General features: G+C 39.0%; 1 pseudogene; it reads left to right on the forward strand.

The window, feature by feature from the left end:
- The first annotated feature begins 8,525 nt into the window (after positions 1 to 8,525).
- LOC149172742 (uncharacterized) lies at positions 8,526 to 55,620 on the forward strand (annotated as a pseudogene).
- Positions 55,621 to 72,089: the final 16,469 nt, after the last annotated feature.

A 72,089-nucleotide genomic window follows, 5' to 3' on the forward strand; every position in this document is an offset into this window, starting at 1 on the left:
TTATTAAGAGCATGAATGGTGAAATTGATGAACACCTATATTTTTGGAGTTATTATTTCCATTGCGGATTACTGGAATGGTGCAATTGATGGACACCTGTTTTTGGAATTATTATTAACAGCACGAATGAGTGAAATTTATGTATAATTTAATGAAACGACAGACAAGTATTATTTGGAATTGGACACGTAAGCAACAACTTTTAATTTGGGTTACTTTTCTAGTTAGACTTGCGGCAGTTTTGTTAATCTAAATCTATATCATCAATAATACAATAATAAATGGCAAGTCTCTCTCTCTCTCTCTCTATATATATATATATATTCATTGTCAAGTTTAAGATATAAAATCTTCACCATTAAGTGAAGCAAATCCAAATCTTCACCATTAAAGCGGAATATCTAAGGAAAATAAATTAATTAGAAAAGTAACTATTAATTCCATAATCAAATAGAGAAGGAAAGGAAGATATTTATCATTATTTATTAATATATTAGTTCATCCATAAACTCAAAAATTAATTTGTATTTCCTTTAAATTAAATTTTCTAACAACTTAAAAACTTCATAATCATTAAATTATTATATATTGACATCTCATTATATATCAATATATCTAATGAAAATCAATTAATTAGCAAACTAATTATTAATTCCAGAATCAAATAGAGAAGGAAAGAAATATATTTATCATTATTTATTAATAAATTAGTTCATCCATAAACTCAAAAATTAATTTGTACTTCCTTTAAATTAAATTTTCTAACTTAAAAACTTCATAATCATTAAATTATTATATATTGACATCTCATTATATATCAATATATCTAATGAAAATCAATTAATTAGCAAACTAATTATTAACTCTAGAATCAAATAGAGAAGGAAAGGAAGATATTTATCATTATTTATTAATATATTGGTTCCTCCATAAACTCAAAAATTAATTCAGAAAATTAATTTTTCCTTCCTTCAAATTAAATTTTCTAAAAACTTAAAAACTTCATAATCATTAAATTATTATCTATTGACATCTCATTATATATCAATATATCTAATGAAAATCAATTAATTAGAAAACTAATTATTAATTCCAGAATCAAATAGAGAAGGAAAAGAAGATATTTATCATTATTTATTAATATATTAGTTCATCCATAAACTCAAAAATTAATTTAAAAAATTAATTTGTCCTTCCTTTAAATTAAATTTTCTAAAAACTTAAAAATTTCATAATCATTAAATTATTATATATTGACATCTCATTATATGCAAATATCTACATATGCATATTCAACACATTTCTTCATTATTTTATTCCAATATCTACATATTCACAATCTTTCATCATTAGTTTATCTCAATATCTAATTATATTTTATATTATATTTGAAGTAATTTTATAATTACATAATTTATATGCTCTAGATCATTTTATTATAAAGTAGATTACGAGAAAACAGTGCAATTTACCTATGTGTAAATATATGCAATTTTATGAAATCTTTTGACATGGATAAATAAAGATGCTTTCAAGATAGGTACAAAAATATACAATACGATAGCTTGTAATAGTTGGTACAATGAAAAATATAAGACAACAGAAAAGAAATTATTAAATGTCAATTGACATGAGGAGATTCATAAAATGAGTGAATGCCATAAAAACTTATGCATACTCGAAATAATCCTTCTAAAAAAATACAAATTAATTGGCATTGTGATGGGGACCCAGCCCACGTGTCCCACACTCCCAAATCCGATGTGGACCTGCGTGATTATTTCGTTAATGGATATTGTTTGATTGTGCTTTTATGAGTTTGGTGATATTTAATCACCCTTCTGTACTTCTCCGCCTCTCCACGCTCCACCTGTCCGTCTCGGGATTTGGCAAACCCTAATTCCTCCTTTGCCCTTTTCCTTGGCTAGTTTGCGCTCATTTGGTCATTTTTCACTGTTATGTTTCGCTCTCTGTGGCTCTGCTCTGGTATTCGGCTCTGTATATGGATTTTGGTTCAGGTGTTCGGCTCCGTCTCGGCGATAAGCTCAGGGTTTCATACCCATCTCTGGTTCCAACCTACCATGCAGCTCCGTTTGTTCAGGTGAGGGTTTGGTTTCATGCTATAAGCTCTGGTTCTCGATTCGAACTCCAGCTAACCCTTCACAGCTCCTTTGTGGTCAGGTTATCACTGGGCTTCTGCGACTTATGGGCCTGGTTACAGCAGGTAAGGCTCCACCCCATTGGCCATATACGGGTCTTTTCTCCCTCTGCTCTTTCTACTTGTTTTCACTGAGCTATTTGCTGTTGCATGAACTTGAATACGTCTGCGACCCTAACACTGTTGTCTTATGGTGGTTGCAGGTAACTGGTCCCGTGGCCTTGCAGGAGATTCGACCGTCTATCCTCCGGGTAGCTCTGTTTCTAATCCACCCTTTTCTGTGGCTTTTGGTCTGCACTGTAATTGCTTGTTATGGTTGTCTGTATTTGATAATGAGTCAGGTCTGCGTGAGGTTTCAACCCACTTCTGTAATTCAGAGGGTTTCTATGGTAGCTTTCGGTTAATGGCTCGGTCCTTTGCTCTCTCGTTACTCGGTCATTCTGTAGCAATACTTAGGAAATCTTCTGGGTTCTCGTTTGCTTGGCCGTTGGTAGTTTTATACCCGGCAATTTGTTTACACAGTAAATGTAATAATTTGGGTTTCGGTGCTGTTGCTTACCAGTGGTTTGAGGACCGTTGTTTCTTTGCTTTGTTTGCCCGACTCCTTTCGCTTTCCACTTGACCTCGGCTTCGGCTGGTCGTGAAGCGCTTGTGGTTGGATTGCTCTGTTACTGTGTCGACCTGCAATGTATTTTCATGGACAGAAATTGATATATATGCGCGTTTGCCTCTCGGAGTAATGATACTTGGTTATAATAGTTACTTTGCAATGTGTGAATGTAAACAGAAAATGAATATAGATGAATGTGCGTGGATTTTGTGTGAAACTCTGTCACGGTTCTTATTTGTATTAGATGGAATGAAAAGAATTCACTGTATATGCATGTTTTATCTTTGAGGACACAAATTCATAATCTGGGAATTTAAGAATGCACTGAACAATATATGAAGGAAAGAATTGTATTCTGCTATTTCTCTTTTTCAATGTCACACTCCAGAACCTTTTTCATGTATCTTTTCTGTCTTCTTATACAATAGCTCAGCAGTTAGACAACTGTTTGTTAGTTCCAGATTACAGTTTACTTGATAGTTACTCCAGTTACGTGACTTGGCTATTGTTAGTTTGTCTTTTCCTTCTGTCCCGTAAGGGTTTGATGCTTTACACTGATTTATGGTCTTTTTGTCTAATTCTATAATAATCTAAATTTAAAGCCTATAACTACAAGCCCTTAACAACTCTAGTTAGGACCTGTTATTACAATTGAAACAGAACAAGTTAAAAAGACACTTAAGCTAATAAACTAAATACTGTAGTTAATCCTTGAAGAACAAAATGATAAAATAAAAAAAAACTCTGACAGTCTTGCTGTCCATTTGTTCAAATATTCACTTCTCCCAATCTTCTTCAGAAACCTTGTCTGCCTTTTCTCGGTCTGTGCCCTGTCGACCAGATGCTCCTGCATCAGGCTGCCGGGGTAAAAGAGAGTTCTCATGGCTCCGTTCCATGAGTTCTTCCACCGAGTAACCTGCCTTTCGGATCTGCATCTCGTCAAGCCAGGAACTGTCCTCCATTGGACGGTCCTTCCATTTAACGAGATAACGCAGATACTCCTTTCTGCGTGTCTTCTTGGCCACCTGTGTGCTGATGATTCCTTCTATCTCATGGGTTTTGACTGATGGTAACTGTTTCTTCCAAAGACTGTCCTCGAACTGGGTGTCCCGTTGTGGCTGTACCACTCGTTCATCCTCTGCCTGGGCATGATATGGAAACAGGTCTGCCACGTTAAATATGGGTGATATGCCTATATCAGGTGGCAGCTGAATTTCATACGCATTTGCTGAGAATTTTCGCAGAATTTTGCATGGGCCGATTTTTTTTAACTTCAGTTTGTTATACGTACCCTTAGGAAACCGTTCTCGGCGCAAATGTGCAAGGACTTCGTCCCCAATTTCAAAGTTTACCTCTCGCCGCCTTGTGTCTGCATGTTGCTTATATTTCTGCGTGCTGTCCTTTAATCTCGTCTTGACCTTTTCATGCAGCTCACTCATTGCTTCTGCAAAATCTTCCCCGTCTGCACTTCTTCTTTCTAGCTGTCCCAAATCTCGTAATTCATGTACTCCTCGCGGATGCATACCATGCAAAATTTGAAATGGGCTAAGACCGGTGCTCCTATTTGGCGAATCGTTATAAGCGAATTCTGCCTGGGCAAGAGCTCGGTCCCACAATCGCGAGTTCTCTCCCGTCAAGCTGCGTAATAAGTTGCCCAAACTCCTGTTTACCACCTCTGTCTGTCCATCAGTCTGCGGATGATACGCAGAGCTGAAATTTAATTGTGTGCCCAGCTTTTTCCACAGGGTGCGCCAAAAATGTCCTGTAAATTTCACATCCCTGTCTGAAACAATAGTTTTTGGTAAGCCATGTAGTCGAACTACTTCCGTAAAAAAAAGATGTGCCACGTTCGTGGCGTCGCTTGTCTTCCGGCAAGGAATGAAATGAGCCATCTTTGAAAACCTATCCACCACCACCATCACTGAATCATACCCCCTCTGTGTTCTAGGCAATCCTAGGACAAAATCAATGCTGACTGAATCCCACGGTCTGCTTGGAACAGGTAGGGGTGTGTACAGCCCCGTGTTCTGGCTGTGTCCTTTCGCTAGTTGGCAGATTTTACACCTGGTTATATATCTCTGCACGTCTCGATTCATCCTTGGCCAGTAATAAAAATGTGCGAGCTGCTCCACTGTCTTATTGACGCCAAAATGTCCCGCTAGTCCGCCACTGTGTTTCTCTCTCACCAGATTTTCCCTCATCGAACAATCTGGAACACACAGCTGTCCCCCTCGAAACAACAATCCTTCCTGTAGATTGTAATCTAGCCATGGGCTTGTATTCCTCAATACGGGATTCTGGCATGCTTCAAAAGCTTCTTTAAAATTTGCGTCCATCTGGTATAAATCTTTCAAATACTCAAATCCCATCACCTGTATGCCACTTTCCTGTAAGAGCAGAGCTCTTCTACTTAAAGCATCCGCCACTTTGTTGGCTTGCCCACTTATGTGTTTCAACACAAAAGTGAAACTTTGTAGGTACTCCACCCACTTAGCATGTTTATGGTTCAGTTTGTGCTGCTGAGTTATGTACTGCAAAGCAGAATTATCAGAGAACAAAATGAACTCATTTCCCAGTAAGTAGTGCCTCCAATGTTTCAAGGCTTGAACCACTGCATAAAATTCCTTATCATATGACGAATACTTCTGCCGACTTTCATTCAGCTTCTCACTAAAGAATGCCACTGGTCTGTCCTCTTGACTGAGTACAGCGCCAATAGCTGTCCCGCTGGCATCACATCGAACCTGAAAAGGTTTGCTGAAATCGGGCAGTCTCAAGATTGGCCTTTCTGTTATCTTACGCTTCAGGAGTTGGAAACTGTTTTCTGCCGCCTTAGTCCAGCAAAAAGGTTGGCTGGCCTTCTTGATGGTTTCTAACATGGGTGCGCAGATTTCACTAAAGTTCCTGATAAACTTCCGATAAAAACTTGCTAAACCGTGAAAACTACGTACCTCGAACAAACTCTTGGGTGACGGCCAACTCATGATCGCTTCAATCTTCTCTGGGTCCATCTTCAGCTCATTCTCTGCTACCACAAATCCCAGATAAATCAACTCCTTCTGCAAGAAAGTGCATTTTTTTAAATTTACCAGCAGTTTGCTCTGCTGCAGCTTTTCGAATACCCTTCGGATATGCTGAAGGTGTTCTCTTTTCGTCCTGCTGAAAATCAAAATATCATCCAGATAGACTATTACAAATTTTCCTATAAACTCCTTTAACATCTCGTTCATTAATCTCATAAAAGTGCTTGGAGCATTACTCAATCCAAATGGCATGACCAGCCATTCGTACAGTCCTTCGTTGGTCTTGAAGGCTGTCTTCCACTCATCTCCCTCTCTAATCCTGATCTGATGGTACCCACTTTTCAGATCTATCTTAGTAAAATATGCTGCCCCACTAAGACAGTCCATCATATCATCCATTCTAGGCAAGGGAAACCTGTATCGAATGGTGATCTTGTTTATGGCCCGCGAATCTGTGCACATTCGCCATTCTCCCCCCTTCTTGGGTGCAAGGACTGTAGGTACTGCACAGGGGCTTAAACTCTCTCTGATCAGTCCCTTATCTAATAATTCCTGCACTTGTTTGCGTACCTCCTCATTGTCCTTGGGGCTCATTCTGTATGCTGCCTTGTTCGGTAAACTTGATCCTGGTATAAAGTCAATATGGTGGCTGATGCTCCTCTTGGGAGGTAACTTATCAGGTAACTCCTCAGCCGCAATATCCTGAAATTCCTCTAACAGCTCTTGGATCTCTTTGGGCAATTCTGACCTTTCCACGCTCAGTAATACTGGCTTCATCCTCCTTACCACTGCAAAATTAATCTCATTTTCTTCAATCTGTTTTATATACTGCTTTCCTCCAAGTAATAATGCTTTTGTCCCGCTTGATTCAGCTGTATCTTCCTCCTTGATGGGTACAAGTGTATGTTTGACCCCATCCTTCGTAAACTTATAACAATTTGTTTTGCCATCGTGTGTCACCTTCCTGTCATACTGCCATGGCCTTCCGAGCAGTATGTGGCACACGTCCATTGGCATGACATCACAGACCACTGTATCGTGGTACTTGCCAATGCGGAACTCCACCTCACATTGTTCATCGACCAACAACTGGCGGCCTTTCTGCAGCCACGACACCTTGTAAGGTGTGGGGTGCTTCAGCCGCTTCAACCCCAACTTTTCCACCATCTCTGTGGCAACCAAGTTATCGGTACTCCCGCTGTCTATGATGACCTTACAGCACTTTCCATGCGATTTACAGACTGTCCGGAATAGTGCTTTCCTCTGGGTTGTTTCGGCCACTTCCTTGGTTGGCTTTATTAATACTTTATTCAAAATTAAAGCTTCCCCCGTTTCTGCCATGTCTTCCACTTCCCGGGGTTGTACTTCAGCTTCTTCAGGCTGTGCCATCAGTGTTCCCCTTTGACCAGCCTGTTCAACTTCTGGACACTCAAAGGCTCTGTGCCCCCACTTGTGGCACCTGTAGCACTGGACATTCGCACCTCTTCCGCGGCCATTCCCTCGTCCTCTCTGGTATGACCGACCTCCTCTGGTGCTATCCCCTTTTTCGGCTGTCCCTGAAGTTTTTGAACTGCTGCCTTCTTCGCTGTTTGCAGCACTTTTGCCTCTTCCGTAGGACTGTCCTCGTCCTCTGCTACTTCCTCTCCCTCTTCTGCTGTTCTGTTTTCTGTTAATCTTTTCCTCAGCCTTTACAGCGCTCTGAAAGGCTTCTTCGATATTCCGGGGAGAAAGAATACTAATTTCATCTAATATCTCCATCCTCAATCCATTTACGTACCTTGCTGTTTTTTCTGGGTTATCATCAGTATAACCAGCACGTAAATTTACCCTGTAAAATTCTTCTGTATACTCCCTGACTGTCATTCCTTTTTGTCTTAAACTCTGCACTCGCCGATATAATTCCACCTGGTAATCTTTCGGCAGAAACCTGCCCTTCAACTTCGCTATCATTCTGGACCATAGTCGTATCGGCGACTTGTTCATTTTCTTTCTGTCTGCTTGGACACTGTCCCACCATAATAGTGCGTGTCCCTTCAACTTAGTGGCAGCGAACTTAACCCTCTTATCCTCACTGACTTCTTCATTTTCAAAATATTTATCCAGTTCGCTTATCCAGTCCAACAGGACTTCCGCAGACAGACTGCCATCATAATTTGAGATTTCTGTTTTTGGTTTGCTGCTGGCCATTAAAACCTGTCGCAGCAACCTCAATTCTGGAGCTTCTTCATCAGACCCTTCTGCAGCAGTCATCACTTCCTCTTCACTGGTGTCTCCCAGTTCTGGGTCTCTTCGTCTACCTGCTTCTACTGCCTCCAAGCGAGCTGTAAGAACTCTAATTTGTTCCCGCAATCCTTCATCTGCTCCTCTACGTGCACCTCTTCCACGTCCTCGTCTTGGCACTTGTCCTTCTGCCATCTTCTCTTAACTAAAAGAACCTGGCTCTGATACCAATTGATGGGGACCCAGCCCACGTGTCCCACACTCCCAAATCCGATGTGGACCTGCGTGATTATTTCGTTAATGGATATTGTTTGATTGTGCTTTTATGAGTTTGGTGATATTTAATCACCCTTCTGTACTTCTCCGCCTCTCCACGCTCCACCTGTCCGTCTCGGGATTTGGCAAACCCTAATTCCTCCTTTGCCTTTTTCCTCGGCTAGTTCGCGCTCATTTGGTCATTTTTCACTGTTATGTTTCGCTCTCTGTGGCTCTGCTCTGGTATTCGGCTCTGTATATGGATTTTGGTTCAGGTGTTCGGCTCCGTCTCGGCGATAAGCTCAGGGTTTCATACCCATCTCTGGTTCCAACCTACCATGCAGCTCCGTTTGTTCAGGTGAGGGTTTGGTTTCATGCTATAAGCTCTGGTTCTCGATTCGAACTCCGGCTAACCCTTCACAGCTCCTTTGTGGTCAGGTTATCACTGGGCTTCTGCGACTTATGGGCCTGGTTACAGCAGGTAAGGCTCCACCCCGTTGGCCATATACGGGTCTTTTCTCCCTCTGCTCTTTCTACTTGTTTTCACTGAGCTATTTGCTGTTGCATGAACTTGAATACGTCTGCGACCCTAACACTGTTGTCTTATGGTGGTTGCAGGTAACTCGTCCCGTGGCCTTGCAGGAGATTCGACCGTCTATCCTCCGGGTAGCTCTGTTTCTAATCCACCCTTTTCTGTGGCTTTTGGTCTGCACTGTAATTGCTTGTTATGGTTGTCTGTATTTGATAATGAGTTAGGTCTGCGTGAGGTTTCAACCCACTTCTGTAATTCAGAGGGTTTCTATGGTAGCTTTCGGTTAATGGCTCGGTCCTTTGCTCTCTCGTTACTCGGTCATTCTGTAGCAATACTTAGGAAATCTTCTGGGTTCTCGTTTGCTTGGCCGTTGGTAGTTTTATACCCGGCAATTTGTTTACACAGTAAATGTAATAATTTGGGTTTCGGTGCTGTTGCTTACCAGTGGTTTGAGGACCGTTGTTTCTTTGCTTTGTTTGCCCGACTCCTTTCGCTTTCCACTTGACCTCGGCTTCGGCTGGTCGTGAAGCGCTTGTGGTTGGATTGCTCTGTTACTGTGTCGACCTGCAATGTATTTTCATGGACAGAAATTGATATATATGCGCGTTTGCCTCTCGGAGTAATGATACTTGGTTATAATAGTTACTTTGCAATGTGTGAATGTAAACAGAAAATGAATATAGATGAATGTGCGTGGATTTTGTGTGAAACTCTGTCACGGTTCTTATTTGTATTAGATGGAATGAAAAGAATTCACTGTATATGCATGTTTTATCTTTGAGGACACAAATTCATAATCTGGGAATTTAAGAATGCACTGAACAATATATGAAGGAAAGAATTGTATTCTGCTATTTCTCTTTTTCAATGTCACACTCCAGAACCTTTTTCATGTATCTTTTCTGTCTTCTTATACAATAGCTCAGCAGTTAGACAACTGTTTGTTAGTTCCAGATTACAGTTTACTTGATAGTTACTCCAGTTACGTGACTTGGCTATTGTTAGTTTGTCTTTTCCTTCTGTCCCGTAAGGGTTTGATGCTTTACATTGATTTATGGTCTTTTTGTCTAATTCTATAATAATCTAAATTTAAAGCCTATAACTACAAGCCCTTAACAACTCTAGTTAGGACCTGTTATTACAATTGAAACAGAACAAGTTAAAAAGACACTTAAGCTAATAAACTAAATACTGTAGTTAATCCTTGAAGAACAAAATGATAAAATAAAAAAAAAAACTCTGACAGTCTTGCTGTCCATTTGTTGAAATATTCACTTCTCCCAATCTTCTTCAGAAACCTTGTCTGCCTTTTCTCGGTCTGTGCCCTGTCGACCAGATGCTCCTGCATCACATTGTAAATTTTCATCCTAAAAGAATGTGAATATAGTTACATTCACAAAGTTTATTGTTATGGAAAAAATTAAAGATTAAATGATAACATATGTTTTCTAGCTTAATAAGAAAGAGATTAAGGAAAATTTCTCCTTTCTAATTAAATGTATAATAGGTTATTTTACAATGAAATTTAAAGAAGTGTTAAACATGTTGTTAAGAGAAAATTCCCTTTATCTTCCTAACTTAGTTTTTAATCTACCGACACCTGTTATTTAGAATTGGACACACATTTACCAATGGTTTGAAATGGATGATCATCTTATTCCGAAATACACCTTTCTACTACTACGCTAAGTGATAGGTGTCAATTAACAAATGGCATGGTAAATTTTTAATGGAGCTTTGTAAAAAATTAATTTAAACAAGGTTTAATCATGCGATGTAGATATGCAGGGAAGTTAGCGGTGTCAATTCAATCCATTGATATTGTGGTAATGACAATAATATACTGGCATTTTTCAATTCAATCAGTTTTTTTAATTAATAAAATCATTAAAATGCCCAACTCCAATATGTCCTATCGGCCTAATAAAATATATATACTTTTAAATTCTATATTTTAATATTTTTTAGCCACTTTAAAGTGAAGTAAGAAAGTCGATTTTTATATTTTTAGGTACGTTGATAACAAAAAAATGTTATGACTTTATGGAGGCTCTATATACTAATTGAGGATCATTGAAACTTCTATTATATGTTGATTTGCAATAATTTTTATTTACATGGTTGGATACTTTTAATGCCTCCACTAAAGTTCTTCGCATCTTCGTTATATTGCATCTTACTTTTTTTGCTGCAACGTGTTACTTATGGTTTGATTACGTCCAAAAGATAGTCGTGTTATTGTTTATAGTAGTCCGTGTTGTAAATTTTACATCACATATAGATTTAGTTGAAAAATAATTGTACAAACTTACAAGAATTGAAAAATAAAATTGGAATTGAGAATGAATTTGATTACTCAACACTAATTTGAGAACCAATACATAAAATAACTAACTTAAGCTTATATATAAAGTAACTAACTTAAGCTTAGTTTTACATGCAATAACTAAGGCTAATTAAAGCTAACTAAAGATGAGTGTGCTTTATGTTATGTTAATGGGCACATGCACCACATGCAAGCACTAGAGTTAACTAACTAAAGCCAAGTGCACATCACATGTAAGCACTCGAGTTGACTAACTAAAACCAAGTGCACATCACATGCAAATGCTAGAGTTTAATTGAAGCTAATTAAGGCTGACTAGGTGCATGTACACCAACACCCCCCCTTAAGCATAACTTAGTTGAGTGATGAAAATTGAATGAGTCCCGACAACAAGGACATTTTAGGTATCCATGTATAATGCATGAAAATAGGAAAGAAGGAAAACCTAGTAGGAAGAAACCCCCCCTCAAAATATAATGTAAAAAGTAGAGAAAAGACAACTACTAGGTTGTCATGTTGTTCACCCCGAGACAGTCTCGCAAAAATTAAAAATTCTTCTCAATGAAGGTCTTGGTGAAGATGTCAGCAGTCTTCTCAGAATTGGGACAATACTACAGATCGACGATCGCATCATGAACCAGTTCTCTAATGAAGTGCATGTGGATCTCGATATGTTTGGTCCATGTCCCTGCATTGGATCTCTGCAAAACTTTAGCGTACTTTGACTATCAAACTAGATGACAATTGGACGATGCACACTGATACCAAGCTCAGAAAGGAAATGTTGTAAGAAAATGGTATAAATAGTGACATTTATTGCTCCTCTCTACTTGACCTCTATTGATAATAAAGAAATGAAAGCCTAGTTCTTGCCACTTCTTGCTTGACCAAGAAATTGGGTTGGATCCAAAACTAAGTACATAATCGGAGGTGGACTTGTGATCATTGATTTCACTAGCCCAATCTGAATCTGTGAACCCAATGAGATCCAAAGAATAATTTGTTTCATAATGAATCCCATCGGTGATTGTCCCCTAGTCACATCGAAGGATGCGCTTTGCAGCTTTCCAGTGTAACTCATGTGGCTCTTGCATGCATCTGGAAACTTATCCTACAGAATATGAGAGATCAAGATGGGAGTGAGTCAGATAAAGAAGACTTCCTGCAAGCTGACAGTACCATGTGTAATCAACCAATGGTGTGTCTTTTCCATTCTCAAGCTTTATCCCTCATAAGAAAGTTGTGGTTGCTTGCTTGCAGTCACTCATGTGAAATTGTGCCAAAATATCTCTAACATACTATGGTTGAGAAATGATATTCCCAGAACCACTATGATTGATCTCTAGTCTAAGAAAGAAATTTAGCAATCCCATGTTTGTCATGGAAAACCGCTTATGAAATGGAGTTTTAATCTCAACAATGAGAGAAGTTGAACTACATGTTATCAAACAATCATCTACATAGAGTACTATTATCAATGAGGAGTCAATTTTATTTAAAAAATAAACATTGGAATTAGATTTGCAACGTACAAAATTTTCAGATAAAAAGTATGAATCCATCTTTGCATATCATGCTATAGGTGCCTGCTCAAGGTCATATAGAAATAGCTTTATTTTGCATACCAGAGATGAATTTTTCACATAATCCTGCAGCTTCTCCATGCAAATTTCCTCCTCAAGATCACCGTGAAGAAAGACATTATTCACATTCATTTGATGCACCTCCCACCATCTTGTTGCTGCAATGGAGAGAGCTAGCCAAATGGAATCCACTTTTTCCACTAGAGCAAAAGTATCATCTTAGTCAATACCATGTACCTGTTGAAAACCTTTTTCTGCAAACCATGCCTTATATTGACTAACTTGGCCATTTGCTTCTTTCTTGGTCCTGTAAACCCTCTTGCACCTTATACGTTTATGATTGAAAGATAGCTTAACTAGATCCCATGCCTGGTTCTTAATGAGAGAGTTGTATTCATCATCCATAGTTGTTTCCCATTCAAGATTCTTAGTTTTTTCAGCATAATTTTGTGTGTCAAATGCATGCATCATATAAGCATGCATGGGAATGCATGGCTCGATCCCTAAGAGTTCTTTTGGAGCTTCCTCAAACTAAGGTATAGTGGCAGGATCATCTAAGTGATCACTCATGTTGCATAATTTTTTTGCTAAAAATGGTCGAGAATCTTCCGAGCTGCATGAGGAAGTATTATCTCGATGTTCAACAACTAGTGGTCCAACATGTGTCACAGTAAAAGACTCATCTAGATCAGACTCATGATCTAAAGTATCATCTTCATACTCATCAATTAGTGGTGAGGGAATCTTTGTAATAGGTTCATTTGGTGGTGCATGTAAAGCATCTAGTTCGAAATTTACATTCATTTCAATAAAGAGCTCTTCAGTGCTGATATAAAGCAATCTATACCCTTTGAATTCATTAGAATATCCAACCAACATGCATGCATTTCTCTGAGGCTCCAAGACCTTTCTCTTCTCTATAGGAATGTGGGCCTATGGTCAAGATATGAAATTGCGGAAATGACTGACTTCAAGTTGCATGTCAGTCCAAGCCTCAAAAGGTGTTTTTCCAGTAACAAATTTATGAGGAGATATATTCTAGATGTATGAGGCATAATTAACATCTCCAACCCACAATTTTGATGGAAGAGATCTTGCATGCAACACAAAATTGAGCATCTCTTTCATATATCTATTCTTCCTTTGGACCACCCCATTTTGCTGTGGAGTGTAAGGAACTATATGCTGCAATTTTATGTCTACTTCATTACAAATATTTTGGATATCTTTATTGACATATTCCTTCCCATTATATGTGCGGAGGAACTTGATGCATTTTCCAGTTTGATTTTCCGCATGTGATTTGAAAATCTTTAGATGCTGGAAAACTTCAAACTTGAGTTTTAGGAAATAAACACAAGTGAATTTTGTGTAATCATCTATAAATGAAAACACATATTGTGCTTTTTTCATTGATGGTATTGGATATTGACCCATGAGATCACTTTGTACAAGCTACAAAGGTGAAGACACTCTCCATGCATGCTCCTTCTTGAACTTGTACTGTGGATGTTTTCCAAGAGAACATCCATTACAATCACCATTTGAAAATTCAATAGTCAGAAATCCTTTAACCATCCCTTGCTTGCTAAGTTGTTGCATATATATGAAATTGAAGTATCTAAATCTCTCATGCCAAATCATACTTTCTTCATTTACATCCGTAAGAAGCAAAATAGAATCTGATTGCCGAACAAAATAAGAAAATGTATACAGATGAAATTGATCAATTACCTTATCAAATGCAATATTCAAGTTGGTTCGCGTATCATAAATGCTCACAGAATCCGAGTTAAATCCACTTTCCTTCTGGTGTTAGTGTGTGTCATCTGATACACTGAAAGAAGATTCATAGAGATCCTTGGAATATGCAAGACATTATCAAAACTTCCATCATCAAATTGCACTCTTCCTTGTCTAGTTGGTTCAATTACAAAATTGTCCCCCATGAGAATAGGAGGTGTTGAGTATGCATGTAGAGAAGAAAAATATTCCTTTTAATAAGCCATATGATGCAAAGCTCCTGAATCAATAATCCATTCTTGTGGTGTGAAATGAAGGGCAATCAAAGCATGACCATTACCCCCTATTTTCTGATGGTTTTTCCTCCGTCTTCTTCTTGGCACTTTCTAGAATATGATGATGAAGATTAATTTTGCTGAAGTCTTTGCCATCAGATCCATAGTATTCTACACACAAGAGGATTAAGGATGATAACCTTTGTTATAATAAGGACACTTGTATTTTCCTTTATTTCCCTTCTTACCCTTGGAGATGGAAGAGTCATATGGAGGTTTTGGATTTCCTCCCTTCCTTGGATCTAGATCTCTTGCATTTCCTTTACCTTTGGATTGCAGATTTGGTTTCCAGTTGGACTGTCCTTTCTCATTCATGGAAACTGCATGTCTATTTGGAGACTTTAATGAACCCATCTTGATGAGCTTAGCCTACACATGAATTTAAGAGTTGAATCAAGTTTGGGCATTTTCCATTTATCTCGAGTTGAAAGTATAATTGTATGAAATGTAAAAACAAAAAAATCACATTCAAGGCCTAATTTATACAAAACAGAAAAGATGAATTGACCTTCCTACTTGGATTTATTGATCGTGTAATTGTAGAAAGAATAATTTGAATTTCGAAAATAAATGTGTTCTCAAAGTTGTTTGTAGCAAACTCATTATTAACATTTCTCATATTCAACGAACTATTTGAGGAAAAACATCGAACTATTTGAAGAAAAACATCGCATCAGAGTTTGTCTTATTCGATTCCTTTTTGTCAGTCTATAGAAACTAGAAAATTAAGGCGAGTCATTAGACATTGAAATGTATGTTACTGATGAACTAACTCGGGCATGGTGGGTCTGCGGACACTTTGCTGGGATGGAATTAGTCAGTGTGTTGAGAGAAATGTCATGCCTCCTGTTGATAACATTGCAATTTTTTTTTATTATATATGTATATGGATACGATTACAAGGTTTACCACTGTAAATATTTAATTTTTGTCCATTTATTAAGTATGTACAGGATGAGTCATTAGCGTTATGATTCTGTTGTTGAAATATCAATCCTATTGTTGTGAGTTATGTGTTAATGTACTGTTGCATTTATTTACCATGCGCTGGCAGTTGCATTGCTACCTATTGCAATAACCAGACTGTCCCACGAATCTGGTAGAGAACACAACAAACTAATGCACTTATCTTCATCTGAAATTTTAATATCAACAGACAATAACTGACTTACCACAATATTAAATGCATTCAGATGCTCTGTCACCGAGTCTCCATATTTCATCCTCAGGTTATACAACTTTTTCCATAGGAACAATTTATTCACCAGAGACTTAGATTGGTACAAAGTCCCTAACTTGACCCACAAAGCCTTCGGCGTAGCTTCCCCTGATACATTCGACAATACTAAATCTAAGACACACAATTGTATTGTGCTCTTTCCCTTTTGATCCAACTTCTTCCATTCTTCATCGGACACTCCCATTGGTTTAGTACCCGGATCTACCGCAATCAACTGATCTTTGTCCACCAACAAATCCTCCATCTTGATTTTCCACAACTGAAAACTCTGACCATTAAGTTTCTCGATCTCTATCTTTCCACTGCTCACCATCTTCTTTCACCACCAGAATCGATCCCGCAAATCTCCCACTGAACAGGGTCTACCATAGGCCCGAGCGAAACCCCTCAGCAACAAAGGCGTCCCCTTGAAGCAAAAACAAATTTGAAACCAAATGTAGGTTTTAACCCCGTACAAAAATTACCTGCTTACAAATTCTAAAAAAATAGAAAATAAACAAAGGCAAGATCATAACACATAAAACAAATATACACAGAGATTTTTAGTTGGATCCCAAAATAGGGACTACTAGCTTGATTTTTCATTATGTTCATTTCAATGTTACAATACATATATATACATGCTGAAGCATCCAATACCATGGATGGAAAAACATCGCACCCAAAACCATGTGTGAAAACCATGCACAAAAGCATTGGTAGGTCCGCCCACCTAATATAGGGTCCAAAAAAATTTTCCCCGGGGCAATGCACCGGACCCCGTAAAGGGGGGCTACCCGCCCCCCTCAAACCCCTTGTGACCCCCCCGCTTCACAATCGATGCAACAATGGGGGGGCTTCACCCCCCCTCTAACCCCCTAGTTAACTAGGGGGGCTAGTTGTGGAAAGAACATAACACAACCTAACACTCGTCCTCTAAAATTGGTGGGAAAAGTGTCCTTTTATAAGAAAAACCACAACTTTTCTATTGCATATTGTGACCAAAACGTAGCTCAGTTTGATGAACTGTCAGAACCATTGGAAAGTTCTCATCGAGCTTTATAATGGGTCTTCCTCATCTTTTGATGATCTAACACTTCATCAGGAAGTCATTTTTCCAAGAACGGTCACTTCGTCGACTCTCAAAATTGAATTTCTTCATAAAGAGACACTTTTACATTGACGTCCACCTCCGCTTAATACTTGTTGTAACATATGTCAACTTTCATCATGATTAGCCATCATTTACTCATGTTTTGATGGTCCCCACTAGGCCTAGTCTGTGTGGCAGCGTCATCGAGTCACCCTTGTTCAGAGCATCTAGCCTAATTTACTAGATGGATCGAAGTACACCATGTAAAGCCAATTCTACCATAGTAAAATTGCTTTCACTATGAGAAATTACTTAATAAACCACTTTTGTTAAGTAATTTATAATTAAACCCATGAAGAATAATTAAATAAATCACTATTTATTTGATTTTCTTCTAGGAATAATTAATTAAACCATTATTCAATTATTATTCCTTGTCATATTTGACCCAATCATGAAAAATAAACAGATAGATCATTAATTATCTTATTTTTCTCTAAGAATAATTAATTAGTCACTAATTATTTATTATTCTTTGTCAAATTTGACTAAATCCCTTATGAATAATTAAATAAATAATTATTTGTTTATTATTCCTTAACTAATTCCTTGAGATGATAAATAAATCATTTATTTATTTATTACTTCTAAATAAAATTTTAAATACTTTTCCCTTCCTAAACAAATATAATAAAATATTCCAGGTGGTTATTCCAAGAATGGGATCAATAATATTTTATTATTACTCATTATTCGAGGATAACTCAATATTTTGTTATAAATAGAAGGGATTTCCATTCATTGTTCACTTTTGATTATTTTCATTGTTGCACTCACTGTTGTAACTCTGATTATTTTCATTGTCGCACACCATATTTTTGTTGGGTTTATATATTATAGAGGAGAGAGACTCTACATAAGATGAAGACGTTTGAGGATAGCCACGAACCCATCCCGTAGAGGGGGACTGGTAACATTTATTTTTTCCCTTCACAAGTGTTATAATAAAACTATTCTTTGTATATTTGGTTTCCATTGGACAATTGGAGTTATTACTCTTTCTTTTTTCTGTTTAACTATGATTGCAGCATAGATCCAGACTTTGGCAGGTTTTGTTTCTATCAATTGTTGCATATCTACAATGTTTAGTAGCCATTTATATTGTTGATATTCTTTGTCATCCACAATCTTAAGCGGGTTCTTTTCGTACATGTTTGAGAAAAAAACACTACAACACTTGTACTTCAAATCCCTTTGGTTTTTCCAAGTAGACTTCCTCCTTAAGCGAGCCATGCAAGAAAGTTGTCTTAACGTGCATTTGATGTAGGTTCCATCCTTAATTGGCAGTGAGAGAAATAATAAATTGAATAGTGATGTATCGGGCAATTGGTGTAAATATTTCGTCATAGTCCACTCCTTCCTTTTGAGAGAAACCACGAGCAACGAACATGGCCTTATATTTTTTAGCACTTTCATCAACTCCATGTTTAATTTTGTAAAGCCATTTAGGGGTTACCACCGACTTGTCCTTAGGTCTAGGCACCACGTTCCAAACATCATTTTTCATGATCCATTCATATTCCTCATTCATCGCACCTTTCCATACTTGGCGATTTACAACTTCTTCAAACGTGCAAGGTTCCACTTGAACAATAGTACTCATAGTAGGCAAATACCCTTGATACCTATTCAACTTCTTACTTTCATGAAATTTCCCTTTTGGAGTAGTATGTATTTCAACATATTCAACAATATCTTTGAGCCATAGTGGTATTTTCCTTGAGGTAGAGGGATCACGAGGAGGTTGATCAATAGGATCCATTCGACCATCAACATTAGGCATAGGCTCATCTATTGGAGGTTCATCTTGTTTTTCGGTAGCATAATCATTGTCCTTCCTTGAGATGGGGATATATTTGGCTTTCCCAAGGGTAGTGTATTCATCAAAGGTGACAAGTACATAGATTTTATATGCCTTTGAATTTTCATTTTAGTTGACAAATATACCTTTCTTCCCGGATGCTTCTAATTTATTCCTTTTCTCTTTAGGTACATGAAAATATACCAAAAAACCAAATATTCTAAAATTAGAAACATAAGGTTTCTTATCAGTGAAGACTTCCTCAGGTGTCTTGAAATCCAAAGCTTGATGTGAGATCCTATTTTGAACATATATGGAAGTGTTGGCACCCTTTCCATAACATTTCCATTAGAATAATACATTGACAATAACTTTCTCTCAAGAACAATATAAATCCATGGTCTTATCTTCTAGCGATGTAGATGCAGACTAGGCTAAAGTCACTCAACACTAATTGTTTGGTGGCCCAATGAATTATCACATTTGATATTATTAGATCATCATGCACCAAACTGCCGTCATGAAAATTTGACATTTCTTCCTATTTGCCATATATTCAAATGTAATTGTGTGCAGTTCAAAGTCAAAAGAGGGAGTTGCATCTCCAAGCCTTCTAGCCTTAGTCATGCAATGTGCTTCCCCATAAATGCTTTGAGATCAAATTTTAATCCAATATGGATGACATTACTTCTTCGAGAAATGCTCCTTGATAATGGCCTCTCTTCCCAAAATCCAGATTCAAATAAAAAATTGTGTTTCCTCATATCCTGTTCTTTCCCTACCTTTTCGATAATTGTTCAAACAGGTTCAGATCCTTAGGGAAAGCATAAGAAAAAATTAAATGGAGGGGAATCAAAAAAACCATTAAATCCAAAAATTGATTTAGATCTTATTGAATCATGTGATTTAAAATGCAAATATAGATTTAAGTGGTAACATTCCTAAAGCAGGGGCTAAGAAACCATGTGTTTAAGAAACCATCAACTACTCAAAAACCATGTATTTCAAAACCATGTCCAAAAAAACTATGAGCCAAATTCCGTTGGCTATTTTTTTACGTTTAAGAGTGACCTCCTTTGGACTATATCAAAAACCCTTTTAATTAGGCTAAGCATTCCTTATGAATTCTCCTAGATCCCTATTCCACCATCTGTAGGGTAATTTAATTGTCCATAAATTACTTCATTAATTGTTAACCAAGGTTCATGTACTTATGAGATGTATGTGCACCATATATGCTAGGAACTCTATCTTGAAATGGAATTGATCTAAGTGTGGATAAATATTAAATGAAATTAAAGAGTTATCAAACACATGTTCTTTTTGTTAAAGCTACATCCAAACCAAATGCCAAACCGAATTGAAAATTATTTTAGAACTTAAAAACTCAACTTATTCTAACTGCGAAATTGAAAGTCTAACTCTAATTACAGAGTTGGAAGTCTACCCTTAATTGTTGAAGTGAAAGATTAATGCTAAATTGCAGAAAAGAAATTGTAACACTAGTTTGAAGAAAATGAAATTAACTTTATTTCTAAAAAGGAAACTTAATTCTAATTGCAGAAAAGGAAACTTATCTCTAATTGCAAAAAAGAAATGCTAACGCCAAATTATTGCAAAAGAAAAGTAAACCAAACAAAAACTTGTAACTTCAAGTGATTACTAATGTGCGCTAATAGCTCTAAAAAACCATCTCTTCATTATCCACGATTTTAACTGAGTTATAAAACTAGATTGCTTGAACGAAATGCATGCTAGAAATAAACATTTTTGGTATTTTTCATTTATGGGTACTTTGGAAACGAAACAACAAATGGTTAAAAACACAAAACTGAAATGTAAGTATTCTAATTGACAAAAATAAAACTATATGAAATTTCAAATGAATGCAAAAAAAACTATCTATCAATAAAACTAACAAAAACTATCCTTACAACTCTCCAGGGGGCCCTCCCATGAGCGTAAGTCTCTCACTGGTCAAAGACTACTCAACCAGGAATTTCAAAATAGAGTAATATATTAATCCGCAAAGGTTTTCTTCAACAGAGTTTGCAAATATTGAATTTAAATAGCGATCAACTTAACTATGTTTTTGGTTTCACCTTACGACTTTTATATAGATCTTCATCAAACTAAATTAAGAGTTTGATGCCGATAGGCAATGAAAATATTCTTTCATCTAAGAGGTAGATTTAAATTGAAAATTTGTCTCCTCATGGTTTTCTACTGGAAGAGAAAATCATGAGGGATCCTTCTAGAACATTGCTTCTCAATCGAACAAGTCTTCTCCATGCTCGCTTGATTTCGCCATGATCTTCCCTCGATCTTTGCTTGGCTATTACTTTGTCATAACTGCAATTTGAATTTAGGTTTGACTCTTAGATCTTTTGATCTCTATAACTTCTCAAATCATGCCGATAGATGGACATCCATGTGGGAAACATCTGTCATCTACATGCACCTTTGATTTCCTCATTGGTGCATTGAAACCTGTCTAAACATGGAGATGGATTCAAAATCCAATGTTAGCTATGGAATGATCAACATTCTGTAGTTGTAGAGATGTTTTCATTATAATTCACAAAGAAACAATAGATTCTAAAACATGGATGATTAATACCTTTTTTATTCTTGAGTAAACCTGAGACGACCTTGATTAGGTTGAAACTGCTACAAAATGGTCATAAAAAGATAAAGGTGAGGGAAAAAAGATAGTAAAAAAGAAAGAAAAAATCAAGCTTCAACATTCCCCCACACCGAAGCTATTGCATGTCCTCATGCACCAAAAATTCAAAATTGGTTCTTCTTCTTATTCAATGTATTATTTTAGAATCCTATGCAAGCACATCTAGATTAGTGCTTTCCTTTCTCTTTTTAATACTAAAAATTGTCCTTGGTGTCTTCATCAAAATTTAACTCTGTAATCCTCTGATTTTGTTTTTAAGGAATCTATTGTTTTCTTTAAGCTTCTTGTTTTTGTTGTACTAGTGGAAGATATGCCAAAGTATGTTATCATTTTGAGTTCTTAATATTTCATTTTGTACCTTTTCTTCTTATTGTTCCTGTGTAAGATAATTTCTATCTCATATATGTCCTGTTTCAGAGCATCCTCAAGTCTACGGTCTGACAAAGGGGTTTCATTGAATTCATTTTCTTGATTCTAAGAGAAGATTACCTTTTTTGGCGCTCTTTGTTCTGGAGATTCCACATAATAATAAATTTCTTGTTGAACTGGATAAATGTTTGATGTTATCCATGTTAGGCTCATTGTGTGAAGCAGTGTCCTGTATCCTTCTTCTTCAAGATTGATCATTTCTGGAGACTGTGTATTTGTGAGTTTTAAAATTCTTCTACTTCTTCTTATCTTTACTCCTCACTCTGTACTATTTAAACTATTCCTCTTTTTGTTGATTTGTTCCTGTTTCTATTTCTCTAGTTCTTCATGTTCTTCAGGTGGTTTAGAATTTGAGTTGGCTTTCTTCCTTCTAAGATTTTGTTTTTCATTTTTTTGTTTACATTTTTCAAAGTATTGAGAGAGCGGAGTGTCATCTTCAAATGAGCCTTTTGGTGCCTCTGTTTCATTTTTCTCTGAACTCTCTTTTTCAATTTCCTCTTTAAGGTTAGGGTTTGGTAATGACCTGCATCAGTTTCTTATAACTCTCCTAATTGTTTCTTCCTATTGAACTTCTACAAAGTGGTTATGAAGGATAAAATCCTTCCAGTTGTCTCCGTTAGCTTATAAATGTGATTTTATGAGAATTTTGATAAGTCCGTGATGGTAGAGGGAATTATCAATGGATTTAGATTCCTTTTATATACTAGATTCCATCTTTCTAAGGATACAAAGCAAGAAGTAGGGCAAATTGTTTTCATTTCCATGAATAAAATGCATCAGAAGTCTAGCATGATAGAAAAACATGGTTCTGAACCTTCCATCACAAGTTCAGAATTTATGAATAACCAATAGTAAATTTCTCCATTTTCCTTTCAGTTCTGTAACTTGAATTCCCTTTTTAAAGATGAATATGTCCATACCTAGTTCTCTGAGGAAGTTTACCCAATCATTCTCCTTGATTTTTCTATTCTTAGACCAACTCTCTCTGTTTCTGGGTAATTATGTAGCTTCTTCCATGATAGAATTTGTCAAAATAAGTTTGATGTTTCCAATTTCTACCTCAACCCCATCAAAATCCCGAGAAAAATATTTAGTGTCCTTAGTCTCATGTCCATCGATTTTTTCAAGGAACCTAAGCCACCCAACTTGCTGCAATTGTTCTTTGACTCTCGGGTATGATTGAAGGAAGTTAATTCCATTTGGTTTTGATCAGACGATGATACCCATGGTGGAGAGAAGTTTTGACCTTAAACTATTTCCTTTTAACAGAGTGATGGAGGGTTGACATGAAGGAGGTGAGAAAACTTGAATGGCGAGGGTTACAAAATGGAGTAAAATTAAACGAAGTAAGATGCTTGCAGCGTATTTGATTTGTGATAGGACTGAAACTTTTCGTATAATCACCCACAATTTTTAGATATGATTTCATAGGATCAGTGGCATGTATACAATTTCGAGAAAAATTTATGTGACTGACTTAGTAATGATGTTGAAATGGAGTGTAACAATTATGATAATGAGCATAAGTTTTGGGCAGTCTATAAGGTCTTTTAATAACTCAAGCCTTTTCAATAAAATCATCTAATGAATTAAAACCTAATGTTTCTCTATGAAAAAAATTCAATGTCCTAAATACCTCCTCTTCTGGATACCTTTGATGTAGATTCTCTAAATGTTGATGTTGATGTTATTGTGACTATAGAATTTGGACTCAGCTGCAGAATGACATTAGTTTTGTTGTTTTTTATTCTTTAAGAATTATTTGTTGCTCTGATCAGAGGAGGATTCTTTATAGCTGCTACTTCTTTGATGATCTTTGAATAACATTGGTCTTTAGAAATGTTTCTTACCACCTGAAAATTTATGAAAAAAAGAGGGATAAAAAGAAATAGGGAAAAGACAAGGGAATTATGAAAATCTAAACTGCCAAGAAGGCTTGGTTTTTAGTTAAGATTTTTTGTATAAGCATGCCAACATAATTGGTTTTCATGCTTATATATATATATATATATATATATATATATATATAGATAGATAGATAATAAGAAAAATTACAATGAAGTCGGAGAATGAGGAGAAAAATCTCCTTTCTTGACCAACTTGAATTCAGAATTCTCTTACAAATATTTGACAAACTCTTCCTTTGTTAGTGGTTTATGATACAAGCTTAATCTATGGCCATTAACAAGGAAAATAACTTGTTCATCATCAATAGTTTTGATTTTGACTACTCCATTATAAAAAATAATATTAATCTCGTAAGGACCAAGCCAATGATTTTTAAATTTCCCTTGAAAGTCTTTGAATTTGGAATAAAAAGAAGAGACCAATAACCTTGCTTGAATTTTTTAGCTTTGATAAATTTTTCATGCCATTTTGATCTTTGCTGCTGAACTATGTTGGTTCTTTGGATAACATCTTGTTGGATCTCATCTAGCTCATTCAATTGTGCTAGCCTTTGATTTTGAGCTTCTGATAGATCAAGGCCCAATATAGTTGTTGTTCTAAAGGTCTCCACTTGGAACTCAATTGGAAACAAAACTTGCTTCCCATAGACAAGCTCATAAGGAGTATGCCCAGTTGTGTTTCTCCATGTGGTTCGATATGCCCATAGTGCTTCTAGAAGATTTTCTGCCAAAGCTTCCCTATGCAAATGCACAATCTTGGTTAGAATTGCTTCAAGTACTTTGTTAGTGGATTTGACTTTTCCATTGACTTGTGGATCATATGGAGTATACTTTCGATGCTTGATATTATATTGCTCCATGATTGTTTGCTGATCTGAAAATGAGATCTCAACTCAATATAAAGGTATTATAGACTTATGTGCAGGAAAATGGCTATATTACTTAGTGCAACAGATCGAAAATATTGCAAACAATATAGACAATGAGCAGTCAGAACACATAAAAGACATACACACATCAACACAACAAATAATCAAGGAGTTCACCAGACTTCCTGGCTACATCTCATGGTCCAGCTTTCAGTGGTGACCTATCTATTAAGTCTTTAAGAACAAAATATTACAAGTGTGAGCTCAACCTCAGTCTCAACACATAGACAGTGATATTACACAGGGATACTTGAAAACCTCGAGTCTAAAAAGTGCACAGACTCCCCCTCTTAGTGCCTCTGATCAACTGTTCTGTCTCAATCTGTCTTTGACCTCTGACTTCCTCTCTGGATTTCTGGCTGTCTCTGTTCTGTCATCAGATGGCCTTTTAAGCCTATCAACGCTATCGGTTTGTGTTCCTCTTCGGGCTCTCTGGCTCCCAACCGTTGTCTGTTCAAATCCCTTTTTGAGCATTAAAAAATCATTGTAGAACGCTCTCAGGTATGGTGGCCACCTGTTTTTAAACGGAAAGGACCATTGGCGCGGTTGAAATCCCCGGGAACACGTTTCTCTGTTTACACAGAGAAATACACTAAAAACAGTGAAAAATCCGCCAAGCCGGACTTCAAAAAATATCAAATCTGACCCATAATCCCATCGGGTTCGTTGTTATATCGCTATCGCAAGTCGCAAGTCGCAGTTTCCTTTGTATTTGGGTTTATAAGGGAAAAACCCCAAATATATAGAAAAACCCAACAAATGGCTTTATATCGGAACTCAAAATATATTAATTCACATCCATAAACCCTTTCAGGTCCAGATTTATCGCATGTCGCATATCTTCCTCGATCTCTGATCGTCGATCGCTTCGATCGGCCTTATCAGCTATCGGCGCATCGGCGTATCACATGGTCGCTGGTCTTTGGTGTAACCCTGTTGTAGGGAAAAGTATCCAATACGGAATGAACCTATCCCACTCTAAGGGTGATAGTACCTCAGCAACAACCGAATGCAAAGCTATTCAAGATTACTTCTTTATGAGATGTAAGAGAGGGGAGAAAGAGATCCACTAACCGTTGTCTTCCGCTAATGTTTGACCCAATCTTCTCTCCTTGCTGCTTGCTCCCAGCTCCTTGCTCTTTCACTGGCCCAGCTACACAAAGATCCTGCAAAAGCACAAGAAAGGGAAACTACAAGAAGCATACATCCATAATTGATTCAAGGATTAGAATAAATCAAATATACAAGCATCAATACGCCACAAAGACACATGCATATAGAAGAACCTCAAATGCTTTATTAATGGAAGAAGTAAAGTTCTGAGAGTGTTACAACCATAATAGGCCCAATCCAGCAACACCTCCCAGCAGAAAGAAATCTCCTCTTCACCTCCTTCAAAGCAATCACCCAATAGTTCTATACTCAAACCAACAGCACTTCCTTACATTCACAAGATTCCACCCTCCTTAGACCTCATGAGAGAGCTCTATATATAGGAGATTTGGAGAAAGGATGAGTCAGCTTGAGTTTGGCATGAAGCTGACTAGTGTCCTCTCCCACTTCAGTTATACTTCAGTTCTTGAGTCCACTTGGAGTTTCTTGCTTCCACTTGGAGATCTAGATCCTCTTACTCATCACAAGGTGAATTCCTTGATCCAAGTGTCATTTTGGAAGCTTCCTGGGCATTTGACACCTTGCAGAATGACTGTGCCACTTGGCCAATCTCGCCCAGCGCAGGTAGCCTTCATTGCTTTTGACATTCAGCGCAGGTACAAAGTGGAGCAGTTGACATTCAGGGCAGATGCTCAGTGGAGCAGTTGACATGATCCAGAATTAGCTTGTTTTTGAGTGTTTTCAGGTGGAGAATTGATATTTAGTGCTGTGGTTTGCTGACCTTGTTCCTCTAGGGGTAGGAACAACATGTTTAGGGACTTTGGATCCCTTAGATTATTGACATTTCATGCTTCATGCTAAGGCACAAAAATGTCTATAACAGTTGCCCCCTAAAGTATGAGGTCGTTTATCGGGTGAAATGCTTTATCAGGAGGATCCGAAGTTCATTCAATCGCTGAGAGGTGACCTGTAATAAATACAATACAATACATTATTTTTCATTCTGCTTTCATGATCTAGCTGAGGCGGGCATTCCCATGCTCAGCTTTATAAATTCATTTTGGTACATAGAACAGACGATCGTCTGATGGTAGACTGATAATTCTCTGCTGAAATTATCATCCTTTGAATAGGATGATCATCTGCTGTAATGATGTACATATCAAATGTCTTTATATCCTGAATATATATCGCAGCCCAGATGGATGAAACTAGATCCGGGGTCTTCAAACTCGTTCGATCTTCACTCTAAGTACAAGTCGATCCATGTGAGAATTGCGCTGAAGTCGAACATGGAAAGACATCGCTTGATTACCGGTCAATAATGTAAACCGTTAACAAGCGCGAGAGGAATCACCAATAATGACAATGACCCTCAAGGTACTGCAGTACAATTCACGTGGCATGAATAAAGGACTTGGCGTCGAACACCACGCAAAATCTTCTGGTCGAAGGTCATTAATGTATACCTGTCGCCGGAAGTGAGAAACTTGCCATTGAGGCATGCAAGCTTCAAAGTACTGGGGGGTTTGTCCTAGATCAACTTCTTGGATAATGAGCTGAAGTCGACAAGAAGCGATCCGTCAAAGGAGGGCCTTAATGAATCCCACATCAGTGACACGGAACGGAGCTAATGATTTTAGTGGAGGTGAAAACAATCTGTGAGATATGATTCAGGGTGGCGATCATGGGTGGATGAAGGATAATGTATGGTAGTGGATGGGACACGGTTGACTCTTTCTGAACAACATCTCTTGAACATATAACGACACTGATGTGATGGATCGGTAGCATTACCCCAAATGTGGATGGTTTGGCGAGGACCATGGTGATGAGACCGGTGAATGAAACAACCCAACCCGATGTGATACGGAGGACAAAGTGTCATGTTCAAGAGCGACTTGCTACCATTAAAGCTTTGAGGTTCTCCCAATTTTTCCCCAGTCATTTCTGACCAGTACCTCTTTATTTTTGTCAAGCTTGAGGAGGATAACATATGCTTGTTCTATAACCTGCCCTTCGGGCAAGCCCATCGCTATGTTTTAACGAGCCTAGCGATAGGGAAACTCGTTCTCGTCTAAAGACAAGTTTGTCGCTATTTAATCATTTTAACGAGTCTAACGACAAGGAAAACTCGGTCCTTTTCATTTTTAGAGAGTCTGAAAAGGTACAAAAAGTTAACTCCAAAATTCCTTTTTCGTCATCTAATCCCTTAAGTCCGAAAAAGTATAAAACAATACAGAAGGGATGAGTTTTTGATAACTTTAACGAGCCGAATAAAACAAGCGCTCGACCTTTTTGTGTAATAATCCCTCAGGTCCAAAAAGATTAAAATCTAGAGGAGGGATAGCTCTTCCAGTCCTTTTACGAGCTGGAAGGCCAAAACTCGGCAAACTTTTCATATTTTACGAATCAGATGAAAAGAGCTCAAAGAAGACTCGTCTTTTGAGGAACGAGTGATAAACAGGGATAGCAGCAGATTCCAGGTACAGGTTGGAATTTTCCAATCACGGCAGTGTCACAAGGATGGCTAGGTGAAATCACTCTTCGCAGCTGTTCCTCAAAATAGGTAAACAATCATATGGAGGTGAACGATTGGCCAAATGGAATGGAGGTGGCGGGTGCAAACACGACCAAGGCTTTTTATGGCTAATAAATTTACGATCACAATGGTTATTTACCGGTATAGGTTCATTTTTTAATGAGCTTAAACTCTGGAGGAAACTCTTGCTCACGCTTTTCTATTTTTTAACGAGCATAAATTCCGCGGTAAAACTGCTCGATCTTGCGTTTATTTTTTAACGAGCATGAACTTTATGCTAAAACTGCTCGATAATACCAGTCATAAGATAATAATGTCTCCTGTGAGATAGCTATTTTTTATGGAGCTTTATCTCACGAAGCTATGCTCCTAATGTGGCAAAGTTTGACCTTTGCCCCATATCCTTTCTTTATGCAAGTTTAGAAACGGCTAATCCTACGAGTTTAAAGGGTTAGACCTACAGGTTTAAAGGGAGGACCTAAAAATTTAAAAAAATAAATAGTCGTCCCTTGCTTGCACTCCAAAAAGGTTGCATGGCCCCAGGTATAAAGTACAATTTCAAGGCTGCCCCTACTTGTCCGATAAAACATTTGTTTTAAAGGGTGAGGCTTGCCTCTTTCTGGTTACCCAAAGATGGTTCTATTTGCTGCTGCAAATCAATCTCTTTCTTCAGCAATGTCTACCGAAATAGACAAAGGTGGGTGAAAAACAGATTATTCCACTCACATAACTTTGACAAAAGAATCTTGTTCCAGAACAACCCCTATTCCTAGACGAACGGGGTACGGACTAGTCATATTCTCCCGCGGAAATCTACTCTATACCCAAGGTTTTCTCTGCCCAAAGCAGACCAGGATGCATGCCCCCTGGGTTCCAGTCCCATCTTTCCGAATCACTCGCACTCATCGGGAAGGAGGACTGGGGGTGGAGACATTTCTTGGGTGAATAGACCATTGAGGGTTGGTATGTGACTATTTGCGATGCGTGATCCCGGAAATGAAAGTTGGTCTACGAGCTTGACCATTCTTCCTTCGTGTGGAAAACAAATTACTCTAAAGAGTGAGGAGACTATAGCTCCCATGCAATATATATAGTCTCGTCCAAGGAGTAGGTTATAATCCAAGGGTCCTTGAACAACCATCACGTTCATCTGAACGGTCTTCCCTTTCAACGTAACAGGTACATTGGGGAGGATCCCTAACGGTCGACTGGTTCCTTTATCAAAACTCGAGAGATTTCTTATCTCAGGCAAAAGCTCTAGGGAACCTAGTGCTTTCCAAGCAATAGAGGAAAGGATACTCACAGATGCCCCTTCATCAATGATAGTTCCAGCCATTACCATCCTATAAATTTGGACTATGATTCTGAATGGTATACTGGCTGGTAACCGGAGTCTGCCTAGTTGGTTCCAATCAAAGGATACAACCAGGTTGCTTGGTGGTGGGACCGAATACACGGCCGGATATGACCTTGACGATGTTCCTTCCTGCGATAAAGGAATGGGCGCATTGCCCTGATGCTCATCAGAGTCGGTGTTGATGAAAAGAATCTGGATGGTGTCATCCTTATTCTCTTCAGTGAGGGTGTCATTTGAAGATGAATCTTCAGTGACGGTGTCATTTGAGGATGAAACCTCTTAAGGAAGAACCGGGTCAACTGCCGTATTGACCTTTAGACTTTCGTCTGGTCTGGATTCAGTAGGTTCATTTTCAATGAATGACGCTTCAGCTGACCACTTGATCTGGCCAGCTGTATTTTCAACCAACGAAGGACTTGGCACGAGTTTTTTGTATCCAGGAGGAAGTCTCAACGGTGAAACCGGGCGATCTTCCAAAACTCTCTTTGCTTCGTCTAAGAAGGGACAACGGTGGATGGCGTGATCGCCTTCACACAGTCTGCAGGGGGATCTTGCTCCCCCTCTTTGTCTTGAACCTTCACTTTCGCTAGTTGACGGTAAGCAATCAACATGGCTATCAGAGGTTGATGCCCCCGAATTGTGCAAATGAGGGGACCAGTCCCTTAGTATCCGGGGAATACAGGGACAATCTCTATGGAAGTGGTCTCCTCTACATATGACACATGGCGATTTAGGCCTGGTCTGTGCTGTGTGTGGATTTTTGTTAGATGTCTTTTGCTTGCCCCCAGTCGCCTTAGGCTCCTTCTTCTTCTTCTCTTTCTTCTTCTTCTCCTTCTTCTCCATGGGAGCTTGGCTTTTGCCGGCTCTACCTTGCGAAGATGAAGGATTGGAGGAAGAGTTATAGGAAGTAGAAGGCTGGTGGGCAGCTCTAGACGGATCTAACTGTTGACTCGACTGTTCAGGAACCATGGTGTTCTGAACTACATTGGTTGAGAAAAGCCAGATAGGCAGGCCAATTGTCAGTCCTGGAAGCGACAATGTGGCCATGTGGGGCGCACCAACTTCTCCCCAAGAGGAGAAAGGACTAGGATTTCCATCATGTGGAATTCCTTGGTTGGGGCGTTCCATGTTCTCAACCTAAGATCAACGCGGGAATGGTAGGTGATTATGTTCCGTTTAAAATAAATTTTATAACGACGCTTTAGACACAACTTGCTTTTTCACTTTTTAAGAGTTGAGAAAAAGCTAAAGATGACTCTAGTCTCCTTCGATGTTTTAACGAGCCCGAAGTGACAAATGCTCGGATGGACTTTTTCAGTTATAGAGTTTGAAAAAGGCCAAAAGAAACTGCTCTGGAGTTCTAGGCAGAGGGTGTGCCAAACTTTTCGCAAAACCACAGAATATGTTTTACGGTACGAGTGGTCGATCTTCGTGAATGCTGTGTTCACTGCATTGCGATCAGTAGGGCGGCCGACACGGTTTCCTATTGGATAAAGGCTTTGTTCCTATAGGGGTCTCCCAATATATACGCGACGGTACGTGGGAGCACAAGTCCGTATTGATACTTATCGCTTCACCGTGGAGGAATCACCCAACCACTCAACGCTAAGATATCACGTTTAACGACGCCAGAACACGTCTCTAGCTTAGACCTCTATGTGTTTGCGTTATGTTTCAATGCGTTGTTATGTAAATTCAATTTATTTTAAGGTTGATCTTGTTTAGCAGTTTGCCTTTATGGATCACCACGAGATGTATGATAACACTCCTAAATGCAGTCTAAGATGATAAGCAAGCTTTTCAATCTTTCAACTTTGAAAATCTTAACTACTGAGGGAAAAGAAAGATAACATCTTTTCACACAGATCATAGAGCACACACTAATGCATTTTTCCTAAATCAACATGCAAACTGTCATAATGCACATACACAATGCAAGTATTTCTTTTCTCTTTCTTAATGTTGGCGCAATGGAAAAAGAAAGCTGTTGTATAATTTTGAATTCAATTTCAAGTGAAAGCAAACAAGCTTGTCCAAAATCAAAAGACACCTTAAGATTTACTTGTTTCGACACTAGAAATATATAAATTCAAACCATATGACGAAAATAAATGCTCAATCAGCTATGAACAGCAAATAAACTGACTCTTAAGATCAAAACGACACTTTATAACAGGTCTAGATTTAAGAGGTCACAGCAAGACTAGTTCACTTTCGTTATGGGAAACTGTAAATGATACAAGAAATACATAAAGAACAAACACAGTTTCTTTATACAACCGAGGCGGAATAGTGGCAAGGAAAGTTGGTTTCAGATAGGCACATTGACTGGTAACAGGCAACAAAAACAAGGGTGAAAACAGGGCAAGAAACAACAGGAAACCCCAGTAGCACAAGGCAAGACTGGTCCAGCACAAGTGGTACACAGGCAGTTTGACCTTAAGCGCAGGTAGCCCCTTCGGGAACTGCGCTGAAATGTAGACAGCCTTCACACAGCCTGCACTGAAGAACGGAACTTTCGTTTCTCTTGGTTTCCGGGTCACAGATTGCTCAAAAATTCACAGTTTTTGGCCAAATCAGAAGCTATCAGTCAAGGACACACTAAGGGATGACAAGGAGGATGAAAAGCTATCACTAAGAGCTTATTAGAGTCCTTGTGGATCAGCTCTTCAAATCATAAACTTGCCCAGAAACTAAGCTAGAGTAGCTACCCTCTACTTTGCATTTGAAAGATCCAAATGCAGTTCGATTCCGTACTCCCTGTGTTTATGAAATGAATAGCAAAAAACACAAACAACCAACAAGATACGTTCCCCAGCGAAGTTTCCAATTTGTTGTAGGGAAAAGTATCCAATACGGAATGACCCTATCCCACTCTAAGGGTGATAGTACCTCAGCAACAACCGAATGCAAAGCTATTCAAGATTACTTCTTTATGAGATGTAAGAGAGGGGAGAAAGAGATCCACTAACCGTTGTCTTCCGCTAATGTTTGACCCAATCTTCTCTCCTTGCTGCTTGCTCCCAGCTCCTTGCTCTTTCACTGGCCCAGCTACACAAAGATCCTGCAAAAGCACAAGAAAGGGAAACTACAAGAAGCATACATCCATAATTGATTCAAGGATTAGAATAAATCAAATATACAAGCATCAATACGCCACAAAGACACATGCATATAGAAGAACCTCAAATGCTTTATTAATGGAAGAAGTAAAGTTCTGAGAGTGTTACAACCATAATAGGCCCAATCCAGCAACACCTCCCAGCAGAAAGAAATCTCCTCTTCACCTCCTTCAAAGCAATCACCCAATAGTTCTATACTCAAACCAACAGCACTTCCTTACATTCACAAGATTCCAGCCTCCTTAGACCTCATGAGAGAGCTCTATATATAGGAGATTTGGAGAAAGGATGAGTCAGCTTGAGTTTGGCATGAAGCTGACTAGTGTCCTCTCCCACTTCAGTTATACTTCAGTTCTTGAGTCCACTTGGAGTTTCTTGCTTCCACTTGGAGATCTAGATCCTCTTACTCATCACAAGGTGAATTCCTTGATCCAAGTGTCATTTTGGAAGCTTCCTGGGCATTTGACACCTTGCAGAATGACTGTGCCACTTGGCCAATCTCGCCCAGCGCAGGTAGCCTTCATTGCTTTTGACATTCAGCGCAGGTACAAAGTGGAGCAGTTGACATTCAGGGCAGATGCTCAGTGGAGCAGTTGACATGATCCAGAATTAGCTTGTTTTTGAGTGTTTTCAGGTGGAGAACTGATATTTAGTGCTGTGGTTTGCTGACCTTGTTCCTCTAGGGGTAGGAACAACATGTTTAGGGACTTTGGATCCCTTAGATTATTGACATTTCATGCTTCATGCTAAGGCACAAAAATGTCTATAACAGTTGCCCCCTAAAGTATGAGGTCGTTTATCGGGTGAAATGCTTTATCAGGAGGATCCGAAGTTCATTCAATCGCTGAGAGGTGACCTGTAATAAATACAATACAATACATTATTTTTCATTCTGCTTTCATGATCTAGCTGAGGCGGGCATTCCCATGCTCAGCTTTATAAATTCATTTTGGTACATAGAACAGACGATCGTCTGATGGTAGACTGATAATTCTCTGCTGAAATTATCATCCTTTGAATAGGATGATCATGATCCGGATTTAAGCAGGAACGCAATAGATTACAGAGATAACCATAAATACAGAGATGCAATAACCATAAACACATAGATGCAGCGGAAATAATGCTTCATTTCATTAATGGAAAATACTGAAATATGCTTACAACCAGAAATGGGAATAAACCAGATAGGGCGATGGTAGCTTATCTCTGAGAAGAGATGTGCGGCTACATGCCTCTGAACTGTTCCAAAAAAAAACTGTATTACAATGAGGCTCGAAGGCCTATTTATTGTTGAGAAACAATGGAAAACCCTTCATATCCCGAAACCTAACCCTAGAAGATGAAACGCCAAATTGTGGGCCCCGTTTGGGTAAATTGGTACATCAATTTCCCGGGGTCGTAACTTTGGCATACGATCTCCGTTAGACGCGTATGATAGCTCGTTAGAAAGATCTATCCAAGTACTACCACTTTGGTAAGGGCAACATCGGTCCATGGACCCATGTTGCCCCCAGATTTCCCAAAAAACGTCGTTTAGGGCCTCAAAACGGCTCCGGAAGTTCAGGACCCGAAAAACTGCTAAAAATAGTAAACTGTGCTGCAATTTAGGAAACTGAAAAGACTGAAAGAGATAGTTGTGGGGGTCCCAATGGGTTGGTGGGTGGCCACCAACATCCACCTGGATCATTCCTCCCCCCTTAGGAAGCAATGGTCCCCATTGCGTTGAGTTCCTCCATCTGCTGAACTTGTCCTGCAATCTCTGATGTGTCCAGTGATGGTGGGAAGCATGATCGACGATGGTCCACATTGAACATTTGGTGCAGGCGAAGGAATGGAGGAATGATGTGCTCCAAAGCATTGTTCCCCATAGCCTTGGTACTGCTGTAAGGACCATGTCGGAGTGGTCTGAGCTTCTGATGGGTTCTGGTAAGGCATTCTTTCTGTCGATGTAACCAGACTTTGTTGCCCACCTGAAACTTGTGTGGTACCCATGTGGGTGAGGAGAAGTTGTTCCTGTGTTCTGTCATGACCGTATCCCTTTGTTGCTGCTGCTGCGTGTAGGAACCCTTTGCAGGGGTCACGGATGTAGCAACGATCTTCCCCTTATTTTTGGAGTGAACCAGACAAATGAATTTTCTGGTCTGTGATATGAGCTTGCTGCCTTTCTTGGTAGTGATCAAGGATGTGGCAGTAGGTGGGGCTACCTCTGGTATCCTGTATAATGAATTACTCAAAGAAATAATGACAGCACGAGGCCTTGACTCATACACAGCATGTCTCCTCCACAAGTATGGCTGGCCTAATAATACATCACAAACATCCAGAGGTGTAACATCACACAATACCTCGTCTGTGAAGGGCTTGATGCTGTATGGAAGGCGACACTGCTGGCGAACTTTCAGATCTCATCCTTCGTGAAGCCACCCGATACTGTACGGCTGCGGATGCGGTGTAGTCGGTAGGCCCAACCGCTTCATGACCTCTGCTGAAACCAGGTTCTTTTGGCTACCACTGTCGACAATGAATTGCAGCGGTGAACCCTTCACCCACATCTGTGAGTGGAAAAGACGCTCCCCCTCCTCTGGATCTGCAGGTTCATTCTTCTGGATTTTGGCAGTGGCAACAGTGGCGCTAGGATCCGCATCAATGATCTGCTTCCCTTTGCAATTCCCCTTGTCGGGTTTTGGCTCAGGGTCGGAACATGCATCTGATTCGTAAGCCTTCAACTCAGCCACCAGTGACTGCTTGGTCCGACACTCACTTGTGTTATGAGTGGGACTCTTGTGGAACTCACACCACTTTCCTGTGTCCTTCTTCAGCTTCGTGGTGTTGTTCTTTTCTTGTGGCTTCGACGGGTTGTCTTGGGTCACCCTGCCTTGGCTTTGTCCTTTGGGCTTCGGATTTGCAGATCCAAAGTCTCGCTTCTTCTGTTTGAACTTTTGCTCAATTTTGACAGCGTATCGGTATGCTGTGCCGAGTGAGGGGATGTTCAAGAACCCCATCTCTTCCTGGATGTATTTGTGTAGGCAGCCGCGGTATTTGAGTACCAGATGCAGCTCAGAATCTTTGATACCCAACTGTGTGCGAAGGGTATGAAAAATGTTTGTGAACTCGGGCACATCTTGGTCTCGTCCCTGCCGCAGTGTGGTCCATTTGATGTATTTGTCCTCATAGCTTCCGACAGGGTAGTACTGCTCCTTGATGGCATCCCGGAAGTCATTCCAAGTGGGTGTGGCTGAAAATAGTGAGCCTGTACTTTCATCCTTCTGCTCGCAGTAGGTTTCCCACCAGTCCTTGACGTGGGGGGCTGCTTTGAGAAGAGCGAAAACAATCTTTTCCCGACTTGAAAATTCATGAACAGAAAAATACCCATCTAGCAGATTTAACCATTTATCTACGGCATCTGCGTCTATTTGACCCTCGAAGATGGGGATTTCAAAATTAACTTGTACCTTAAACGGTGTGGCATTTCCAGAGTCGCTGTTGGAAGCCGATGCGTCGCCTCTGGGTAGCCGCTGAAGGATCTGCGCAAAGCTATCCATCATCGCGTTCCTTTGCCGCTCGAGGGCTTCTTCGAGCAAGATTTTGATAGGATCTCCTGCCCCCTCGTCTTTCTTCTCATCCGCCATGGGAGGCCGTCGGGATTTGCGAGGCTGGTCTTGCAAAGGTTCGACCAGTTCAAGCCCTAACTCCTTATATCCCGACCTCGTTGGGGACATGCAAAGAAAAACAGAGAAAAAGCAGACCGCTCTGATACCACTGATCTGGATTTAAGCAGGAACGCAATAGATTACAGAGATAACCATAAATACAGAGATGCAATAACCATAAACACATAGATGCAGCGGAAATAATGCTTCATTTCATTAATGGAAAATACTGAAATATGCTTACAACCAGAAATGGGAATAAACCAGATAGGGCGATGGTAGCTTATCTCTGAGAAGAGATGTGCGGCTACATGCCTCTGAACTGTTCCAAAAACTGTATTACAATGAGGCTCGAAGGCCTATTTATTGTTGAGAAACAATGGAAAACCCTTCACATCCCGAAACCTAACCCTAGAAGATGAAACGCCAAATTGTGGGCCCCGTTTGGGTAAATTGGTACATCAATTTCCCGGGGTCGTAACTTTGGCATACGATCTCCGTTTGACGCGTATGATAGCTCGTTAGAAAGATCTATCCGAGTACTACCACTTTGGGAAGGGCAACATCGGTCCATGGACCCATGTTGCCCCCAGATTTCCCAAAAAACGTCGTTTAGGGCCTCAAAACGGCTCCGGAAGTTCAGGACCCGAAAAACTGCTAAAAATAGTAAACTGTGCTGCAATTTAGGAAACTGAAAAGACTGAAAGAGATAGTTGTGGGGGTCCCAATGGGTTGGTGGGTGGCCACCAACATCCACCTGGATCATTCCTCCCCCCTTAGGAAGCAATGGTCCCCATTGCGTTGAGTTCCTCCATCTGCTGAACTTGTCCTGCAATCTCTGATGTGTCCAGTGATGGTGGGAAGCATGATCGACGATGGTCCACATTGAACATTTGGTGCAGGCGAAGGAATGGAGGAATGATGTGCTCCAAAGCATTGTTCCCCATAGCCTTGGTACTGCTGTAAGGACCATGTCGGAGTGGTCTGAGCTTCTGATGGGTTCTGGTAAGGCGTTCTTTCTGTCGATGTAACCAGACTTTGTTGCCCACCTGAAACTTGTGTGGTACCCATGTGGGTGAGGAGAAGTTGTTCCTGTGTTCTGTCATGACCGTATCCCTTTGTTGCTGCTGCTGCGTGTAGGAACCCTTTGCAGGGGTCACGGATGTAGCAACGATCTTCCCCTTATTTTTGGAGTGAACCAGACAAATGAATTTTCTGGTCTGTGATATGAGCTTGCTGCCTTTCTTGGTAGTGATCAAGGATGTGGCAGTAGGTGGGGCTACCTCTGGTATCCTGTATAATGAATTACTCAAAGAAATAATGACAGCACGAGGCCTTGACTCATACACAGCATGTCTCCTCCACAAGTATGGCTGGCCTAATAATACATCACAAACATCCAGAGGTGTAACATCACACAATACCTCGTCTGTGAAGGGCTTGATGCTGTATGGAAGGCGACACTGCTGGCGAACTTTCAGATCTCATCCTTCGTGAAGCCACCCGATACTGTACGGCTGCGGATGCGGTGTAGTCGGTAGGCCCAACCGCTTCACGACCTCTGCTGAAACCAGGTTCTTTTGGCTACCACTGTCGACAATGAATTGCAGCGGTGAACCCTTCACCCACATCTGTGAGTGGAAAAGACGCTCCCCCTCCTCTGGATCTGCAGGTTCATTCTTCTGGATTTTGGCAGTGGCAACAGTGGCGCTAGGATCCGCATCAATGATCTGCTTCCCTTTGCAATTCCCCTTGTCGGGTTCTGGCTCAGGGTCGGAACATGCATCTGATTCGGAAGCCTTCAACTTAGCCACCAGTGACTGCTTGGTCCGACACTCACTTGTGTTATGAGTGGGACTCTTGTGGAACTCACACCACTTTCCTGTGTCCTTCTTCAGCTTCGTGGTGTTGTTCTTTTCTTGTGGCTTCAACGGGTTGTCTTGGGTCACCCCGCCTTGGCTTTGTCCTTTGGGCTTCGGATTTGCAGATCCAAAGTCTCGCTTCTTCTGTTTGAACTTTTGCTCAATTTTGACAGCGTATCGGTATGCTGTGCCGAGTGAGGGGATGTTCAAGAACCCCATCTCTTCCTGGATGTATTTGTGTAGGCAGCCGCGGTATTTGAGTACCAGATGCAGCTCAGAATCTTTGATACCCAACTGTGTGCGAAGGGTATGAAAAATGTTTGTGAACTCGGGCACATCTTGGTCTCGTCCCTGCCGCAGTGTGGTCCATTTGATGTATTTGTCCTCATAGCTTCCGACAGGGTAGTACTGCTCCTTGATGGCATCCCGGAAGTCATTCCAAGTGGGTGTGGCTGAAAATAGTGAGCCTGTACTTTCATCCTTCTGCTCGTAGTAGGTTTCCCACCAGTCCTTGACGTGGGGGGCTGCTTTGAGAAGAGCGAAAACAATCTTTTCCCGACTTGAAAATTCATGAACAGAAAAATACCCATCTAGCAGATTTAACCATTTATCTACGGCATCTGCGTCTATTTGACCCTCGAAGATGGGGATTTCAAAATTAACTTGTACCTTAAACGGTGTGGCATTTCCAGAGTCGCTGTTGGAAGCCGATGCGTCGCCTCTGGGTAGCCGCTGAAGGATCTGCGCAAAGCTATCCATCATCGCGTTCCTTTGCCGCTCGAGGGCTTCTTCGAGCAAGATTTTGATAGGATCTCCTGCCCCCTCGTCTTTCTTCTCATCCGCCATGGGAGGCCGTCGGGATTTGCGAGGCTGGTCTTGCAAAGGTTCGACCAGTTCAAGCCCTAACTCCTTATATCCCGACCTCGTTGGGGACATGCAAAGAAAAACAGAGAAAAAGCAGACCGCTCTGATACCACTGATCTGGATTTAAGCAGGAACGCAATAGATTACAGAGATAACCATAAATACAGAGATGCAATAACCATAAACACATAGATGCAGCGGAAATAATGCTTCATTTCATTAATGGAAAATACTGAAATATGCTTACAACCAGAAATGGGAATAAACCAGATAGGGCGATGGTAGCTTATCTCTGAGAAGAGATGTGCGGCTACATGCCTCTGAACTGTTCCAAAAAAAAACTGTATTACAATGAGGCTCGAAGGCCTATTTATTGTTGAGAAACAATGGAAAACCCTTCATATCCCGAAACCTAACCCTAGAAGATGAAACGCCAAATTGTGGGCCCCGTTTGGGTAAATTGGTACATCAATTTCCCGGGGTTGTAACTTTGGCATATGATCTCCGTTAGACGCGTATGATAGCTTGTTAGAAAGATTTATCCGAGTACTACCACTTTGGGAAGGAAAACATCGGTCCATGGACCCATGTTGCCCCCAGATTTCCCAAAAAACGTCGTTTAGGGCCTCAAAACGGCTCCGGAAGTTCAGGACCCGAAAAACTGCTAAAAATAGTAAACTGTGCTGCAATTTAGGAAACTGAAAAGACTGAAAGAGATAGTTGTGGGGGTCCCAATGGGTTGGTGGGTGGCCACCAACATCCACCTGGATCAGATCATCTGCTGTAATGATGTACATATCAAATGTCTTTATATCCTGAATATATATCGCAGCCCAGATGGATGAAACTAGATCCGGGGTCTTCAGAACTCGTTCGATCTTCACTCTAAGTACAAGTCGATCCATGTGAGAATTGCGCTGAAGTCGAACATGGAAAGACATCGCTTGATTACCGGTCAATAACGTAAACCGTTAACAAGCACGAGAGGAATCACCAATAATGACAATGACCCTCAAGGTACTGCAGTACAATTCACGTGGCGTGAATAAAGGACTTGGCGTCGAACACCACGCAAAATCTTCTGGTCGAAGGTCATTAATGTATACCTGTCGCCGGAAGTGAGAAACTTGCCATTGAGGCATGCAAGCTTCAAAGTACTGGGGGGTTTGTCCCTAGATCAACTTCTTGGAGAATGAGCTGAAGTCGACAAGAATCGATCCGTCAAAGGAGGGCCTTAATGAATCCCACATCAGTGACACGGAACGGAGCTAATGATTTTAGTGGAGGCGAAAACAATCTGTGAGATATGATTCAGGGTGGCGATCATGGGTGGATGAAGAAAAATGTATGGCAGTGGATGGGACACGGTTGACTCTTTCTGAACAACATCTCTTGAACATATAACGACACTGATGTGATGGATCGGTAGCATTACCCCAAATGTGGATGGTTTGGCGAGGACCATGGTGATGAGACCGGTGAATGAAACAACCCAACCCGATGTGATACGGAGGACAAAGTGTCATGTTCAAGAGCGACTTGCTACCATTAAAGCTTTTGAGGTTCTCCCAATTTTTCCCCAGTCATTTCTGACCAGTACCTCTTTATTTTTGTCAAGCTTGAGGAGGATAACATATGCTTGTTCTATAACCTGCCCTTCGGGCAAGCCCATCGCTATGTTTTAACGAGCCTAGCGATAGGGAAATGCGTTCTCGTCTAAAGACAAGTTTGTCGCTATTTAATCATTTTAACGAATCTAACGACAAGGAAAACTCGGTCCTTTTCATTTTTAGAGAGTCTGAAAAGGTACAGAAAGTTAACTCCAAAATTCCTTTTTCGTCATCTAATCCCTTAAGTCCGAAAAAGTATAAAACAATACAGAAGGGATGAGTTTTCGATAACTTTAACGATCCGAATAAAACAAGCGCTCGACCTTTTTATGTAATAATCCCTCAAGTCCAAAAAGATTAAAATCTAGAGGAGGGATAGCTCTTCCGGTCCTTTTACGAGCTGGAAGGCCAAAACTCGGCAAACTTTTCATATTTTACGAATCAGATGAAAAGAGCTCAAAGAAGACTCGTCTTTTGAGGAACGAGTGATAAACAGGGATAGCAGCAGATTCCAGGTACAGGTTGGAATTTTCCAATCACGGCAGTGTCACAAGGATGGCTAGGTGAAATCACTCTTCGCAGCTGTTCCTCAAAATAGGTAAACAATCATATAGAGGTGAACGATTGGCCAAATGGAATGGAGGTGGCGGGTGCAAACACGACCAAGGCTTTTTATGGCTAGTAAATTTACGATCACAATGGTTATTTACCGGTATAGGTTCATTTTTTAATGAGCTTAAACTCTGGAGGAAACTCTTGCTCACGCTTTTCTATTTTTTAACGAGCATAAATTCCGCGGTAAAACTGCTCGATCTTGCGTTTATTTTTTAACGAGCATGAACTTTATGCTAAAACTGCTCGATAATACCAGTCATAAGATAAGAATGTCTCCTGTGAGATAGCTATTTTTTATGGAGCTTTATCTCATGAAGCTATGCTCCTAATGTGGCAAAGTTTGACCTTTGCCCCATATCCTTTCTTTATGCAAGTTTGGAAACGGCTAATCCTACGAGTTTAAAGGGTTAGACCTACAGGTTTAAAGGGAGGACCTAAAAATTTAAAAAAATAAATAGTCGTCCCTTGCTTGCACTCCAAAAAGGTTGCATGCCCCCAGGTATAAAGTACAATTTCAAGGCTGCCCCTACTTATCCGATAAAACATTTGTTTTAAAGGGTGAGGCTTGCCTCTTTCTGGTTACCCAAAGATGGTTCTATTTGCTGCCGCAAATCAATCTCTTTCTTCAGCAATGTCTACCGAAATAGACAAAGGTGGGTGAAAAACAGATTATTCCACTCACATAACTTTGACAAAAGAATCTTGTTCCAGAACAACCCCTCTTCCTAGACGGACGGGGTACGGACTAGTCATATTCTCCCGCGGAAATCTACTCTATACCCAAGGTTTTCTCTGCCCAAAGCAGACCAGGATGCATGCCCCCTGGGTTCCAGTCCCATCTTTCCGAATCACTCGCACTCATCGGGAAGGAGGACTGGGGGTGGAGACATTTCTTGGGTGAATAGACCATTGAGGGATGGTATGTGACTATTTGCGATGCGTGATCCCGGAAATGAAAGTTGGTCTACGAGCTTGACCATTCTTCCTTCATGTGGAAAACACATTACTCTAAAGAGTGAGGAGACTATAGCTCCCATGCAATATATATAGTCTCGTCCAAGGAGTAGGTTATAATCCAAGGGTCCTTGAACAACCATCACGTTCATCTGAACGGTCTTCCCTTTCAACGTAACAGGTACATTGGGGAGGATCCCTAACGGTCGACTGGTTCCTTTATCAAAACTCGAGAGATTTCTTATCTCAGGCAAAAGCTCTAGGGAACCCAGTGCTTTCCAAGCAATAGAGGAAAGGATACTCACAGATGCCCCTTCATCAATGATAGTTCCAGCCATTACCATCCTATAAATTTGGACTATGATTCTGAATGGTATACTAGCTGGTAACCGGAGTCTGCCTAGTTGGTTCCAATCAAAGGATACAACCAGGTTGCTTGGTGGTGGGACCGAATACACGGCCGGATATGACCTTGACGATGTTCCTTCCTACGATAAAGGAATGGGCGCATTGCCCTGATGCTCATCAGAGTCGGTGTTGATGAAAAGAATCTGGATGGTGTCATCCTTATTCTCTTCAGTGAGGGTGTCATTTGAAGATGAATCTTCAGTGACGGTGTCATTTGAGGATGAAACCTCTGAAGGAAGAACCGGGTCAACTGCCGTATTGACCTTTAGACTTTCGTCTGGTCTGGATTCAGTAGGTTCATTTTCAATGACTGACGCTTCAGCTGACCACTTGAGCTGGCCAGCTGTATTTTCAACCAACGAAGGACTTGGCACGAGTTTTTTGTATCCAGGAGGAAGTCTCAACGGTGAAAGCGGGCGATCTTCCAAAACTCTCTTTGCTTCGTCTAAGAAGGGACAACGGTGGATGGCGTGATCGCCTTCACACAGTCTGCAGGGGGATCTTGCTCCCCCTCTTTGTCTTGAACCTTCACTTTCGCCGGTTGACGGTAAGCAATCAACATGGCTATCAGAGGTTGATGCCCCCGAATTGTGCAAATAAGGGGACCAGTCCCTTAGTATCCGGGGAATACAGGGACAATCTCTATGGAAGTGGTCTCCTCTACATATGACACATGGCGATTTAGGCCTGGTCTGTGCTGTGTGTGGATTTTTGTCAGATATCTTTTGCTTGCCCCCAGTCGCCTTAGGCTCCTTCTTCTTCTTCTCTTTCTTCTGCTTCTCCTTCTTCTCCATGGGAGCTTGGCTTTTGCCGGCTCTACCTTGCGAAGATGAAGGATTGGAGGAAGAGTTATAGGAAGTAGAAGGCTGGTGGGCAGCTCTAGACGGATCTAACTGTTGACTCGACTGTTCAGGAACCATGGTGTTCTGAACTACATTGGTTGAGAATAGCCAGATAGGCAGGCCAATTGTCAGTCCTGGAAGCGAAAATGTGGCCATGTGGGGCGCACCAACTTCTCCCCAAGAGGAGAAAGGACTAGGATTTCCATCATGTGGAATTCCTTGGTTGGGGCGTTCCATGTTCTCAACCTAAGATTAACGCGGGAATGGTAGGTGATTATGTTCCGTTTAAAATAAATTTTATAACGACGCTTTAGACACAACTTGCTTTTTCACTTTTTAAGAGTTGAGAAAAAGCTGAAGATGACTCTAGTCTCCTTCGATGTTTTAACGAGCCCGAAGTGACAAATGCTCGGATGGACTTTTTCAGTTATAGAGTTTGAAAAAGGCCAAAAGAAACTGCTCTGGAGTTCTAGGCAGAGGGTGTGCCAAACTTTTCGCAAAACCACAGAATACGTTTTACGGTACGAGTGGTCGATCTTCGTGAATGCTGTGTTCACTGCATTGCGATCAGTAGGGCGGCCGACACGGTTTCCTATTGGATAAAGGCTTTGTTCCTATAGGGGTCTCCCAATATATACGCGACGGTACGTGGGAGCACAAGTCCGTATTGATACTTATCGCTTCACCGTGGAGGAATCACCCAACCACTCAACGCTAAGATATCACGTTTAACGACGCCGGAACACGTCTCTAGCTTAGACCTCTATGTGTTTGCGTTATGTTTCAATGCGTTGTTATGTAAATTCAATTTATTTTAAGGTTGATCTTGTTTAGCAGTTTGCCTTTATGGATCACCACGAGATGTATGATAACACTCCTAAATGCAGTCTAAGATGATAAGCAAGCTTTTCAATCTTTCAACTTTGAAAATCTTAACTACTGAGGGAAAAGAAAGATAACATCTTTTCACACAGATCATAGAGCACACACTAATGCATTTTTCCTAAATCAACATGCAAACTGTCATAGTGCACATACACAATGCAAGTATTTCTTTTCTCTTTCTTAATGTTGGCGCAATGCAAAAAGAAAGCTGTTGTATAATTTTGAATTCAATTTCAAGTGAAAGCAAACAAGCTTGTCCAAAATCAAAAGACACCTTAAGATTTACTTGTTTCGACACTAGAAATATATAAATTCAAACCATATGACGAAAATAAATGCTCAATCAGCTATGAACAGCAAATAAACTGACTCTTAAGATCAAAACGACACTTTATAACAGGTCTAGATCTAAGAGGTCACAGCAAGACTAGTTCACTTTCGTTATGGGAAACTGTAAATGATACAAGAAATACATAAAGAACAAACACAGTTTCTTTATACAACCGAGGCGGAATAGTGGCAAGGAAAGTTGGTTTCAGATAGGCACATTGACTGGTAACAGGCAGCAAAAACAAGGGTGAAAACAGGGCAAGAAACAACAGGAAACCCCAGTAGCACAAGGCAAGACTGGTCCAGCGCAAGTGGTACACAGGCAGTTTGACCTTCAGCGCAGGTAACCCCTTCGGGAACTGCGCTGAAATGCAGACAGCCTTCACACAGCCTACACTGAAGAACGAAACTTTCGTTTCTCTTGGTTTCCGGGTCACAGATTGCTAAAAAATTCACAGTTTTTGGCCAAATCAGAAGCTATCAGTCAAGGACACACTAAGGGATGACAAGGAGGATGAAAAGCTATCACTAAGAGCTTATTAGAGTCCTTGTGGATTAGCTCTTCAAATCATAAACTTGCCCAGAAACTGAGCTAGAGTAGCTGCCCTCTACTTTGCATTTGAAAGATCCAAATGCAGTTCGATTCGGTACTCCCTGTGTTTATGAAATGAATAGCAAAAAACACAAACAACCAACAAGATACGTTCCCCAGCGAAGTCGCCAATTTGTTGTAGGGAAAAGTATCCAATACGGAATGACCCTATCCCACTCTAAGGGTGATAGTACCTCAGCAACAACCGAATGCAAAGCTATTCAAGATTACTTCTTTATGAGATGTAAGAGAGGGGAGAAAGAGATCCACTAACCGTTGTCTTCCGCTAATGTTTGACCCAATCTTCTCTCCTTGCTGCTTGCTCCCAGCTCCTTGCTCTTTCACTGGCCCAGCTACACAAAGATCCTGCAAAAGCACAAGAAAGGGAAACTACAAGAAGCATACATCCATAATTGATTCAAGGATTAGAATAAATCAAATATACAAGCATCAATACGCCACAAAGACACATACATATAGAAGAACCTCAAATGCTTTATTAATGGAAGAAGTAAAGTTCTGAGAGTGTTACAACCGTAATAGGCCCAATCCAGCAACACCTCCCAGCAGAAAGAAATCTCCTCTTCACCTCCTTCAAAGCAATCACCCAATAGTTCTATACTCAAACCAACAGCACTTCCTTACATTCACAAGATTCCAGCCTCCTTAGACCTCATGAGAGAGCTCTATATATAGGAGATTTGGAGAAAGGATGAGTCAGCTTGAGTTTGGCATGAAGCTGACTAGTGTCCTCTCCCACTTCAGTTATACTTCAGTTCTTGAGTCCACTTGGAGTTTCTTGCTTCCACTTGGAGATCTAGATCCTCTTACTCATCACAAGGCGAATTCCTTGATCCAAGTGTCATTTTGGAAGCTTCCTGGGCATTTGACACCTTGCAGAATGACTGTGCCACTTGGCCAATCTCGCCCAGCGCAGGTAGCCTTCATTGCTTTTGACATTCAGCGCAGGTATAGAGTGGAGCAGTTGACATTCAGTGCAGATGCTCAGTGGAGCAGTTGACATGATCCAGAATTAGCTTGTTTTTGAGTGTTTTCAGGTGGAGAACTGATATTTAGTGCTGTGGTTTGCTGACCTTGTTCGTCTAGGGGTAGGAACAACATGTTTAGGGACTTTGGATCCCTTAGATTATTGACATTTCATGCTTCATGCTAAGGCACAAAAATGTCTATAACAAACCCCTTATATAGTTGCGAAGCGATATATCACAATCGCATATCACATAGTCTTCGGGCCGCGGGTGAAGTCCTCCTTGTGTTTTAGCAATGCGATATTGTGTGTAGATTTGGACCATTGATCTGTGCAATCGATCGACGGTCCTCATTGACTCGCGCTAATTGATATCACGATTTTCATACGGCTGCCTCCGATATCTCCCGCTGGCCTCCGCCGATTGCAATATGCCGATTTGATCTGGACCGTTGATCTGCCAGATTTGACGGCTCCTGTGCAGCGCTGTTTGAACCTTCGCTTTACTCTATTTTCTGCCATTTCTTAATGTTTTTCCGATGTGATAGTGTTTCTGATAGCTATTTGTATGAAGAATTAGAGGTTTTTAGGATCCATTTTGGATCACGCCTTCCCACTGAAAAACTTTTGGACCACCAAAAGTTGGTTTTTAGGCATCGATCAAGTGAGGATACAACTCCTTCACTTGTTTAACTTCTATCCATCGTGCTTTGATTGGATTTGAACCTTTGAGCCCTATTTTCAGGTACTCAACATCCCCTCCACGCATAGTTCTCACCTTCCTGTCTAGAACTGTATCTTCCTGTAACTCATTGACATATTCAGGCAACATATCCTCAATAGAAGGCAACTGACTTTGCTCTTCAGGATCTTGAATCAATGAAGGTTCATACAATCTCAAGTTTTCTGCATTAATGACTGAATAGATCTGCATATAAGCTAGAAAATCAAGGCAAAAAGCATTTTCACCAATTTTATCAAGTATCTTGAAAGGTCCATACCTTATTGGTTTTAGCTTCTTACCTTCACCTTGCATTCTGTCTTTGTTGATGTATAGCCAGACTTGATCACCAACTTGGAAACTATGCTCAACTCGATGCTTGTCATGTCTTGCCTTGTACTTGGCTTGACTTCTTTCTAGCTGTTCCTGTATTGCCTGGTGAATTTCCTAAATTTGTTCAATGAACTTGGTTACTTTGTCCACATCACTGTGTCCATCAACTACTATGTCTTTACCAAAGACAAAATCCAAGGGAGACTTTGGTATAAAACAAAAACAAGTCACAAGAGGAGATCTCTGAGTAGAAGAGTGCTTGGCACAGTTGTAAGCATTTTGCACATAGCACAAGTGCTCATCCCAAAGCTTGGGATGCTTGCTGCAATAGCTTCTGAGCAACTGGATCACTGTCCTGTTGACCACTTCTGTATAACCATCTATTTGTGGATGAAATGTTGTGCTTTTCTTCAACATGGTGTCCATCAACTCCCATATATTTGACCAAAACTTCCCAACAAATCGAGAATCTCGATCAGATACAATAGAAGTGGGTAAACCAAAATGAACCCATACATTTTGAAAGAACAACTTTGCTGTTTGTTCAGTTGTAACCTGCTTGTTACAAGGTATCAAAATACACATTTTACTGAACCTATCCACAACAACATACAAATAATCATGACCCTTTCTAGATTTTGGCAATCCCCCAACAAAGTCCATGGAAACACTTTCCCAATGACGATAAGGAATTGGAAGTGGAGTGTACAAGCTTAATTTTCTATTACTTGGCTTTCTTGTAGCACACATAGTACACCCTTTGATATATCTAGAAACTGTCTCATGCATTCTTGGCCAATAACAGAACCTTTGCAACTGTGCAACTGTTTTACTTACACCAAAATGACCTGATATTAGAGAAGTATGTGCTTCTCGAATTATGTTAACTCTTTCAGTTTGTGGAATGCATAACTTTCCCAAATGATATAAGAGTTGGTCCTTTACATAATAATCCAATTCTTCTACTTGTTTTCCATGACTTAAAGTTGCATATACATCTTTAAAATCTACATCTTGAGCATATTGTTCAATGTAACTTTCATGCATTACTGATTATGCTTAAGTATAGTAGATGCATTTATGATTGGTCTTGATAACATGTCTGCAACCTTATTGTGTATGCCCTTCTTATATCTGATGACAAGATGAAATTTTTGTAGAAAACCCATCCATCTATAATGTCTTCTGCAATTTAGTTTGTGAGTACAAATATTGAAGTGGTTGATGATCTGTATGTATTATTGTTTCTTTACCCATTAGGTAATGTTTCCACTTTTTCACACTTTGTACTAATGCATACAATACTTTATCATATGTGGGATAATTAACTACTGCAGAAGTAAATGTCTCAGAATGATAGCATATGGGTTTACTGTATTGCATCAACACTGCTCCCATAGCATAGTCACCGGCATCTGTCTCAATCTCAAATGGATGTTGAAGATCTGGCAGTGCTAGTACTGGTGCTGTACTGATTTTTTCTTTTAAGGTGTCGAAGGCTTTCTACTATTTGCCTCCCCACTTAATCACCTGTTTCAATCCTGTTAAAGCATGTAATGGAGCTGCAATCAATGAAAAGTTAAAAATAAACTTTCTCCAGTATTGTGCTTCCCCTAGGAAACTCCTAACCTCTGTAGCAGATTTGGGTTTAGGCCAGTTCACAATGACTTCAACCTTAGAGGGATCTATCTTCAATTCACCACCCCCTACAATATGACCCAAATAATTTAAAGATGTTTTGCCAAATTCACATTTTGACAGTTTTACATAGAGATTTTCTCTTTTTAAAACATCTAAAGTCTGCTTTACATGCTTTACATGGTCTTCCCATGTCTTACTAAAAACAAGAATGTCATCTAAATAAACAATTACAAAATCATCAATAAAAGGTCTGAGTACATCATTCATAACTCTCATAAATGTAGCAGGAGCATTAGTTAAGCCAAAAGGCATAACCAACCATTCATACAGCCCTTGCTTTGTCTTGAAAGCAGTCTTCCATGCATCTTGTTCTGCAACTCTGACTTGATGATAGCCACTTCACAAGTCTAACTTAGAAAAATAAACTGCTTCTTTCAGTTGATCTAATAGATCATCAATACGAGGAAGAGGATAATGATTCTTGATCGTTATTTTATTTAGTTCTCTATAATCAACGCACATTCTCCACAAACCATATTTCTTTCTCACCAGCACGATTGGAGATCCACATGGTGATGTGCTTGGTCTTATAAACCCTTTATCGAGCAAATCCTATACTTGCTTCTTTATTTTTGCATTCTCTAAAGCTGACAACCTTTAATACTTGTGGCTGTAACTGTTGTTTCATCGCCTGAATCTAATCCCAAGTCTTGTTGAATAGTTGCAGCATTATTTTTCTCCTTTCTTCCACCGAACTTCTTAGGTTTCAGTTCTGGATGAAAAAGCCAGCAGTGTGCCTCATCGTGTCCTCCTTTCTTGCAGTGAGTGCATGAAGGTTTATCCTTCTGTACAATGTTTTCTTTCCTCTCCTTCCATTTCAGTTTCTTCTTTTCCTTGCTCTTGCTTACAAAATATTTAGATGATCCCCCAACCTCTGGGTTCACATTCTTGCCTCTAGCCTCTAGATGTGTTGCTTGAACTGATACATCATCTAGGCTAGTGGGATTAAACATGAGTATAGTATGCTTTAAATAACCATGCAGACCACCTATATACTTCAATAAAGTCTCAGGTGAGTCCAAGGATATACCTAGAGTTAAAGCTCTTTTCCTGAATTCCTGAGTATAACTTTGTACACTCTGACCCTTCAACTGGCGAATAGTTTGCCAACTCATCATTGCATGCTGCATGTAAGCTAAAGGATAGAATTTCTTTTTGATAGCAGAAACAAATTCATTCCAGGTAGAAACAATTTTACCATGTTTTTACATATCAGCTTGTGTCTTGCCTTCCCACCATACTAGTGCAGTTCCTCCAAGTCGAAGGCTAGCCAATTGAATCTTCCTCCTTTCTAAATCAATGTTTTGCACCCTGCAATATACATCAATCTCTCGTATCCAATTATCTAGCTTCTCTGCATTTAGTTATCCATCATAAATTTGCAAATCAAACTTCACATCTAATTTAATTAATGAAGTTTTCTTCTTTTTCTTATTAGGGTTAGTTTTATGCAAAGAAGATGATGAGGATGATGAAGGTGATGATGGAGGACATGGTGGAGAAGGCATTTCGACTTTTCCTTTGCCTTCTGGATGGGCAACTAGAAAAGGTTCCTCTACTCCTTTGTCTAGTTTAGGTGTTGAGGGGCTCTCACGTTGACCCTTCTTAAACTCCAAATACATCTCTTCCACCATGGCTTGCATGGCCTTAAAACCTTCCATAAATTGAGATTCTGATCCCAATGGAGTTTCTTCTGCCATTCTCCTCTAAGAATAGACTCTTCCAATCTCTGGATTAGCCTCAACAAGTTCTCCTTCTCCTAATATGAGCTTTAATCTAGTTAGCATTTAAAATCCAACACAAGCTTGTCTAACGTTAACAAAACCAAAACCAAATGCTTTGATACCACTTGATCTAAAAACAAGATCTTAACTCAATATAAAGGTATTACAGACTTATGTGCGGGAAAATGCCTATATTACTTAGTGCAATAGATCGAAAAGATTGCGAATAATATAGACAATGAGTAGTCAGAACACATAACAGGCATACACACATCAACACAACAAATAATCAAGGAGTTGACCAGACTTTTTGGTTACGTCTCCTAGTCCAGCTTTCAGTGGTGACCTCTCTATTAAGTCTTTAAGAACATAATATTACAAGTGTGAGCTCAACCCGAGTCTCAACACACAGACAATGATATTACACAGGGATACTCGAAAACCTTGAGTCTAAAGAGTGCACAGACTCCCCCTCTTAGTGCCTTTGATCAACTATTCTGTCTCAATCCATCTTTGACAACTGACTTCCTCTCTGGCTTTCTGGCTGTGTCTGTTCTGTCATTAGATGGCCTTTTAAGCCTATCGGCGCTGTCGGTTTGTATTCCTCTTCGGGCTCTCTGGCTCCTGCCCGCTGTCTGTTCAAATCCTCTTTTGAGTGTTAAACAATCATTGTAGAACGATCTCAGGTATGGTGGCCACCTGTTTTTAAACGGAAAGGGCCACTGGTGCGATTGAAATCCCCAGGAAAACGTTTCTCTGTTTACACAGAGAAATACACTAAAAACAGTGAAAAATACGCCAAGCGGGACTTCAAAAAATATCAAGTCCGACCCATAATCTCATCGGGTCCATTGTTATATTGCTATCGCAAGTCGCAAGTCGCGGTTTCCTTTGTATTTGGGTTTATAACAGAAAAACCTTAAATATATAGAAAAACTCGACAAATGGCTTTATATCGGAACTCAAAATATATTAATTCGCATCCATAAACCCTTTTGGGTCTGGCTTTATCACATGTCGCATATCTTCCCCGATCTCCAATCGTCGATCGCTCCGATCAGCCTTATTGGCTATCGGTGCATCGACATATCGCATGGTCGTTGGTCTTTGGTATCACCCCTTATATAGTTGCGATGCGATATATCACAATCGCATATCGCATAGTCTTCGGGCCGCGGGTTAAGTCCTCCTTGTGTTTTAGCAATGCGATATTGTGAGTAGATTTGGACCATTGATCTACGTGCTTGATCGACAGTCCTCGTTGAATCGCGCTGATCGCTATCGCAATTTTCATACGGCTACCTCCGATATCTCCTGCTGGCCTCTGCCGATTGTGATATGCCGATTTGATCTAGACCGTTGATCTGCCAGATCCGACGGCTCATGTGCAGCGCTGTTTGAACCTTAGCTTTACTTTGTTTTCCGCCATTTCTTAATGTTTTTCCCATGCGATAGTGTTTCCGATAGTTATGTGTATGAAGACTTAGAGGTTTTTAGGATCCATTTTGGATCATTTGCACCAATTTAGATGTGAATTGAGTACCTTGATCTGTTACATTTTCTCTTGGGACACAAAATGAGTAAATATATCCACAAAAAGAAATGTAACTACAACATTTTCAGTTGCAAACAAAATAGGTTTAGCTTTTACTCATTTGGTTAACAATTTATGATGAAATTTGATTTTGAAATGTGGATGACTTAATGCTATTGCAATATTTTACTCTGGAAAAATTCAAGCTAAACTGATTATCTCGATTGCCTTTTTGTGTAATGTGCATTATGGCAGATATTAATACAACATAACAAACCAGATAAAGGAAATATTAATATAGGAGTGGAATAAGTGAACTATTGGCCTCGTTTTACAATGTTTTTTAGTTAAGATATGACTTTTAGATAAGTTTGATTTAATTTTGTAGGTCATAATTTATAATTTGTTTTAATCAAGTGCTTGCCTTTAGTTAGTTCCTTCCAATTTCTAAAAATTCTAAAGACATGTTGTTTGATTTGATATAGTAAACTACTATTTTTGATCGAGACTTGAAGAGGTGAGGATATCCTTTCTAATATAGATTTTTTTATGTGACAAGGTATATTTTTGCAATTGTTCACTATTGTGGGTTATCTGTTTAAGTGGGAACTGTTTGGGGGGGGGGTTTTGGGTATTTTTCTTGTAAACTTACATATTTTGAGCATGATCTTGAATGATTTTGAACCCTTTGATTTCCGTTATGCACTCTGATAAGGTACATTTCTACACTCTGGGTTGTGTCCTAGGTTGGATGGTCCAAGTTAAGGTCGTTTTTCTAGAGCTGTTAGTAATTTAGTAGTGTATCATTTACCTAATTGATGAATTTGAGACCATTAAGTGCCAATCGTGATGAGTATAATAGTTAATAGTGCAAGTTTTTGGTGTCTTGGTCTATGATTTTTCTTTTTAATTTCCATGAAATATTTGAAGCTTTGATACAAATTACTAATACATCTATTTCCAAATCAATAATATAGACAAAGAAATGGGCACTCATTGGGTTTAGATTTTAGTCTGCTAGTTTATTCTATTGCAACTATTGTCCTTTATTCTAAAGATTTATTTTAGTGAGAACTTTTCATACGTATTGCTTATGGAGTGGATCTTTAGAAACCTGCATAGTTTTGTCCACTTTCTTATATACCATTGAAGATTACATCCCGAGAGGTTTTTTGTTTGAGTTATTTTTCGTAATTGTTTTTAGTATTTATGAAGTATGTTAATCAATATGTAGGTAGTTAATTCTACTGTTCATTAATAATTATATATGTCTTAGATTCTATTTCTTTTGGAAGTTTGTAGTGACCTGCAGTTGTAGTTTAAATTATGCTGACCTTAGATGCTTTTCAAGTTTATCTAGAGCAATAGATGGATTTTATTTTTTGGTGTATGTTAAATGATGTACTTACAAAAAGATATTTATTTATTGAACTTGTTATTATTTTCAGGGGGAATTTGACACTTATGATCCCAAGGCACATTGGTTTTTGAGGCTGCAGTTGCTTAGGAAGAGGTCAGAAATCATAGAAATTGTTGCAACGCGTGATATTGTATTTTCTTTGGCCCAATATGGTGCTTGTGCAACATTTCGTAGGGGTGAGAAGATAGACACATTTAATATGACTATTTAATTTCTGAGTGTCAATTATGTGGCTAATATTATTATTTTTTGGTTTTGTAAGGTGGTTTCTTGTTAGTTTATGAATTTTTGTTCTGCATTGACAGAGGCCAATAAGAGAATATGCTACTTGAATATAATCCTGGATGAAGTGATACAAAACCTATTTTATAATAAGAATAATGATTATCTAATCACAGTGTCAGTATATGCCTGTCATAATTTCAGTTCACTGAAATGCAGAACAGCACCCATTGAGTATGTTTTGTCTTGAATTATTTTGATCCGAATTTGTGAATCATGAACTTCAACTTTGGTCTGGAATATATGCCATTGTATTTAATATTTGTGCAACTTGAATGATAGATGTGTTGATAATGACCTGTATCATGAAAATTTGTAGGTATATCTGAAGGGTTCAACCAAATGCAGACTTTTCCTTATTCGAGTCTGAGTCATTGAAATGACCTAGTTTTGTAGAGTTTGATGATGTGAATAAATTTTTTTTCACCTACTCTCCCCAGGATGGGTAAACATGGTATTTATGTGAACAACACTTTTTATGCATAGTGTTTTTTGTAGAACTTTACTAGATCTCCTAATTGTGTTGTGGTGTTTCTGGTGGGTTTAAGCATCTATAAGGTGTTCAACTTAAAGAGCTATACATTGTTGTATTCAATATTAGATGAACATGTTCAAGAGATAAAGATCAGGTAGAGATGATATTATTTACCTTATCTAAGAGATTTTAAAACACAACTCAATTTCCTTTGAAATGGATATTTCAAGAATTGGCAGTCCAAGCAATTATTAGACTTTGTTATTGGAGCATTCTTCTTACATTGATTTTTTCTCTTTTCCATTTTTTGTTGGTGATTGGAGGACAACCAAGGAATACTGTATTAATATTCGATAGGGCCAGTGGGCATGTTTCGTTAAGTTTTTTACTGTAGTAATATTTGATAGGGCCAGTGGGCATGTTTCGTTAATTTTTTTATCTATATAAGATGGCACTATTTTAAAAGAATTTAATCACTAATTGAATCACAATAAGAAGGTTGAATTTATTGAGCAGTTCAATGAGAAACTTCTCATAGAACAAGAAAATGAGAACCTACAAATATTTGGTGTGAGTTTTTTTCTCTCAGTAACCCATTTTTTTTTTCTTTTAAAACCTTAGTGAATGATTTCCATGAGGTTTGTAATTTTGTTGTCGATGATGTACACCTCGAGTTGACATGAATTTTAAATTTGGAAGATTAATTTTTTCTATGGTTGTATCTTTGCTTAAGCCTGGTGTTGTGACTCTCATAAAGGATTCAAATGGAAATCATGTCGTGTAGCATTGTTTGCAATGACTTCACAGTGCAGAGAACCGGGTTATATAAATGTTATTCTTCATTTTGAGAACTCTTAACATTATTGTCTTTTTAGATATATATTCTCACTCTTCATCATGAGCACTCGTAATTACCATTTCTTTAGATGGCATCTCAGCTTGTCCATAAATGTCCTTTCTTTCTAGTGTTTTTTTTTTTTTTTTTTCGCTGCATATATATTTGCTCCAGATTGTTTTCTTTTCCATCATAACTCTAGGATGTTAATTTTTTTATAAATTTTGTAGTTGTACGATGCAATTGTGTGGAAATAAATGCGGGATTAGGTAGGAAGGAAGTTGGTAACTTAAACAATTGGGAATTCATTTGATTTTTACTACCACTATATATGGCTTATGAAAGTGCCACCATTTTCAAGGTTCTCAGTGTTGAAATTTTATATGAAATCTTTACTGATAACTTTATGTTCATCTTAAGTACTCTACTTGCAGCAATTCTAGAACTGCCTCCACTACCTTTGACAAAATAAGCATTCACTAAAAATTAATGATTTAGTGATTTAATGATTCACATCCATATTTATGATGCTTTACAGACCAACTTCTACTGGTAAAGAGACATCCATATTTATGATGCTTTACATACCACCTTTTGTAGCTTACTCAAATCGATATAGAGGTCAAAGATGTACTAAGTAGTAAAGTGTGTAGTTTTTTGTTACAAGCAACATTTCACTCCATTATCAAGCACTTAAGTGAGAATGAGATTGCTGGTACCTTTTCAAGCTCAGTTGTCCCAAAAAGGGTAAACACGTCACAAGCCGATTTCAACCTAAATGTAGAAGATACAAAATTCTCCTTTGAGCAACCCAAGCTAGACCCAATTGACAATGAAGTGTGTAGCTTTTTTGTGCCAGTATTCTATTGTTTATTAAAAATATTATTAACCTACACTTAAGCATTGCAGAAAAGTTGCAAGTTGTTAACTTATATACATGCATTCAAAAACAATATCTCTCATAGTGGGATTTCCAAGATAGAGTATCCACAGTATTTATTTCTTCATGTTAAATTTAATGCAGAGGATAGAAAATTCTCCTTTGAACTACCTGACCTAGACCCAATTGAAAATGATGTGTGTAGCTTATTTGTGCCAATGTTCTATTATTTGTTAAAAATATTATCAACCTACACTTAAGGACTGCAAAAAAGTTGCAAGTTGCTAACTTATATACATGCATTCAACAACCACATCTCTCCCAGTGGGATTTTTAAGATAGAGTACCCATAGTATTTATTTCTTCATGCTAAATTTAACATTATTATTCATTTGGTTTCTGAAGTACAAGATGAAAGTACAAGACAAGTAGTAGAAGGTTCCATGCTTCTCCCTTCCATAAAATCTATGTAGTAATTATTGAATGAGTATTGTGGAAACTTTTAATACATTTTATGTTAAAATATGGTATGCTATTAACATGATGGTAGTTTTTCTTATGGATTTACTAAGTAGTTGTACTATATATAAGACCAACAATAACAACTATGACAGTTGTCGATGTCACTTAAGTTTCGATTGATGATAATTGAGGTTATCTATCTATAGGCCACTTAATGTTGAGTTAGTTGTTAAATGTGGATGGCTGGCGTATTTCGTATTTTGTTAAGTTGTGAAGTATTTGATTGAGATGTGTATATAATTCAACATAAATCACATTAATAGGCTACTATTATGGAGCACAAGACCACTTCTATGTAAGATGATGGCAAGGCCTAAGGAAGCTTTACTATTGGAAAAAATAATCTGGTGGCTAAGGATATACACTGCCTATTCCATGCCTCTTTAGATTATTTCTACCAAATCACACCTTGAGCAATGTGAGCACTTATTTTAAGAGTATGGTCACAAGGAGAAAGGTATAATTACCATATAAACACCCTTCTAGTTTTAGGGAAACAAAAGTTCGCAAGCTCCCATATGCTACTGAAGAGCTGCTAAGTGGTTTCTCTTCTACAAATGACATTCACTATTAACATGGACAAAAAATCACAAATGGCCAGATAAGTATCCAAGCGACCCAGTATCTATAAATAAATTGCATTTGTAACCCTCAACTTCATTGGGGAGTACTCCAAGTTGTCATTTGTTTAATAGCATGATATATTTGCATACAAAAATGCATTGGATTATTTGAACCAGTTCCTTCTTGTAAGGCACTTTCTTGCCTCCAATGTTCATCTAGTCATCATTCAAATGAACCCAGATCATCTTACGAGTATTTTGTAGAGACCTCTATCCAATGTCTTCAATTCATTGAAGATTGGGAAACAATGTATGAGACTTGTAAGAAACCCGCAATATTTCAGGAGCATAATAATTGTGGATGAAGTTTAAAAAGGGAATGAGTCGATCAGTGAAGTCAAATTTTTGGAATCCCTCAAATTATGGTTGTCCAAACTTATTGTAGCAGTATCCAATTACCTATTTGTAAACTATTGAGCTTGTATTTTTTAATAAGTATATTTAATACTTCTCTAATAGCTTTTATCTCCATTGATTTGAAGAAAAAAAATTGTCTAGAATGATTAGCTTTTCACAAGCATCACTTATTGATACATCGAATCTCTTTACTCAGTCTTTCTCCATCTTGAATTAATGGGCCAACTACTTTTGTGAACAAAAAGATCATCTTTTTTAATGTGAACATAACTAATAAAAAATGATCAAGCTTTATTTCTTCTGAAACTCACACGGAGGTGAACAACATTATTAAAATGAAGAAGGCTACCCAAGAAAATAAAATTTTGAACCCAGTCATCGAAACCAATCCGATTATGAATCATTGAAGAGATCTAGATGGGGTATTCAAAAACGATGTGGAATAACCATTCAATAAAAAGCAACAAAAGTGACAACGTCAAATGATTTGAACAAAGGATGTGTCGATACATGATATTGTAAAGCAATAAGATCCCCTCCACAGGGTGTACCATTTGAACTGATTTCAATATATGTTGTTGGTAGTATCCCAACCATCGATGAGGTCTTATCAATTTTCGACACAACTAATAGGTCATCATAAATATTGATTCCTTAAAGTTATGTAATGGGCCAAAACAAATCAATAAATCACTAAACGATCAAAAGAAGGAGGCTTAGATGGAAAAATGCCTAATGAAGACATCCCTTTCATGATGCAATGATTGCATAAATAATGAAAGAAACTTCGTTGAATCATGTGACCAAAACATCATGCCAAATCCTAAAGGATGAAAAAGCATAAAATCCAATCAATGCAAATAAGAAAAACCATAAACCAATCAAGTGCAATTTAAAGGGGGGAGTTCCAAAATTTCTAATGGGGCCCCCTTCATTTTGGTTAAAATGTAGGGGAGTTGTTGGCAGGCCAACGCCATGGGAACAAATATTTCCTCATAGTCAACACCTTCTTTTTGTGCAATTCCTTTTTACATGAGCCTCGTGTTGTGCTTGTTAAGTGATCCATCTGATTTATAATTGTTTTGAAGGTCCACTTGTAGCCAATTGGTTTGGTTATGTGTGGAGGGTCCACCAACTTCCAAGTCCCATTTTTTATGAGTGCATCATATTCCTTCTGTATGGATTTTTTTTGTTCGTCATTAGAATCATCTTCTTTGAAGGAAGTGGGTTCAAATTTAATAGATAAATTTAGTTCAAAATTACACAAAATATTTGTGTCATCCACATCACCTGAATTTGCACTTGCATTGTCATCTTTAGTAGAACTCCTGGTTCCAGTCTTTCTCATCTCATTATGATGGACACTTTCAAGTGTCTTTACCAACCACTTTGGTTGTTTCGGAGAAGGACTAGATGGCTCCTCTAAGGGCATGGTATCATCAATGTTCAACTTCTCAATTATGCTTATGACATCACCCAATTTCGATGAGTTGTTTAGAAATTATTCATGACAAGGAGTTGGTTGTGTAGAGGGAGATTCCAAAGATTGACACAGAATTGGGCTCCCCCCTTCAGCATCTAGAATATCATTTTCAAAATCATGATATGTCTTCATCAGAGAAATCATTTCTAGATGATCAAGTTGTCTCTCAACAATGTCATCACCTTTAGTGGACTCAAGGAATATAAATCTATAGAAAGTATGCATTTCTTATTTTCCTCATCACAAATATGATAGGACTTGGTGGTATTTGAGTATCCCAAGAAAATTCATTTATGACTCCTTGCATCAAGTTGATACCTCTATTATTTTGGAATCAAGGCATAACAGGTGGAACCAAAAACCCTGAGATTCTTGATGGAGGGGATGTGGCCATAAAACATTACATAAGGAGTCTTGTTTTGAAGATCATGTGATGGACATATATTCTTTTTATAGACTACACACAAAACTTATTCAACCTATAACATTAATTTTACATTCTTAAATAACATCATGGAGTGAATCATATTGAGCAATGTTCTATTCATCCTCTCAGCTATACCATTTTGTTGGGGATTGCATGGAACTTTTGTTTGATGTTGTCTCCCATGTTGTCCAAAATAGGGTTCAAAATCATTACTAGTCTATTCCTTCCATTTTCAATACAAAGGGCACCAATATTAGTTTGTGCTTCATTTTCAATCCATACATGATTTTTTTATAAGTTTCAAATGCTTTAGACTTGTATTTCAACAAAGATACCCAACACATTCTGGTGTAATCATCAATACATGTCATGATGTATTTATTTTCATTTACGTAAGGTACATGCATAGTACCACACAAATATTAATGTATTAAACAAATTTTTCTATATTCTCTAGAATTGGAGCCATGGAATGGATGTTTACTATTTTTCCAAGAATGCAAGCAAAACATTGCTTTAGTTTTTTTAGGAATAGTTGGAAGACTAGAAACACCATTATCTTTCCTCAAATAAATATTGTCATAATTAATATTTCCAAGTCTAGCATGCCATAGAAGACTTGAAGACATTGTACCTTCATTATGTTGAGTGAGATAAGCAGAATGTTGTGCAGAAGATGCATAATTGTCCTTTAGCTTTAGCATCCTGTCTTCTTCCTCTTCAATCATCACTATATTTTTGTTGGAAGTCCTCCTTATCTCTACCTTTCCATCAAAAATATGAATGGAGTGTCCTTGTTGGTGCAAGGTATATCAAGTTCCTCTTCAACTAAGGAAGATAGAGAGCATCGTTTAGGAAAAATTCTGATAGTGTTCAAAGATTGAGTCTTATTTTACCAATTCATGAAGGCTTTAGATTAGACTTTTAATCAAAGTATACCACACCATTTATGTTTTTATCAAACTGGTCAAATGATTTTCTCTGAAATTGCATGTGGCAAGTAACACCTATGTCAAGAAGCCATGTGTCTCTCCCAGAAGTATATGCAATGTTAAATACATCCTCCTGCAATCCAATATTACAGTGAGAAACAATGTAATGAGTTGATTTTGGTGCATTACCTTTTTCTAGTTTTGGAGCCTTTTCTTTTTCTTGTTGTTCTTTGATCTCTTCCCATTGAATTATACATATTTTGGCTTCATTTCCTTTTCTTCCACAATGGGAAAAATGTAGATCAGGTATCCTTGTCTGATTTTCTCTAGCCCCCCTTTGTGTGAAGTTCCTTCTCCCATAAGTCATTAACAAGGAGTTTTCTCTTTATTTTTATAAGTGACTCTACATTGTTTTCCTTATTAGTTAAAACTATGCCAACTATGGAATTTAGTGAATGGATTTTGCATTTAAGAATGCTTGAAGAAATTAATAGTATTTAGCAAAAATGTAATTCAAATAGAGATGAATCATTCCTTGACTAATAAAATTTTACAACTTGAATTTAAAAATAAAAAAATATTATACCAATCATACTGAATATCATTATGGAGATTCATTAACTGATGACGTAAAATTCTTATAAAATACCATAACAAACCCAAGGTAAGAAATCCCATCCATACAAATCAGTACAATGCAGATTTGATGATAATAGAATAACCAAAAAGTGGAAATAGGCCCCGAGAAAACACATAAGGAACACAGTGTTGTCAAAGGCTTCATAAGGATAGGGATGCTTTACCAATTGCCTCGTGGAGCCAAAAACTACATTGTTTCTTAACACTACTTGATTAATCATGATGATTACTTATCTTATCACTTTTAACTTGACCTAACTCTATCAGAAAAGTTGTCAGTAGTTATAAAATACCAGTGGTGTACTTGTTCAAGAAATGCTTTGTTTCGAAATTGATAAATAGTAATTATGAAATCTCCTTTCCCCTACACCTTTGTTGAGGGGGCCAATATCTATGACAATATTGTTTGGAGAAGAATCCAACAATTTGTAGCATCCATGATGGTTAAAAAATGACATTTTCTTGTAATCTAATTTCAAGAGTAAATCATACATTGCAGATTTGAGAGGAATACCCGTGGGTGATAGAGCTCTAGAAGGAACTTCATCAATTTTCCTTTATGAAGGTTGATCATCTTTTCATAGAGGTGAAAAATTACTCATCATTTAGTATAAATAACTATGCAATACATCCATTGCTGAGGGATTTGATGCCCCTAGGAAATACACAAGTAGGAGATGGATTTCCTTCAAGCCAATAATATGCATCTAGAGTTCAAGGATTTTTAATAACATGATAACATGAAAAATGAGTGAAATATCCGAGCTCTAGCTATCATAAAGAGATATAGTATCATTCATATATAACAAATCTAGCTATCATAAGGAGATATAACAACATTTGTATATGAAACACTGGCCTCAAACATAGAACGATCAAACTAGAGGTCAGCCCAAAGATACTCGGATTTGACAAAAATGGAGAAGTATGTGAAAATAAATAAAAGGAACTAGGTAATTGTATTTCCTAGTATGAAACACGAAAGGGACATAAAGTCACAAAAAATGCACCACAACAATGGATCGCTCGTGCATTCCAATTTAACACGCTAAACTAAATGTGATCACAACACGTCACCTCCAAAAAACCAAATCATCACAACATATTCCGCGGATATTTTGATTTGATCTAAAGAAATCAAAAGATTATTCCAAATTTAAAGATGCTAATGGTAAGACTACAACTGAGACAAATAATGGGAAAAAGACTAGTGGAAAGACCTTACAAAGAGAGAAAATACCTGAAGAAATCCATATAACTTTATTAAGTGACATGGGCTCCACAAATTCCCAAAAGCTTCACCAAGTGTTCCAACTTTCCTCCCAGAGCAATCTGTTCCTCATACTTGGTGACCATGAACTGGAACAAAAACTCAAACTAAGGAGGAGGAGGAAGGTAGAAGTGAGTTTGGGAATAGGAGCACTCAAATCTGATACCATGTTGGACCGAGGAGCATGTTAAAAAAACCCAACTTGTTATTATTTAATAAGAGATACATATTTATTACGAGTATAAATGATTCTGTAACTATCTGAGCTACTAGTTTTCCGAATGACCTTTCTGTTACATATTTACAACTAATACCATTCACCATAATTCTAGAGGATTAAGACATCTAACAACATTCAATATCATAAAATAAGGGATAAAAAGGATGGTTTTCCTTGATATTATTTCTATATGAGTTTGCAAGTATGCTATCTCTGTTTGATCGAAAAGGTTCATTTATTTGATTTCTTATCAGATTGTTTCCAAAATATGTTCTACATTTAATAGCTTTATGCCCAAAATTTATACATGAAAAGAAATAACCATTGAAAATATTTTAGAACCTAGGAACAAATTGTGTTTTAGGATGTGATCTTCTTATTTTTTGATAACTTTTTCTTTGTTGATTTTTCACTCAATCTCTGCCGTTGTTCAAATTATTGTTATGGAATTTCAATTGTTTCTACTGAGTTGTATTGCTATCCTTTTACTTTCTCTATTAATATTTATTTTTCACTTGATCTATGTGATTGTTTGAGTGGTTGTTATAAAATTTCCCTTGCTACTACTAATTTCATTTGGTTGTATTGTTGTTAGGTCCTTTGACTGACTCAACATAGATGAATGATTCTTTATCTTTAACCTTCTTAGTGCTTAATTTCCCTTCATAGCACAAACCATTTTGATGAGAGGAGATCTCTGAATATTTAGAATCTAATCTGGTTTAAATTCTGGTTTAGTTGATTCTTGTATTTTTCTAATTCTTTTCTAAGGGAGACTATTCCTTCCTCTAGTTTTTCACACTCCTTAACCTTCTCTTTTGGCTATTGTAACAAGGTGTCTTCAATTTTATTTGCTTCTTACAACTTTAGTTTTACAAGGAGTGATGAATCTTTAGATTTATCCTTTTATTCTTCAATTTTTACAATGTCTCCTTCTACTTTATTATTCTTTTTCCTAAGCCTTTGAATTTTTGCTAAGACATTAGTCGATTCTCCTTCTAGGTCTACTTCATTCTCTTCTTCATCAAACTCATATTGACCTTTATCTAAAGTTTTTATGGCCATGATCATAAAGTCCTTTGTTGTTTCTTTTATTATTACTTCATCAAAGGATTACTGATATTCATCTTCTATGGAATTGTCGTCTTCTTGGGTATAAAAACTCTGTTATATACCTAGGGGGGATAATATGGGGTACAAAGGGAGGTACCCAATGTAATAATGTAATAATGGGATGGGCCATAGTAATAAATAAGGTGGTCAACCCATATCATGTAAGGGACCACAAGTAGTTAATAATAATGTAATGGGCCCATGGTATTAGTTGATGCTATGAGGGAACCATGGTAATGATCCATGGTATTGTATGTATGAGGCCTATATAGAGGCTAGAGACTCCACATGGAGGGATGTCAAGGATTATTGTATGAACAGGCATATGGCTTGTGGAGTGTTCTCCTTCCTTAAGGAGTGAATGTATGGTGTTGCCCTACCTTAAGGGTCTTGATAATAAAGAAGCATTTCTATCTATTTCTCTCTTATTGTTTATGGGTTTATTTGCATTATCATATATTTCTGGGTTAGAGCTATAACAAGTGGTATCAGAGCACTTTCTTGGGCAAACAGAGGAGAATTTTTTTTTTTTTATATTTTTTGCAGGATTTCGAGGGCGACGAGTTTGTAGATCAGATCTGTACGTTTTGGTGCAAGATCTGCAAAATATAATTGCAGATCTGGATTCTATGTGAAAAAATACCCGATTTCAAAAAAAAAAATTGGTCGAATCGGAGTCCGGATGAAGGAGATATGCTGATTTAAAAATCAGTGGGGTTGCAGACAATTTTTCGGGGTAGCGAGTTTGCAGTGCAGATCTGGACGTCCTGGTGCAAGATCTACAAAATCTAATTGCAGATATGGATTCTTTGTGAAAAAATACCCAATTTCAAAAAACAAATCAGTTGAATCGGAGTCCGGATGAGGGAGATATCGTTGATTTAAAATCAGCTCTTTTTTCAGAATTTTTGGGTGACGACGGGAGAGTTGCAGCGCAGATATGAAATTCTAGTGCCTGGATCAGGATTTCTATCACATGGGCAGATGTAGAATGGTTGTTCCATTTCCAAAAACAGGTCATAATAGGAATTCTGAGCAATATTGACGGAATTGTGACCATTTCAAATTTTCGCCAATTTTTTTTGTGATGGCGGGCCTAGATCAGAAATTGAGGGACTTGTATAAATTTGATGGCTCTCATCCAGCCAAATGGCTAGCACAAATGGAGAAATATTTCAAATTGGATTATGTCTATGATGATGCGACTCAGCTGAGTATGGGAACAATGTACTTGGACAATGAAAGACGACAATGGTGGAAAGGGCAACAACGTTGCTATGGAAGGCCCTTGACTTGGGACAGATTCAAAAAAGATCTTATGGACCACTTTGACCGTAAATCTAATCTTGTGGATAAGCTTACACAGACAGAGACACAGCATAGCAAAGATTTTATTTTTACAGGAAAGAAGGAAACCAAGAAACCTAAAGGGTTATTTTCTGCTGGTATCTCCTTATCGCAGGTTCATGGATTTATTCAGAAAGAGAAGATCATTGTTTCTATAAATCTTAGTTGCAAGCATAATTTTATCAATGTTAAGTTGGCAAAAAAATTACAAGTTCCAGCAAAACACATTGAAAACACACAGGTGGATGATGAGGATGTTCAAGTATATAAGGATTTGAAGATTTCTATGGATAAGTATGTGTTGCATGGTGATTTTTATACTTCAGAAACGGATAATATTGATGTTGTTTTGGGATATCCGTGGATGGAATCGGTGAGTACTATAAATATTAACGTGCAGAAGAAATTCCTGAAGCTCTGGTATAAAAAGAAGAAAATTACATTACAGGATATTTCCATTAATAAACAGGTAGAGTCCAAGGAGGCTGAAGCAGAAGATTTTCTAGGGACTGACATATCAGATGATGAGCCAATGATGATTGACAATCAAACACAAACAGAGGCTGAAGCAGAAAAGGTTACAGGTGCTGATACATCAGATGAGGGCTCAGTGGTTGAAGTAATATTGGAAGATAAGACACCACAGCAGGCACCACAACATAACAGTCAGGCTCCAGTAAGGGGTGAATTAAAGAAAAAGACACCGTGGGTTAAAACTTCAACATATCATCACCCACATCACCCCGCAAGACAACAACCAACAAGATGGCAACCAATTAGCCACAAGGACAACAACCCCCGTAGGACAGATAGAGAGGAGCGAAGATCCACCTACTACACATCAACACAGAAGAGCTACCACGGTCAACTTCCATCTCAAGCGAGCGAGGCACCAGCAAGATCGAGGGTTCACCTTTCTCTTGGATGGCTAGATGCACATGCATGGTACCAATGGACTACTCTTTTGAGTAGATCTTATTATTTGTGTTCTTCCCATGTTTTGGGGACGAAACATGCTAAGGGGGTTGGAATGTTATATACCTAGGGGGGATAATATGGGGTACAAAGGGAGGTACCCAAGGTAATACTGTAATAAGGGGATGGGCCATAATAATAAATAAGGTGGTTAACCCATATCATGTAAGGGACCACAAGTAGTTAGTAATAATGTAATGGGCCCATGGTATTAGTTCGATGGTATGAGGGAACCATGGTAATGATCCATGGTATTGTATGTATGAGGCCTATATAGAGGCTAGAGACTCCACATGGAGGGATGTCAAGGATTATTGTATGAACAGGCATATGGATTGTGGAGTGTTCTCCTTCCTTAAGGAGTGAATGTATGGTGTTGCCCTACCTTAAGGGTCTTGATAATAAAGAAGCATTTCTATCTATTTCTCTCTTATTGTTTATAGGTTTATTTGCATTATCATATATTTCTGGGTTAGAGAACTCTTCTTTTTGAACATATTTTCCATTTTACTTTCCTATATTTATTCCTCTGTTTATGATCATATTCATTCTTTTCTTCATTATATGGACATTTAGATGCATAATGTCCTACTTTTCCACATTCAAAGCATTTGAAGGTTAACTTACGTTTGTACTTTTCATATCGTCCCTTTAATCTTTTCACAAAATTTACCTCTTCTTCATCATATTCACAACTCAGAGTATTCTATATCTTCTTTTCTCTTACTATCAGATTTGAAGGAGTCATAGGTCCTCAGTGTTCCATGTGTTGGCTTAAGGGGCCTGACCCAGGTTTAGAGTTATTCGCACCAACCAACAAAACCCTAAATTCTGGCACTTTCGGCAACAACCTGCGTAGCACAGGCTGTAGTCTCACCCGAAGTAGTATTACGGGATCCTAGAACCAGGTTTCTGCATCCAGAGGCCTGTGTGATGGTCTTCCTAAGGTTCTTATAGCTTAGATCTACCTTTGCGCAGATCTATCCCTTCTGACTATCAACTACTGCAACTCTATTGAAATGACCTTCAGATCTTTGCAAAGGTACTTTCTTGTACTTAACATGCATAGAAGATACAGAGTTACTACTTTCACGCAATAAACTGAATATTCAAGAGCCCTTACGACCCATATTTGTGGTTGCGTAGATATACCCTTTCCAAACAGTTATAACAGATCTGCCTCACGACTTCACGATCTCCACGAAGGGGGTTAATTATTCTTATTATGCATAAATATTACAGATCTATTTGTTTCACACAAAAATAAAGCATTAAGTCACATAAAATAGATCACAAAGCGAAGATACATAAACTTAACAAAAATAAATAAAGAAGGCACAAATGCACATATTTGGCTCAACATAGTCTTTATTATGAATAAGCGTTCAATTACAGACTTCTCCTCCCTTTGCACTTAGCAGCAGGGTCCCATGCACTCAATTATGGACTTGCCCAGGTCTTCGCGCACTGAGCTATAGGAGCATTCCCCTTCCACCTAAGTATAGGAAACATACTTTTCTTGCCTTAGCACCTTGCCCTTACAATGATTCTCTATCAAAGTTATCCTTAGACTCGCTATGAATCAACTATATATAGCCTTTTCATTACAATACCATGGCCCGCAGACCATGGGTGAGTCTCAAAACTGACCTATCACCTACCCATACAAGGGACTAATGCCCCTTTGACTCTTACTTAGCTTTGTGCTCCACTTCCACATTTCATGGAGACTTTATATTCTTTAACAAAAACTTTTACAAAAATTTACTTAACTCATAAAATATGACCCCAGGGACCCCATCCCAACAGGCCCCCAACACAAATGTGGTGACTCACCCTCGAGTCACTCAACTGGCTTCTCTACTTTATTGCAGAGTTCAATGAAATCCATATTCAAGACTCCAAGGTCTGATGTGTTTTGTACAAAGGCCTGTTTCATTTCTTCAACCAACTTCTTTGTATTTGGCCCCTCCATCTTGAGGCGCATGGTCCTATGTGTCTACTGTAAAGTTTTCAACTTCTCTTGGATAGCCAAAGTAGTATGGCTTGCTTCCTTTGTCCATGGTTGAATTCGAGCCTTAAAAACATATTCTTTACATTGTAGCTCCTTAACCTGTGCCTGCAACACCTTAATTTCTTGTAAGGACCAGTGCCAAAGTGCGCACAGTCACCTTGATCTCATCAAATTTTTGTTGTGTCTCTCTGATCTCTGTACCCAGTCTCTACAGGTTTGAGTCCTCCTGCAAAGTGGTCCGTATCTCCATTGAATTTTCAAAGAGACAATTGAAGTCCGTTACTGCACCATCCAAGGCAGACATGTGTTCTTTGATGGCTGCATCACACTGCTCCCTGACCTCTAGCAGAGTAGTCGGCTTTAGTTTCAATTTCAGTTCCAAGACCTTCATCTAAAAATCAAAAGTAACTCGACCTACCTCATCCTTAGACTTTCGCACTACAACAACCAATTTAAAAACATTTGCTGAAGATGTTTCATCCTCGGGTATGTGTAGTTCTGGTATTGAATTACACACTTGTGTAATTGCTACTTTGAGGCTGTGGCTTCATGCTGCTAGCTCTTATTTTTCCTTAAGAGCCTGAACCTTTTCGGCGAATATATGCTCATTGTTCATTTTGACTTCGCTAATCACCGATAGCGCACACTTCTCTTTACTCCAAAGCTCCTCTGAGACGCCCTAATGAAGAGCATGGAGGGTTTGCAGTGGCAGCGCAGCTAAATTCATACCCACACCTTTAATATTTCTGAGCTAGGTGTTATCTTCCTCTGAATCTACGCATAATGTCCCTTCTGGCAAGGGAATGACTCCGAGATCCAGACTCCATTCTGGTTCCATTATGCTCGCGCTTCCTTGCAGCAAGCTCACTTGAACCCCACTCACTTGTCCCACGCTCGCCTAAATTCTTCCTCCTTGAATATGCAACTCGTGCAGATCCTTCTGGATGCTCCCTAGTGTCTGCATGTACTGCTACTCAAATTGAGTCCACAACATTGTCATGGTGTCTCGGGCCTTGTCCCCAATCCCATCCAAGTCCCCCTCAGTGAGGACCATTGGATCTGTGTGTGCCTGTTTGTCCGATTCTTGCTTCTTCTTTGGTCCAGTAGTTGTCTTGTTTTGGCACTTAGATAGCCTGAAGGGAGTGCTATGCACCCCCCCACCTCCTTCCTTCTCGGACTGGTCCTGCTCTTTAGTATGCTAGGAAGTCGATGCTTCAACTTCTACTATGGCATCTTTTGCAGCACCCTCTTTATCGACAGTTGCATTAGTAGCAACTTCTTTAGCAGCAACTTCTTTCTTCTTTCGCTCAGCCAATTCCCGCACTACTACCTGTGCTTCTTTTGCGAAGCGGTCATCTGCGCAGAAGATATTTCTTCACCTCCGTTGGTACCTGCACCAAGATCTGTGGGTTTCCTCCACTCTATTGGCAATGTTCCCACAATCTCTTGTACCTTGGCCTCTGTAACTAGGTATGGAAAGTTGTGCTAGATCTTCTTAGGGTCTTGCCTTGTGCGGATGGATACATTATGAAGGTCGGCCTTAAATTCTGCAAAGGCCTGCAACTACTCAAACAAGGTTGGAGACAACATTGGCCTCTAACTGATCACTACGTGGAGGTCCATCTCGACCAATATCCAGAAGACTTTTGATTCCATGACCCTCTCCGGATCCTTCGTCACCCATAGCGAAGCGAACTTCGTTGTCTCTAGTAAATCCTCATCCTGCGGTGGGAACTGACTACCCTCCAGAAGTTTCCATGCAACGAGTACAATCAACAAGAGTAGCAGGCATAGTGAAATGTCTTGCCTTTGTCTTGTGCTTCACGACAATTGGCTAAGAATTCCTTCCAGAGGTACTGCACCCCCTTTGCGCACTGTGCAGCCAACGAAATTACTGGCGCTGAAACCTCGTCCACGTGACATTTCCTCATGACCTTTCTAGCCAAAATCTGAGCGGAAAACTGCTCCGCTTGGTTAATAGAGCAAATAGAGTATCCACACGACTTATTGACCAGCCCAAACTCAGTTTTCATTTTATATACAAGTTCCTACTCCTTACTTTTTCCTCCAAACTTCTTCGTTGGATCTGCCCCTTTATAGGGAAATTTCGTAATTCTGTGGATCAACATGTCTGTTATGGGGATGGGTTCGCCTAACCACAAACAACCATCATGTACCAGCGCGAGCCATTGGCACACACAAATAGTATTGATAATTTACCTGTGAAAGTGTGGCACACACAACATATGTAGTAATTCTGCCTGTGCGACCCCTTTTACCCATTTCATTGGTTCCAGCTTTGTGACCTAAGTCTCTTCATAGTAAATCTTATTCATATATTTATTGGTTTCCAAATGCAGAAATATTTCATGATCGACGATATCCCAATCCTCTATTTTTAACATAGGGATATGCGCTAATAGCGCGCCTTCAAATACCACTTCCTCTGGTAGTAGTGGTGTAGAGATCGTGAACTTGCCCGAATCCGAGTCCTGGGGTACCTTCACTTTCCCTTTTTGCGGAGGGATATATGCCTAGAGCTTAGTGATAGGCTCGCCCTCCTCAGCATCCAATTATTCAAATCCATCGTGGAGTTCTTCTGCATCCAAATCCACGGGTTCATGTGACTGTTTTTCCTTGTCCACCCTCCCTTTCTACCGAACCTCTGTGGGGTTATTCCTTGGTGACTGCCTCACCGGTACAGGTTGTGGTTTCTTCTGCTTTTCCTTAGGGGAAGACTTCTTCAGCCTAGGCAACTGTGGCGTCGTAGGAATAAATGGTGTAGATTCCATTTATGCAACTTTAGGGCCTTCCGCTTGAGAGACAACGACTTCATAACTTACTGGCTCAAATATTTGTTCAAGGATAAGCTTCTGGTTCAACTCAGGTAGTTTCACAAATTCTGGGCTTGAAACTAAATCCTCCTAAGTTTGTTGATTCATAAAGAGAAAACAAGAGGGCTCATATGCAACTTTTAGAAAGCAAAGTGTTCTTCGATAGACCAACATGTCAAATTTATAGGCGATTTCGAATTCAAATCCGACCGTTCCCTCCATTTTCTGATCATAAATGTGTCTTTGGTGGTAGATCTCCAAATATTTTCGCCATAAATGTCTCCTACCTTCTCCTCCTAATGGGAGTTTCACTATCCAATCATGAACAGTGACACCAACAACTAATTTTGGACCCGGCTGCGTGGCATCAACCCCCATGCCATAGCTTCTCTATTGGAGCTTCTTCTATCGTACCTCTTGCGTCCATCGCACAACCTACTTACTGCATTTTCCTCTTTTTCAGGTAGTGTAGTTTATAGTCCCGCTCTCCCTTGTAGCTGCCTAGAGCTTTAAGACTGTCCTACTACCATGTAGTCATTGCGCAAGGGCAAGATCCCCTATATACAACTTCAACTGACTTCCATTCACCCTTCCCAGAAATATTTCATCATTCATGTTCACGAGCTGTACTACACCACCATCAATGATTTCCTTAAAAACAGACGGGCCCAACCAGTGCATTTGGAACTTTCCAGGAAACTTTGTAAACTTACTATCATAGAGCAAAACCAAATCATTCACTTTGAAAGTGCGCAACATAATATGCCCATCATGCCATACCT

Source organism: Pinus tabuliformis, chromosome 4_2 (genome assembly GCF_031772625.1).
Source record: "Pinus tabuliformis cultivar Carrire ecotype Pingquan chromosome 4_2, CPIR1, whole genome shotgun sequence".
NCBI classification, from domain to species: Eukaryota; Viridiplantae; Streptophyta; class Pinopsida; order Pinales; family Pinaceae; genus Pinus; species Pinus tabuliformis.